The 72089-nt window shown below is 32.6% G+C and overlaps 7 protein-coding genes and 1 non-coding gene across 9 annotated transcripts in view; 5 read left to right on the forward strand and 3 right to left on the reverse strand.

Annotated features, from left to right (window-relative positions):
- Positions 1-3531: 3531 nt before the first annotated feature.
- LOC122586600 (F-box/kelch-repeat protein At1g80440) lies at positions 3532-4842 on the forward strand. Its single transcript, XM_043758581.1, has one exon. The coding sequence runs from the start codon at positions 3677-3679 to the stop codon at positions 4733-4735; it is 1059 nt and encodes a 352-aa protein (XP_043614516.1). The 5' UTR covers positions 3532-3676; the 3' UTR covers positions 4736-4842.
- On the reverse strand, positions 4808-9657 carry LOC122586599. Its single transcript, XM_043758580.1, has 5 exons — positions 9490-9657; positions 7995-9079; positions 7162-7850; positions 5756-5812; positions 4808-5259 (listed from the first exon to the last, which is right to left on the reverse strand). The coding sequence occupies exons 2-5, from the start codon at positions 8965-8967 to the stop codon at positions 5014-5016; spliced, it is 1965 nt and encodes a 654-aa protein (XP_043614515.1). The 5' UTR covers positions 8968-9079; positions 9490-9657; the 3' UTR covers positions 4808-5013.
- Positions 9658-20713: 11056 nt separating this feature from the next.
- On the forward strand, positions 20714-21352 carry LOC122588347 (thionin-like protein 2). The gene is made up of 2 exons (XM_043760455.1): positions 20714-21026; positions 21279-21352. Exons 1-2 carry the CDS (start codon positions 20714-20716, stop codon positions 21350-21352), a joined length of 387 nt encoding a protein of 128 aa, XP_043616390.1.
- A 1617-nt stretch (positions 21353-22969) lies between these two features.
- Positions 22970-34652, reverse strand: LOC122589159 (coatomer subunit beta'-1-like). 2 transcript variants are annotated; one of them, XM_043761408.1, is made up of 25 exons: positions 34448-34652; positions 34294-34314; positions 34120-34181; positions 33952-34006; positions 32234-32270; positions 31808-32133; positions 31580-31711; positions 31349-31497; positions 30798-30866; positions 30390-30540; positions 30209-30274; positions 29732-29920; positions 29031-29171; positions 28879-28953; positions 28577-28753; positions 28390-28481; positions 28187-28303; positions 27292-27406; positions 27042-27113; positions 26033-26229; positions 25853-25946; positions 25250-25356; positions 24525-24654; positions 23601-23823; positions 22970-23192 (listed from the first exon to the last, which is right to left on the reverse strand). In XM_043761408.1, the coding sequence occupies exons 1-24, from the start codon at positions 34448-34450 to the stop codon at positions 23644-23646; spliced, it is 2757 nt and encodes a 918-aa protein (XP_043617343.1). In that variant the 5' UTR covers positions 34451-34652; the 3' UTR covers positions 22970-23192; positions 23601-23643. The 2 variants fall into 2 exon arrangements, with proteins under 2 accessions (XP_043617343.1, XP_043617342.1); XM_043761407.1 differs by having other exon boundaries at positions 22970-23196; positions 34448-34651.
- Positions 34653-47008: 12356 nt separating this feature from the next.
- Positions 47009-53562, forward strand: LOC122589160 (probable sulfate transporter 3.4). The gene is made up of 13 exons (XM_043761409.1): positions 47009-47429; positions 49941-49989; positions 50113-50320; positions 51079-51250; positions 51335-51400; positions 51478-51591; positions 51668-51784; positions 51863-51989; positions 52099-52385; positions 52581-52771; positions 52858-52943; positions 53036-53112; positions 53225-53562. Exons 1-13 carry the CDS (start codon positions 47061-47063, stop codon positions 53366-53368), a joined length of 2007 nt encoding a protein of 668 aa, XP_043617344.1. The 5' UTR covers positions 47009-47060; the 3' UTR covers positions 53369-53562.
- An 870-nt stretch (positions 53563-54432) lies between these two features.
- LOC122589161 (protein SYS1 homolog) lies at positions 54433-58206 on the reverse strand. The gene is made up of 3 exons (XM_043761410.1): positions 57747-58206; positions 56319-56545; positions 54433-54793 (listed from the first exon to the last, which is right to left on the reverse strand). The coding sequence occupies exons 1-3, from the start codon at positions 57968-57970 to the stop codon at positions 54786-54788; spliced, it is 459 nt and encodes a 152-aa protein (XP_043617345.1). The 5' UTR covers positions 57971-58206; the 3' UTR covers positions 54433-54785.
- Positions 58207-58329: 123 nt separating this feature from the next.
- Positions 58330-58403, forward strand: TRNAR-UCG. The gene has a single exon. It is a non-coding gene; the product is annotated as a tRNA-Arg (tRNA).
- A 7862-nt stretch (positions 58404-66265) lies between these two features.
- LOC122588348 (regulator of telomere elongation helicase 1 homolog) overlaps positions 66266-72089 on the forward strand; it is an 11153-nt gene continuing 5329 nt past the window's right edge. Inside the window, 15 exon segments of the mRNA XM_043760456.1 lie at positions 66266-66540; positions 66739-66998; positions 67252-67400; positions 67492-67573; positions 67658-67805; positions 67904-68060; positions 68205-68381; positions 68536-68654; positions 69165-69210; positions 69438-69579; positions 69656-69810; positions 70403-70494; positions 70570-70674; positions 70748-70816; positions 71468-71554. Coding sequence (XP_043616391.1) covers positions 66439-66540; positions 66739-66998; positions 67252-67400; positions 67492-67573; positions 67658-67805; positions 67904-68060; positions 68205-68381; positions 68536-68654; positions 69165-69210; positions 69438-69579; positions 69656-69810; positions 70403-70494; positions 70570-70674; positions 70748-70816; positions 71468-71554 — 1890 coding nt within the window. The 5' untranslated portion in view covers positions 66266-66438.

Here is a 72089-nt window from a genome sequence, read left to right on the forward strand (position 1 = left end):
TTGTTAGGTATAATGTAAACTTAGCTTAACATCTTCAAGTCCGACCACCAGACTGAATTCAAAATGAAGTAATGTAGTTATAGTTCTAAATATATGATTATGATTATGATTATGATTATAGTACGAAATGCCTAGGTAGATAGGAACATGGTGTGGGAGGTAGAATAATGAGGACAGTGAACAAACACTTCACATGCCTTTTCTCCATCCAAAATTGTCCCTTATGATAAAATATTTTACATTTTTTGTTTTTGTTTTTGCAAGTGCTATATTTGTCTATTGTGAACTGTGAATAGTCAGTTTTCATAAATCCAAGATATCTACGAATCCAAATTAACAATATATAACTATATAACTATATAAGTTAATATATGACTAGTTAATTAACATCTTTTACATCAGTCTAGCTTATTTGTCAATTGTCATGAAAAGTAGTACTAAGAGGGGAACAGTTATTTGTATTTTATCATATTAGGTTTAACTTGAATCAATCCCGATGTAGATATGAAAAGGTTAATGTGAATTTCTTCTAGAAATTAACCTAAAATACTTTTTCATAATTTTATCTCTTGATTTCACCATTTACTATCATCTTATGGTTAAGAAAAACTTTAGACTAATTATTTAGGAAGATTGATCATTTTCTTTGCCTATAATAACCTTAATGGTTAATATTGAAACAATAGTCCATTGTATGCATGAATTCCCCTTAACCTTGTTGATAATGGAGACCTTTTACCTACGGACTTACCTTGTGGTACGTCTTAAACATCTCTTGTTTTGTGCATTCATTATGAATAATAAATTAAAAAAGACGTGTCATTTATAACGGATGAGTGTGTTGTTAAATAGTGATAATTAGTTATACACTATGTTAATTTTATGTAAATTATAATACATCAAAGTAAAATCATAATGTATTCTTACGTTGTTCTCGTTATATATAAATGTATATTTACTAGAAAACCAAATCAATAATACATTGTGATTGCTTGTATTTGTATTAGACAAATAGGGACCTACTTAAAGAACAACACAAAAAAAGATTCCAATCACTAAACTTTTAATAATCTAAAAGTACATATAAATAATACGAGTAACGTATATCATTAAATAATGAACTAAAACAAATTAAGTTTGCTCTTTCTTTAACTTTATACAAGTAAATAATAACTAGAAAAAGAAATCAAAGAATGAAACACAAACATGCATATATCGTGTATTTGATATTTATACTATAGAAGCTTCCAAAGTGTGGGAACCCCACTATCCATAAAATGGAAAATTTTGCTGTAAATATCACATCCTACACAATCATGACAATCCAAAAGAAAAAGCAAAGACCAAATGCAACTTAATGTGAAATATTTCCTATAAGGCTATAATGTCAAAAGACATATAGTTTGTATGTGTTGAAACGATGCTAGCTAAAGATACAAATTAAGAGGGTAAGGGTATGACTTAACGAAGTACACTTCATCCATAATGCTTTGTTTGTTAGAGCTTTCGTAATGTGATAGAGACTTTGTTGAGTAACGTAAATGCACTCAATTCATTAATTGAAGTTGACTTAATTGGATTGGGAATTATAAATAAATGGGGTTTGCTAAATACAGCCCTTTAAGGTGCATAAATTATTTGTACATTTACCATGAAAATCAAGGGGTGAACTTTTAATATGGAAGGTACAAATGTTTTTATGCACGTTATTCATCTAATTTTGCACCGGTTTTGTTTTTGAAGAAAAACAAACTATTTGTCACGTAAAATATGCATATATATTGACATGAATGCAGATTATTTGTTAGTAAAAAAATTAGAAAAAGTTTTATAAGATAAACTTGTTAATAGATGGTTTTTTCAAAAAAATGATAAGATGATTTATATATTATATATGTTAAACTTTCATTAATCAAACTAATGCTTTTACTTCTATGTATTATATGTTTTTGTTTATATTCCGAAAAACCTTTGGTTTGATTATTATGAGTATTTTTCTACTTATCATTCCTTAATAGACACATAATAAAAAGACTTTATAGTATTTCCATAACATCTTTTGAAAATGTGTTTTTCCCTCTATTAGATTATAACTTGATCATATCTTTTGTTTGAACAAAAAATATCGAGTTATAAGGTTACATTCGTAGACAATGATACCAATTCGATTAGTTGTGTCATCAAGTTTTACACACGAAATGAGGTTTTGGTTTCTAGTGATTTTTATACGAGAGTCTGATGTGTTTTTTCTTTAATTTGGATGCAAACTCAGTATTGAATCCCAATTAAAACAACACACTGATTTTGTTTGAGTGAACCTTTATATCTAGATAGTAGAGGCACGGTTAAAAACTTAAAATTAAGAAGAGGAAAAAAAGAAGCTTACATTCGTATATTGTCAAATAGGGGCAAGTTATCTAGAAGGAAAATAATCGTAATGATTATGTGAGATGAATTTTTGGTGGATTACATCTCACGCCTCTTCTATGAGAAGGGCTAAAAAAGGTTGCGGTACATATTTTATGAGGATGTATATACTGATCCTAACAAAAAAAATTAAGCCTTGTAATAAGTATAATAATTTTCGTAACGAAATGAGAAAACTATTAAAATCATGAATTGAAACGGATAAGGTTTTCTTTAAACACTGGAGATAATAAAAATAAGGGGAAAGAAAATCATAATTCATGTATTAAACACTCAATGATTTAGATAAATTTTTAAGTATGTATATACTCTGGGAATGATTCGTTCTAATTCACTAGATTATTAGATAAGATTACGAAAATATAATGAACTATCCATTATTGACAAATGATTCTTCCTGACTCATTTCATTATGATTTAATGTTAAAAATGGAAAGAAAAAATAAATAGAGAGCGTACGTGTTGTAAGAGAAATACGAGTAATTTGTTTACTTAAAATTTTTACTTAATGACCCTTTTAGGAATTCGATATCATTACACAGTTTACATTCATTACAGGAGATAAAACTATTTCCCATGATAACATTGGGAAAGGAAACTCAAAAACATGAGATAAGTCAAACAACGAAGACATAAATCAAATGTTGTTGAATTCTCTCCTATCGTATAACTTTGACAACATATGTGGATAAATTTTGTACGTTTTCTTTATTTATAAGATATAGTTTTCCATTTTCACTTGCTCATGTGATAAGAATGATTATGAGACTGCACTAGGAAGTAGACGGATATATCTCCATGTTATATATAGAAAACCATTAACGGGAAAAACCAAAACAAAATACGGCCGAAGATTCATTTCTATTATATGTAAGTTTGTTTTTATATCTATACTATATTATATTATAGTCCCAATTGCAATGCCAAAATACAATGGGTCCGTCACCCCCTGTCCGTTAAAACCTCCTTTTCATCTCTTATCGTTTCCCCGCCTCACTCTCCCACTCTCCCTCTCTTTATTACCTTCTAGAAACCTTTACATACAATCTCTATCTCTATATCTCTCTATATCTATATATAAATATCTCTCTCAATCTCTCCCTCTCATTCTCTCTCTATATGTATATTTAACCTTATTATTCCTTCATCCTCACTCTTCACTTAAGATTCTTTTTTATCAAATATTTCTCTGCTGTTTCAACTTCTTCTTTTTATATATATTTTTTTAACTTTCCAGAATTTATAATTCATGGATCTTATTCCGGGTCTACCCGATGATATCGGGCTAGAATGTTTGATTCGACTTGATCATACCCAATTCCCATCAGCAGCTTCCGTTTGCCGGGGCTGGAAATCCGAAATTGAACTTTCTTCATTTCGGACCTATCGGAAATCCGCCGGTTTGTCCCGGAGGATTATCGTAATGGTTCAAGCACAAACCGACCCGACCAGGAAACACGGGTTGCGGAAATACTCAGCTGCACCGGTTTACCGTCTCACTGTTTACGAACCCGATACGGGTAAATGGGGCGAGTTGAACCCGATACCCGGCTTCTCAAATGGGTTGCCACTCTTTTGTCAGATTGCTCCAGTCGGGTGTAACCTTGTGGTGATGGGTGGGTTAAACCCAGATAACTGGGAAACTTCGAATTTTGTCTTTGTTTATAATTTTGTGTCTGCCACGTGGCGACGTGGGCCCGATATGCCAGGGTGTACAAGGTCGTTTTTTGGATGTGCATCTGATAATGATCGGAGGGTGTTTGTAGCCGGCGGACATGACAATGAGAAGAACGCACTCCGATCAGCGATGGCGTATGACGTGGTGGAGGACGAATGGACCTCGCTTGCTGACATGGCAGATGAACGTGATGAGTGTAAAGGTGTTTTCCACCGTGGCAACTTTTATGTAATTGGTGGGTATAGTACTTCAATGCAAGGGCAGTTTGGGAAAACTGCAGAGTGTTTTAATTTGTCCACGTGGCAGTGGGAGGTAACAGATAATGACTTCTTGAGTGGTGACACGTGTCCTAGAACCTGTGTCAATGGAGGGAATGGCGTTGTGTATATGTATCAAGATGGCGCGGTTGTAGCACTTGATCATTCCTCTAGAATCAGGATCCCAAGCACGATGGATAGCGTGCCTTGTTTAATCGGTTTGGAAGGTCAGTTGTTGGCCGTTGGATCAGTCGGTTTTGGCAGAACCCATGGAGTGTACACGTTGGATTTGAAAAGCTCCACCTGGACAAAGGCGGATGTGCCGGAAGTGTATTCCGGCCATGTTCAGTCAGGTTGCTGTTTAGAGATATGAATATCAGTTTTGTTTCTCAAAATGTAATATACAAGTTATAATAGGTATCAAACAAAGCTATTGTCATGTAACTTTGATAGTGAAATACCTTTCTATTATTCTTTTAACTCACAAAACTTAAATTAAAAAGAACTTGTGAATAGCTTATAAAGTACGAAAGAACCCAAAAAGGGAAATAAATACTATAATGAAACGAAACATGTTTGTACGGAGGTTGCTTTACTGCAGCCATCATTTCCCCGTGATGAAACGAAAATCATGAGCAGCAGTAAGCAAATTTACTTTACTTTCATGGTGTTGTAAAGAACCTGCCAAAAAATCCTGTACATGTGCTTTTTCAAGTACATTTTCTTCACTTTTTCTCTCCCTTCGAGTCCCATACGTTGTCGTTCTGATGGGTTTTTGAGAAAATATTGAAGGTTTTTGGAAAGAACCGGCGTTCCTTGATGTCCTATGGGATGTAGAAGACCTGTCACATTGTGTTCCACAATCTCTTTCGTTCCTCCTGCATCTGTTCCCAGCACCTACTCGTAGTAAGACACAACGCGTATAATGTGAGATTCTAAAGTAGGTAGTCGTAAACGAGGTGAAACGGCTTGAATACATTCACTATCTGACTAAAGACTATAACCAACCTCAATCCAAATTTTGTCAGGCAACATCCTTTTATTTAATTTTAATTTGCTACGGCAATAGACTTCGAAAATAACCTGGATTTTAAGGTAATTTGATCTAGTAGACTAGTACCCGCTCTAAAATGACAAAGAGGCAACAGTTAATGTATTGGTACTTTTAACCATGTTTTCTGATATTACATTGACTTGATGACTGAAAACAGGTTTAGTAAGATAATGACCTTTAATCAGGTTTCTTATAGAACTTTGATGACTTTCTCTAAAAGACGTAATGAAGTATTTTATGTTCAACAGAAAAATGATCCAGGAGATTAAGTAGCAGGATTTGAATGTTAAAATTTTGCAGTGCATAAGAAAGCATGGTATATACGGAGTAGTATCTTACTGGAATACCGAATGCCATAGCTTCAATAGTAACTCTTCCAAATGTTTCTCCAATCCCCTGCACATTCAGTCAATAATATGGTGTACAATTTTACTAGATAAATGTAAAAGATCATACGACACTTTACAACATTTCAGAAATCAATCTCCTACATTGGCATCATATTAGTATTTTACAATAAATCACATGCTATAAATGTTTAATCACTCGTTAACATATTTGACAATCATCACGAATTGATGGCCCTCAGTCCCTCACATAAAAGGTGAGAGGGACAAGCACTTTCCAATCCCTTTGATGCCCTTCTAGTAAAGTACAAAGAAAAAAAAGTCTTTTTTTCATGCCATTTGTTGTTTTTGATGCCACTTATCATATATACCACATAATTTCATTTTATCCTGTATAAGTCTCATTGTATTTGTAGATGTCGAAATCTTGACTCGTTTACTTATGAATGAGTATATTTGCGTTCTGTTATCTTATCGGATTAAATGAATGGGTACAATTTGAAAAATGGTGCTAAAAAAGAAACGAGGCAAACGGGCTGAACAAACTGACATTTATCTAAGTGTTTGCATCAAAACCCCAAAAATTTTTTTATTCAAATCAGAATATTGTTGTAACAATTTCATAATCAAAATAAAGAGAGAAAACCGTAAAGGCTTTATCATATAAGATAATTGACATGCACACAATTCTTAACTCAGGCTACTTTGTTTTTCATAACTCCAAACGAAAAAAGGATCAAGTAAATGCACCATGACTACCTATGTATCACAGACTTCCACCATAGCTTTTGATATACTTAATACAATGCCTACCATAATAATAGATATGGAATCTACACAAAATTGGTCTAAATGATGTCATGACGTAACATTTGCATACTTGTGTTCGAAATTTACACTCTAAAGTAATCAAGTTAATAAAACAACGCCGGAAATGAGCTCCTACATACAAAAGTCACGTAATTTCAACAAGGCCTTGAATTAGCAAATTTGATAGTTTATCAGAAAAGAAAACAAACACCTTAATAAACTAATGATGCAAGTTTGCCACATACACAAAACAAACGACTTCGATTGGTTCCATATTGAGGTGTCAAGCTTGACCATTTACTAGTGAATGAGCCAATTTGAGTTATGTTTTATCTCTAATGGGTCAGACGCCAAAGTATATTACTATTGCATAGAAGCTCTTTAACCAGTCTACTGAAAATTATAAGTTTGTTCCTATTACTGACGCACAAATTATTCATCTGTTTTTTTTTGGACAAAATTGCTAGGGTAAACCAACCTGACCAATGAAATATCTGTTTTGACCTCACCCAACCTGTCTGACCAGACATTTTGCCACATATACTCAAGTATATAGGTACGATAGGATATCTTGCAGAGACTAGTTACCTGGGAATTTATAACGTAGACATCTGCTGCCGAGTAAATTGAGGCAACACGTGTTGATGCCGGAGTCCACAGCACTGATTTTGGCAAGTCTGAGTGATTAGCTAAGAAACTAAGTAGCCCCTTAACATAAACCACCTTATTGCTCTTTGAACCAACTGAACCAATTAGAAGCTTGATATCTTGGTGTTGCTTCTCTTCACTCCCCCTCAACATTTTTCTTGAACCTTCACCAGCATCAACCAATCCTCCTAGTTTTCTTTCACTGGCCAAATTTACTGATTCAAGAAGCAGAAAATGGCCCTTTCCTGGGTTTATACTGCTTAACGTTATGACGAGCATATCACTATCTTTAAGTCCCATTTCTTTTCTGACTGCTTTTCTCAATAGCAATCGTTTTTCCAGCATTTTCTCAGTGCTGAATGAAGGGGTATTTAGGGAACAAGATATGGCAGCTACAAAAGCTAGTTCATCATTGACAGAGAGGGGAATTAAAGAAGGTGCAGATTTGAATTTAATATTTTCTTCTTCACACCAAGCTAGCCATTGTTTAGATTGAGATTCAGAAAGGAATACCAACATTTTTACTCGATTTAGAACAAGCTTAGAGCGATCAAAATACTCCCGTCTGTTCTCCATGATCCACCATACAAGTTGACGTGTCCCAGCCACTGAGTGGTCAAGATATTGTTCTGTGGTCATTTAAGTAATTGTTATTTAATATATGCAAAGTTTTACTATCTACACAGCTTCATGATTTCATACACGTAAGTTTTTTTTTTGAACAGATTCCTACACATAAAGTTAATAGATAAATTATGAGAAAGAGCTCTCACCAATCCATGATGCGCAGACAGCTGAACCTGCAATGACAAGATCTGCTTTCATGGCAGCTTTGAAACTGAGCTTATCTTTATCCTCAAGAACTTTGATCTTTTTTCTCGCAAGTTCTGGAAGCAATCCACCCCGTCTGCTAAGAGCAACTACTGAAACTGTGGCCCCACAGCTCAAAAGCTCTGATGCCAACTCCATCATTGAAAGTGGAGCTCCAGTCATTGAAAGCTCGTGAAATATCAAAACAAATTTTCGAGACCATACCAGACGAGCAAACTGACTCTTCCTATCACAAGTTCCTGATCGCTTCCCAGGACTCCATTCTAAAACACTATCTTCTATTGAACCAAATGGACCAACTAGCATCCCATAAGTAGCGTTCGTCTGTGGAATTTCTTCTTGTTGGATATCAACATCATTACTGCGAACAGTTTCCAAAACCTTCTTTTGATTCCCACGTTTTGAACGAGAACGTCTTGACCTTTTGCTTTTTTTCTTTATAGTCACGATGCTATGTGAAACACCACCACTTCCATTCTTGGTCAACACCACATCAATCTTATTTACATCAGACCGATTGACGTTGATCACAACTTCATCCGTCAATGAATCATTACTCGCACTCAAATCCCTCCTATAAACTTGTTCAGACTCCGAACTCTCATCACCTTCATCATTTCCTCCGAAAATCCCCTCCTTGTTGTCACCATGAGCCCACCTTGACTGGATATAAAACCCGGCATAAGCCCAAAGCGTGATCAAAAGCAACCAAAGCACTATACGGTTACTCCTAAAACAATTAGTACTAAATCCACCTCCAAATCCACCACCTCTCCCATCCCTTCTAGGCGTCCGACTAGAATTTAATCTTCTAAAGGAAGGAGAGCCTCTAGGTGATGACGCTTTACCTGATAATATAGACTTCACCACCGGCCTTGATGTCTGTCTACCTGAATTCCGATTATATTCATCCATATTCTCTATCAATTCGCATTACACATCATTCGTAAAACTATGCAAACCTATATTTAACATATTAGAACCTTCCGCACAAATCGGACTGTCACACGAATCCTAGAGTTGCATCCTACAAATGTATTCAAAATCATTGCTCATCAGAGATTTATTTAACTTAATACAAAATTAATTAGCTTCTAATAATGAAGTTTAAACAAATAATTAACTATCAGACTTATAAAACTATTAATGAACTTTCAGAATATGAGTAAAAGCTTAATTAATTAACATATAAGCACTACTATCACTATATATAGGTTATAATATAAGTCCTGCAGCAACATCGGAGTAAAATTTTTGAAATAACCGAATATATCAGTTAAAAACTTAATTGGCATTTAATCACAATAATGTAAAAATCCAAATCTATTAAACATAATAAAAGTTATAAAAATAAATAAATAAATATATAGTCCGATTGCGAAATTTTGGAATAAATAGTAAAATAAGGAATGACAATTATACATGTAAGTAACTGACCGTTGAATTTAAGAGAGATCAATGAAATGAGGATCCCGCCGGAGCTGAGCAACTAATTAGATCTTACTTAATCTTCGTAATTTGAAAATGTAAGTAAAATTTTACAGTGAAAGAGGTCAGTTTCGAAATTCAGGTTTTCCGGAGCTATATAAAGTTGATGATTAGAGTGTATATAATATAGATAAGATATATGTAATAATTGAGTTTGAGTGTCAAGTTGAAGTTGTTAAGAAGAAATAGTAGTAACAAAATTTTCAAACCAAAAAAAACAGTACTCCTTTTATTATTTTACTATTATATTATATGGGAAAATGATTTATGATGTTAACATCATCTTTGTTGGATGATGTTGCTCTCATAAACTCACTTAAATTAATTTCTACACAAGTCATAAAAAGCCCCCCATGATTTTAATGGTTCGTAAGAGCAACATCATCTAACCAAAATAATGTTAACATATCCCCATATTATATTCTTATAATGGAGTGAGTGAGTGAGTGAGGGTTGTTGGCGTGTGAGAGTCAGAGAAGAGATGAAAAATAACCATTCCGATACTTACCGATGGCACTGTTCTTTTTTCTGATTATACAAAACGAATTCAAGAGAGAGATTAAGGACGGGTTTAATTTTTACATTAGTTGTTGGAGGGACACGTTTGATGCAAAAGAATCTTACAGTTGTACTGTGGCATTTATATCTAGAAAATAATATTCTTTAATCGATACATCTCAAGGTTAATCTAAATTAAGTCAAATATGATATTTTTTCCCCACCTATTAAAATTGTCATACTTGAAATATTTATTTTTAAACTTTGATTTTTAATATAATTTTTTATATTATATAAAACGAGAACAGTAATCGCACGTTACGACGGTAATGGAGGTGTCGGGGTGGTGATATAATGGCGACGGCGGCGGTGACGGTGGTGGGTGATCTACATGACGGGTTTCGCCCTTAGCCGTACGGGCTCCGCCCTCAGATTTAAAAATTGGTCGAAAGTATATCGAATGACCACTCTAATGAAAGAACATGAAAAGAACATGAAATTTTAAGAACACCCATATAATTTTTATAATTTATCGATATACGGTTTTTGAGATAAAAATTTTTGAATGAATTGAAAAAATGTGAATTTAGTGATTTTTAATAACTAAATTTTTTTACATAAAAAACAATTTTATAGCTTAATATTGAAATCTCTTATGTTAAAACTTGAAAACGGGTTACGAGATGCGAAATGCACACCTGCAAAGCCAAATGCCGAGATATATATGACTCCATGTATGTGCGGGATGGACTGTCGAAAGAAGCCTTCGGTTTTTACTTTTTAAGTTGATGTAATACTATATGTTTTTGTGTCGTTAAAAAAAAATCTATGTTTTTGACAATTCTTCGTGTATTAATAAACCTCTTACTTTATACTAACATGCACAATGCGGCGGCGGTGGCGGCAATTCGGTGGTGACGGATGTCGACGGCGATTGATGGTGGTGACAACTATTAGTGCATGCTATTTATCAAAATGTAATTAATATAATTGTTAGTTTAAAAAGTTAAGGGACTGATGAATTGATGATATATTTATTTCATTTGAGGTGTGTGTATTGTATTTAAGGTGTGTTTCTTTTTAATAAGGAGTTAGATGAAATACTTAGAAAAATAATGATAGAGTTTTTTTCTAAAATGGATAAGTTATTAAAACGAAATATATCGTTTAAACAAAATAATTCTTTGTTATTTAATTTACTTGTTACATTTATTTAAATTTAAAAGTAAAATGCATCTTTCGTCCATGGGCAATTTTCAACGCACACTAGGTGTAAAATACTTCTAATCAACTAGGCTTTTTTTTATTATTATGATTCTTTTATGCAGATTACATCAACTTCTTTTAATCGATAGTTATATATGAGCCATCTATTTATCGTTAAATTTCTTTTATTTAATAGTATAATAATAATAATCACACATCGACTCAAAAGTCATAATTTATATATTCATAATGTAACAAGTTTTATCATTATAGATATTTCACTCAAATTTATTCATACTTTACTTGTTTGTACTGTATTTATATATATTTATTATAGATTTTTCATGGAATTTTTTTTTTTAACGTTCGTGTCATGGAACGGCTAGCCGTTACATCTATACGGGGAGACAGTCACTAGCGACCGATCCACGAAGTCAAGGACCACAGGGGGGAAACTCACCAATTTAACTGATACAGAAAGCTCGACGTTAAATTGAAAGTAAAACCTCGTCTGCTCAGACTCGAACCCTGGTCTTTCAGGATCCAAGAATCATTACAAGACTTCTAAATGCCGTTGGGGTTTTTAACCCATTGGCTCATGGAATTTATTTTATTTGTCCACTTTTTTTAACGTACATTTAATATGGGCAAAATAATATATTTGGATTACTATAATATACCATTTTTGTACTTAATAATGTAATATAATATTTTATTTTAATAAAATAAAATTGTGATGATTTCATTTTATTTCAAAAAAGACTTCTATATTATGTTAGTATATAAATTTGATATTCTTATGACCTCATCTAAAAAAAATCAAAAGTGGACAAAATAAAGAAAATATAGTAAATTATTTCAAGATATCTTGGATTTAAAATAATTTTAGTAGATAATCAAGGAAAATTTCTATTAGGATCGAAATTGAATTAGGAAACAAATTTGTAGATCAAAATTAATTATTGTAACTATTTTGGAGTTAAGAGATATGAATTTGAATTATCATTACATTTTTTTAACATAGCTAATGTGTTGTATACGTTATGATTTTCATACAAATTATAATCTTAATATCGTTTACTTAAAATATAAAATATAAAATTCATTGTGTTGTATTTAAAAAAACTCAAATTCTATTCAGGTGCCTGTATAATTTACGGGTTGATTAGCTAGTTAACTCAATAGTATATGGAGGTTTATACTTCTCATTTATAATATTTTCTATTTAAAAAGTAAATATTTGTATAGTTAAATATAACAATTGTTCTTTCTTAATTTATAAGCATATATTGTGTTGATAGAATGTGTATTATTGCTTAAATATGCTTATAGTGAATAAGTAATAAAATAAGTTAATTTTAAACACCGGATAGTATTTTTTTTTTTTGAGACATTAAATTTTCGGGGTTGAAATAATATTCAGAACCAAACTAGAGAATTCAGAGAAAAATCTTAAAGAGTTGTCACTTAAAAGAGTCAAAATCAAAACTTATTGATAACAACCTCACAAGTCTCCTAGATCATAGTCTTCAAGCATTTATCGGTTGATATGTAGCTTATTGACACCGGATAATATGTTATCTCAAGCAACTATTTTACAAAATAAATTGTTAGTATATTTGAAAAGTATCATATCTTTATATGCATTTGTGTTTTATGAAAAGATTTGACTTACTTCAAAACTCTATTATTTACTTTATAAACAAGGCCTTCTTCATGTAGACCAACATGATATTGTATTTATGTATACAATTAATGTAGTTACATTTTTGTAATAATTTTGATATTAATCAAGTACTATCAATCCAATCCAATTCACAAAATCTTGCATTTCATTAAGAAAAATTAATTTGCCTCTATATATAAAATCAAGAGAAGAGGAGTATCAAGAAAGTGAACAAACACAAAATTTAGTTTCAAACTGAAAATGGAGGACAAGAAAATAATGATCGTTACGATGATGATTACAATGATTATAACACCGGGGATGAAGATAGTTGTTGTAGCACAAACTGCCCCAAGTACTCCTCCAATTCCTTTTACAAGTTGTTACGGCAGATGCTTCTTTTTTTGTATGATCCAACCCTTAAATGCGTGTACATGTAATTCAACGTGTCTTACAAAATGTCTCAATACGCCTACTACAACACCAATGGCTACGGACAAACATTATGCACAAGGTCTTGCTTATTGCAAGCTTGGTTGTGCTACTTCTTTGTGTTCTAATCTTAGCCAACCACACAATCCTAGTACGTATTCCGTCAATCTCTCTCTCTCTCCTTTTTTTTTTTAACAGCGAAAGTTCCATTGTTTTTACTCACCACTGCTAAATTTAAACATTGTTCTTTTTCTCGAGAGGCGAAATACCTATACATTATTTTCAAAAAGTTAAAGTTACTTTTCCTGACTGTTGTTATAATAAAAGATTACGTGGAAATAAAGGAAATGTGATTTGGTAGGATTTTTTTTTTTTTTTGGGTAAAAACACAATGGAATATCATTGTTGGTTTGTTTTCGTGATGTCACGTTAAGGCATATGCTGGTTCACGGAGGCAATCCGTTTAAAGTTATTCAACTTTGTTGATACATATTCATATGTTTGATCTTTGAGGTTTGTTTCATGTGATTTTTCGTTTCAGATGTAGAAAGCATGGGAAGATGTGTGGATTCTTGTTCTAGCAAGTGCAACATTAGCTATCTTTGATTAATTGGGAGCATGTATGGATGATCAATTGTATTGTAATGATAGATCGATACTCCATTTTGAGCTTATTATTGACTATGCGGAGAATTATAAGTTATCAATAATAATTTTGATTATCTGTATATTATAAGACAATTTTTTTTTATTGAAATCATTTCAATGCAGTCCATTAATCACCCTTCCCAATTAGCAAAATCGTTTAACAATACATGAGAGTTGTATTCATAGTCGTTAGTATCGTACAATACACGATACGTCTCGTACGAGTTGTATCAAAACTCAAAGAAAAAGTAATGTAGTGTCTCAGACAAAGTTTTGACTTGGTTCGATACGATACAGTTCGCTAAAATGAAAATTTTTTTTTTTTTTTATAAATATCTTTCATACAACGAATTTATTACTAATGAATGTTTAAATGTATTTAAGTTATATATATATATATATTATAATAAAATCATATATATAATAATAAATGTTTGCCTCTCTACCTAAAGTAGGTGTAAGGCTGTCTACGTCATATTTCTCTCATACCCGGACGCTCGTTTGGATTGAGTACCGTTGTTGTTGTATAATAAAATCATATAAAAAACTGATAATTATAATAAATATAATAATATCATCAATATATGTATGTTTTTTTACACACATTATACTTTTTTACTATATAATTTTCATTTTTATCTCTCTTATGATACAAAACACGATATGGAGTCATGATTTAAAAACTCATAGAACGAGTCGACATCGAGAACTATGGTTGTATTAACTTTAATTTCTATTTGGCCTTCAAGCCAAAAAATTCTTCAAATAGTAAATTAAAACATACAAGATAAATGTACGCGGGCCACCCTAACAAAACTCAGTATGACACATTATCCATATATCCGCATGTATATAGGAGTTTGTTGGCAAAAGACAAAGACAGGGATTTTTGGAAGTCTATAAATCTTTAAGGGTAAATTACTCATATGTATCTGAGTATGTGTCAAAATTTTACTTTTTGTACCTCAAAGAGATTAATTACGTGAATCATATCCAGAGTTGTCAAATTTGCACACTCACCATACCTTCGCCTAACGGAGACTAATGGATCGTTAAATTTGATCATGCGCCACTCACATGTGAGGGTATAAACGTATTTTCTTATATCTGCCCTTCTTCTTTGAGGTACAAAAAGTGAAATTTTGACACCTACTCAGGTACCATTTGTGTAATTTACCCTAATCAATATAAAACACTATATATATATACATATATATATATATAATCATAATAGTTTTGGAAATCTATTTAATCTACCCATGTTCTACATCAAAAACCGATCCTAATCATCCCTAGAAAGTCACATTCCAATCGATCTAAAGCTTCAAAAATATATAAAAAAAAATGGAGGTGGTTTTCGATGGTGTTGCCCAAAAAACCCTAGGCTTTGATTCGAATGTTTCTTCTATAAATCGGTCCAATTACAATCTTAGATCTTATTCTTCATCTTTTTTTTTGTGGCTGATTCGTTCATTCTTGAGCATCATGAACCGATCTCTCCATAAAAATCGGTTGAAAACCCTAATTCCTTCATATAACCGCCGCCTGCCACCACTCAACCACCATCGGTCGCTGCTTCTGGAGGGGCTGCCAGCCACCAGATTAATTCCGATCAGATTCAAGTTTTTGGGGAGAAAAACTCGGCTGCCACATAAGAAAACCATTTTTTTTTCTTTTTTTTGAAATACACAAATGGTATAAATGGCTGGTGCTGCTATCACTAAAATGATTCATCCTAGGTTCAAGTATAAAAGTTGGCATAAATATTTACAGAAGAAAAAACAAAATCAACTTGACTGGACCATTATCTATTAGGGTAAATAATACAAATGGTACCTGAGTAGGTGTTAAAATTTCACTTTTCGTACCTCAAAGAAAAAGGGCAGATGTGGGAAAATATGTTTATACCTTCACATGTGAGTGGCACATGATCAATTTTAATGATCCGTTAGTCTCCGTTAGGCGAAGGTATGGTGAGCGTGCAAATTTGACAACTCTGGGTATGATTCATGTAATTAAATTCTTTGAGGTATGTGTAACATCCTAAACTTTTCGATCTTTGACCTTGACTTTGTCGTTAGTCAATCGACAACTTCTATCATTTAACTGTTAGTGATCTTTGACGGCGTTAGTCTCTTTAACTGCTAGGTGATTAATTAGTTGTTAAATGATAGTTAAGGTTCCTTATATGTGGATATATAATTGAGTTATGTGATGCTAAAATGGTGTGTCGGTTAACATTATGTGCTTAAGACGTTAATTAGTCATCCGTTAGTGTACGTATTAGCTTCGGGCCTTAGTTTTTATGCTAAAATGACATTTTGGACTTGTTGGTGTGGACTTTAGCCTAGCCCAATCCTTATGCACGAAAATTAAAGACAAAATCTGGTCCATTAGGTTAAACCAAGTATGCTAACCTCCTTTTAAATAATCATTATCATCTAATAACCTATTTTTCCTTAAGTTTTACCATTCTCACACTTTTCTTCATTCTTTTTCTCTCAAATTTTGTGGATCACTTCCTGGAAATCAGTAGGTATTATATTCTTGTTCATTATGTGTTCGTTACAACGATCCTTGCTTGTGTCTAGAGATTTTCATACCGAAAATTAACGTTTTCGGAGATATTTTGGGATCTCAATGATGACGAATATACAAGAAGGTTTAAGCACAGTAAAATCATTCTTTTTTGATGTATTTTAATGTTATGTAGTTATTTAAAATGATCTTGATTCACACATATGGATTTCAAAGCCGATTTGTAACGTGTTTAACATCTTTTTCTTTAGATCCGGAGAAATAAACATTTAAAAATGGATTTTCTTCTGGAGTTAGATTCTCTACTGAAAATCATGAGTTTTGCAAAAAGAATCACTTGATTTGGTTGAATAACGAATCGGGAATCTTGTTTTAAAGTTTTATAAACATGTTGTAACGTTTCTATCGTTTTATTTTTAAGCAGAATATTAAAACGAAATATTTTCTGAAGTTATATTCTTTATTGAAAAGAGAAGATTTTGCAGAAAGAATGGTCTAAATCCGTTAGATAACGAAGTAGATATCGTGTTTTGAAGTTTCACATACATTTAGCAATTATTTGAAAAAAAAAAAAAAGAAAGAAAGCAGCTTTATTTGTTCCAAAGCCCCGTCGAGAACCATGTCACATCAGGTGACATCATGCTGCATCATCTTGCTGATGTCTCCATGATGTCAGCAGCTATCAGAATTTGCAGTTTTAGTCCCTGCAGTTTCATATTCGTCGTTCCTGGTCCCTGAAGTTTCTGATTTGGCATAAACGGTTCCTGTAGTTTCAAAAATGATAGTTTTGGTCCCTGAAGTTTTTGATTTGACATAAACGGTCCCTGTAGTTTTAAAAATGACAGTTTTGATCCCTGTAGTTTTGAAAGTGACGATTTTGATCCCTATAGTTTGAAAAGTGACAGTTTTGATCCCTACAGTTTTGATCCCTGCAGTTCCGAATTGACATATTTGGTCCTTGCAAGATTGAAATTGTGTTTTGAATCTTGTGAGATTGAAATTGTAACTTTTGATCTTTATGGTTCAAAATTGAAATTGTTATTTTTGAATCTTGTGGTTCGAGATTGAAATTGTCATTATTGAACTAAAAGTTATTGAATATTTAACACATTAAATTAAACGTATTTACTAATAAAAGCATGATGTTTAGTCCTCATTAAAAGACAATGATAGTGAGTAAATTAGCAATTAATTGGACTCTTTTGTACATCGTAAGTTCTGAAGGTTTGAGCATTCATTGTTGAGTCTTAATTGGTGTGACACTTTGTTATTGCATTCTTATTAAGGTAAGATAACATCTTTCGTCACCTGAGGGTACAACAAAACATAATTTTTATAAGTTAAAACCTCAAATGGATATAATTGCATATTTGTATGATTATGGGATTATATGGGAGATTTTATGGGATATGTATGATTACCATTGATGATGTATGGTAAAATATTAATGCTTCAAAGGTATGATGTTATGCATGTGAAATGAAATGATGAAATATTTTATGAATATTTGCATGGCTTGAATACCTAGTCACTAGACATATGAATAGGATTGCCATGACACGTGCAAGATTAAGGGACCTAAAGTAAAAGATGATGTATGTGATTAGTTTAGGTGAAACTGTAGCCTAAGCTAATATAATTAAGAAGTCTCGAGCATATTTAAGATGTTGTGTTAAGCTTAACCCGTGCTAGTTCCTCGGAGCTAGGGCGTACGTGGTCACGTGGTTTGGGAATCATGATACCTCCCGTGGCATAGTTACGTTTGAGTATTCCGGGTGGAATAACTAACCACCATTGCGTAAAGGCATAAACGGTTTATTCAGTTGGAAATAACTTTGTCAATTCCTTAACGACGCCGATGGACCACCGAAAGGTTTACCCATCATGTCGGGTGTGAGGACTCCATGTATGGTCTACGACCACCTGCACACAAACCCCACATCCCTATGTAAGTGGCGTAAGTCACTTAGCCTACGTCTAGGCAAAGAAACAAAGTAAAGAAAGAAAGATAAGAAAGAAATGCTAGGCACATTAGGAATATGATGATCCTATTGTATTATGTTTATCTTGTGATGTGTTATGTATGTGATATTAACATTTGTGACATGTTTTGTTAATATATTATGAATCGGCAAATGTTTTCAAATTATGTTATCTTACTTAGCTAATTTATTAGCTAACACTTGTTCTTTGAAAATGTTGTGCCTTCAGGATAAGCAAGCTTGAGCTAGGAAAGGATTAGCTCGGTGAGATGGGTAGAAGTAATAAGAAAGACTAGCATAGATTGTTGAATGCTTAGACTTCCCTTAGCCTTACGTTTTTGGCTACTTTCATTTATGATTTATGAACATGTAATAATGATGACATTTATGTTGGTGCCATAACTTGGATTTCATTTATATTGTTTTGATGATGCACGTTAGTAACACCATTTTATAAAGGTACCATTCGGTTACGGATGTGGCAGTTTTAAAGTGATCCTTTTCCGCTAGTTTTTAAACGCCGTTTGGCAAAGTTTTTTGAAATCCAGATTTTTAAATGACGGGTGTTATAGTACGAAAAGTGAAATTTCGAGCATACTCAGGTAACATCTGTGTAATTTACTCAATCTTTAATTTGAATGGAAATGTCAAAATCCTCTAACTTTACAACTTTAGATAATCTCCGACATTCACAAAATAGATGAATATACATTTGCAGATTTTAAGTTCATTTATTCAGTTGTATTCATAGTTTTTTTTAACGAGTTAGTAGTTAATAGTTAGTATTCGAGACATCACAATGACATTTAATTAGATAGTATGCAAAGCTCAAACTATGCATGTGTGAGATGAAACTCATTTCTATAAATATACAAAGTGAGATATGAACCCTGACCCAAAGTCTAAGATTACCAATGGACCACCAATTGTGCCATTCGCACAAATTTGATGAAATTGACGTAAAAGATAGAAAAAGCCCAAAACAACTCTATGGACTATGGTCAGCCATTATAAGATGCTTCTATAATAACAACAATAGCCAAATAAAGATGAAAATATTTGGTAAATACAACAAACCTCAAGAAAGAATATTATTACTAAACACCTCTGCAATAAAGATTTGGACCAAGAAGGAAATTACATTTAACTTTACCCATCTTAGTCCAACACCCCTTAAAGTATCATTAGAGACATTTCACTCAATTTTATTCGTACCTTATTTGTTCATATTATATTTATAGAATTTACTTTATTTGGCCTCTTTATCTTAAGGTATATTTAATATGGTAATCAAGGGGTGAGATAATTTGAGACCACCTCTTATTTTAGGACCAACTAAGACCATTGATTTTTGTACATCATCATGATCTACTACGATATACAAGACTTTTTTGTAAAAACACTAAGACTTTCCGGCGATGGATCCATAGAAAAATCATGTGTAAGTTACTTACACATGTGTAACTTACACATGTGTAAGTGTGTAAGTTAACTTACACATGATTTTTCTGTGGGCCCGTCGCTTGAAAGTCTTAGTGTTTTTACGAACAAGTCTTGTATATCATAGTAGATCATGATGGTGGTATGAAACTTACGAAAATCAATGGTATTTTTTTGAACTTTTTTTAGTTGGTCTCAAATTATCTTTCCCTTGGTAATCAATATATATAGATTGCTTCAATTCTTTGTATATTGTATTCAATGCAATATATAACTAACTCAAGATAAATAGTATGTTCTTTCAAGTACCTACTTTTTTGAAATTAATTGGGCAATAAATTTGTATTGAAAATTTTCTCAGCTATATATGCATATTTGTGATTATGAAAAGATTTGACTTACAAATAAAGTTGTTTTTTTTTTTAGCAGTTGATATATGAAGTTCTTAACTTAAGAACTTTATAAACATGACCTTTTCATGTAACACCAACATGACTTATTATATATACAATCAATGTAATATATATTGCATTAACATATATTTATCGCACATATGACTGATATGTTAGTTTTGTATATACATCCATCTTTGTAACAATTTTACATTAATTAAGTGGGATCCATGCAACCCAATTCATAAAATAATTTACTTCAGTAACAAATCTGTTTTCTCTCTATATAATCAAAAACATATATATATATATTTATATATATACATACATCAAAAAATTAATAAACACACAACTTTAGTTTCCGAGAGATAATGGAGGACAAGAAAATAATGATCTTGACGATGATGATAACAATGATGGTCGTGGGGATGAAGACGATTGTAGCGCAGAATGCTACAACCCCCACTCCTATTCCTTTCACTAGTTGTTATAGCAGGTGCTTCTTCTTTTGTATGATCGAACCCCAGAATATGTGCACATGTACCTCAACATGTCTCAAAAAATGCCTCGACACGCCTGCTGCTACGCCAATGGCTATGGATGAACATACACTAAATCTTGGTTATTGCAAGCTTGGTTGTGCCACTTCTTTGTGCTCTAACATTAGCCAACTAAACAATCCTAGTAAGTATTAATCTTTCAATCTATTATTTGTTAATTGTGCCTCAAATTTTTAAAAGGAAAGAAGTTAGAACTTATTTCATTTTTCTCCACTTTGGTCTATGGAGATATGCGTGTGTTTATGGTTTTATGTATGTAACATATATTATTATAGTAACATGTTTATGGCTTTTAAAACTTGTTATCACATAGATATCACATATGTATATATTTCTAATAACTTTTGTTTCATGTGATTTGATTTTTCTTTTCCAGATGTACAAAGTATGGGAAGATGCGTGGATTCTTGTTCTAATAAGTGCACAATTAGTTATTATTTATCACCTTAATATTTGGGATACCTCAACCTTCTATGGAGATTGATTGTAATGGTAGATTTTGAGCAAATTGACTATGCAAAGAGTAATATTCGTAATAAATTATCATTAATAATTTTGATTAATCATATACTCGTATTATTTTTTATGATAACTATATCGTCTAGTTCGAGCCTGACCTCAAGTTATTATAATATGTTCGATCTTTACAAGTATTTGGTCACTTTATAGATGGTTTTAAACTCTCGACTTTGTGAAATTGTATGTTTTAACAAATTTCCTTATTGTTGAAAATGTACCTACAAAATATTAGTATCATTTAATTTATTGGTGTAAGGTGTGGGTTAGATTAAGGACTCCTTATTTTAGGGACTGTTAGAGACTCGATCTAGACCGTCCATTTTCATCAGATCTAATCACCACTCATCATCTCCGGCGACATCTCCAACCATATTCATCTCCGGCGAGACTTACACATGTGTAAGTTGAATAAAAATTATGATTCGGAGCAGGCTTCGCCCTTAAGAATGTTCATAAAACAAAGCTGGTGGGGGTGATAGGTCATTGAGGGTGATAGATCATAGTGGGTGACCGGTGATGAGTGATCTACCTAAAAAAAATTGTACTTAAAACATGTGTAAGTTACTTATACATGTGTAAGTCTCGCCGGAGATGGTCGCCAGAGGATCATGGTGGTGGTTGGAGATGATCATGGTGGACGGACAACTTTGCAATGCATCGGATATACATAATACGTCACTTTTTTTTATTTATAACTGTATGGAGTGTTTTTTAATGTTGTGTTTTTCGTTACGTTGCATTAAATAGTTGTACACTTATCATAAGCTTTAAGGTAAATTTTTAGGATTATTTCATTTAGGATTTTCCTTTAATGATATATCGTGTTTTGTTTGGTAATTATTGAGGCTAACTAAATAGGACGTTATAAAAACTGAATCGACAAAATCTAAATCTAAATCTTAAATTATTAATAAATTAAAATAGATAAAAAGAATTCCTTACTAGGGGTAACTTAGACTTTTTGCATATTGAAAATGTAATTAATCTCAAAAATAAATTGTTTTAAACTCCTTACAATAGTAGGCGGGTGGAGATCTCTTCAAGTTGGAAATAACTTAGGGGTTAAGTTAAAGCAATCCTAAATTAAGGGTCAAGATTTTCCGAACTTAACTAGTCAAGCTAGACTACTTTAGGGAATCTAATCCCATACTAGGCTCATATGAGTATTCACTTTCAAAAATTCAATCATGTAATCATGTTACCCATTTCTAAATCTACAATTATGATGGTATCAGATTGCAATATGTATAGCGCACAGGTGAAGTGATGGACAGCAAACATGTCTAACATACAAGAGATGGGAGAGATGTATATATTTTCAACAGAATAATTCCGTTTTGATGATGGCATTATTAAACATGTTAGTGCATTTGTAATGGTGAGCCAGATAGACGGTGTAGTCGGGTTGTCCGTTACATAAGTTGCGCTGAACTCTAAAAAACATGTCCGTTATATATTGTGTTTTTTTTTTTGTAGCGGTTTGCACAGATAATATTAGATGAACTTGGAAGAACTCTAAAAAACATAAAAGTGGATGCCAAACAACTCTTAAAAAAATTATAAGATGCTTGTATAACCAAGTGTGTATACATATATGTATATATAAAAATAAAAAATTATCACCAGAAAAAGGAATACTAAGTAACTAAAAACTTCAGACTACCAAACTAAAGCTCAAGTCTATGATATGTTTCCCGGCGCACTACAAAATTACATCACACTCAACAAGACCATTTCCCGTATTCGTTTCTTCTCCATTTTCCATAAAGAGCTACCTAGGAAAAGAGGCAAATAGCTTACTTAATCATTTATGTGTTAGAAAGATGTGAACCAGAACAATAAAAAAGAGACCCTGAACCGAGTGCTAAAAGGAATGGTGCAGTGTTTGAAAATATATATATATATATATATATGTTAAAATTAAATACATCAGGGCCAAAAATACGCACGTAGCATCGTCAAAAAAACTAGTGTCAAGATGACTAGTCTAACAGCACCATTAGTAATTTAAACCTGACCTAACAGAATCTACGCTAGTGTAGTTTTTACTCGTGGAAAGTATTACTGGCTGTCTGGCTCTACCAAAAAAACAACCACACACAGCAGGAAAATATTTAATAAAAGGGAAAAATTTAGATGGCAGAATCGAATATCACAAAAAAAAAGTTGAATTAATCACCAGCTGTACGATTAGGATTTTCATTTCGCCCCAAACAAATTAATCACTCTTCATCATATTCATGACTATCAATGAGTACGGCACCATCTGAAGAATCATTATCCCTGGCTGCATCTACATCTTGGTCATCCTTTTGACACCCTTGTTGGTCCTTTTGACCGCCAACTTGATCCTCTTCTTGACCATCAACCAATTTATCCTCCTTGTCATCGTTTTCTACACCCTATTTCAAGAAAGCAATAACAGGAGTACAAGAATAGATGTATTAAATACCATATACAGCACCAGCACCAGCACAAGCCTGTCAACATTGGCTAAACTTCAAGAAAGATTAAACTAGTCTATCAACAAGAAAAATGTAACCATTTTATATGATTTTCACACAGCCAAATTGAACATTTCAGACTTCAACTTCTAAAACGCCAATCATAAAGATTGACGCAATATGAGATAATCATATAAAGATGATCCATTATCTTCTCTTTTTCCTGCCTTTTTTCTTAGAAGGAAAAAGATCTAGTATCTAACCAATATGTTAGTTTCACAAAATGATATCACATACGACATTAAATTTAAGAGCTAATGGCACCAAATGTGTGGGTTGGGTAATGCATCAAAACACAAGATTTTAATACAGCTTTGGTTACATACGTACAAGATACCCCACACCTTTTATCCTCTTTTTATATAAATACTCAATGAGCAAAATATGATTATCATTACTTCTATTTAAAATAAATACTTTATTTTTCTTAATAAGGTAAACTATGGGGTTTTAAACATTTGTATACATTTTGAATAACTTCCGACCAATCAGGTTAGTTTTAGAAAAAAGCATAACCCAAATCAATCCATTTGTATGTAGATGGTTCATAATACATCTACAAGCTGGGGAGAAATACAGATATCAAGACTGTAATGCACCTCATGTACCAACCCTCCATTTTCACGTGGCTCCTCAACATCCAATTGCATGTGTTTAAAAGCTTCAACTAGGTTGATATGAGATCTATCAACATAGTTAACATATTCCGCTGCTGGAGGGTAATGCCCCCTACAGGATCATTAGATGAGTGTTATTCGTTATTGTCACAAGCAATTTAAAGAAATCATTTAACACTTATGTATTCATCAACCTAACTAAAGTTACTAAAGCATAAGAACATAGGTAGATCATGATTCACATACTATGTGGCCCGAGCAAAACTAGTTAAAAGGAATGTTATTCACTAAATTCTTGTCCAATCTCAGTACAGATGGCAATTTTCCAATTTGGAACCTTGCACTGGTAAGGGTGGATTGGTGTAATAACTTATCTCTAACGGGCGGTTAAACACATATAACTAACAAGTTTAGCGTAAAGCAAAAAAAAATTAAGCAGGTTGTGAATCACATGATGTATATTTTGAGTTTACAAAACATCCTAAATAATATTTTATACCATTTAGAGTTTCACCGGAATAACATAATCTTTTTAGACTTGAGCGTTTCTGGTCAACAAGCAGTACACTCTTTTTGACCTGTTACCCAAACCAGCCATTCTGTGCCCTCTGAATTTCAGGTACACCACAGTTGCAACATGAAGTGCTATGTGCTACAAGTGCAGGGATAAGAGTATTGAAAGTCGAAGCAAAGATGAGCAATGTAACCTTTTATCTGAAGCTCTTGCTTCAACCTCTAGGGCAAGTTGCCAGTCCTCAAACATATTGGGGTACTCTTCAGGATCTGCTAAAGATTCTGCAGCCTTCGGGTTAACCTGCGGCAAAATCATGTAAAACAACAAGCCTACGATTATATATTTTCATATGCTTTAAAACTGATAAACCTCCCACGATGATAAGCTGAAACTTCGGGGTTCCAAAATAAATTTTGGTACTCACCAACAAAACTGAAGAACCAGTGCAAACCAGTTTTTCTTGATTAATATTTTTTTTAACTTGCAGCAATTTTACATTTTTTAACTGGTAATGAAAACCATATTTGTGCTCATTTTATGGTTCTAGTTAGGGACCAAACTGGTTTACATTGGTCCGCTTCTTGGATCTATTATTCTAAACTTCACCCTATACTCATACATAAGATAGAAAGAAACTAAAATAGACAGTATTGACTCTTGAGGCCTTTCACATAATTATATTATATTGATATAGGCCTAAAAGGGAAGAATGCTTAGAAGAGATGTCCTACAGGATTGCAGGACTCAATATGAGCAGACAAGGATATAAGTAGGAATGACAAGGAAATTTATTAACCTTGTTAAGGTCTTTTCTCCAAAGGGCCACTATTTCTGAAACCTTGCTTGGAAGGTAAGATCGTGCCATCAAAGCAGCTTCGGGAATCCTATTGCTGTAAGGAGACTGATTTCAGATATGCAAATCATGGCCAACTTCATGAGACGTTTAGAACTATGTGTGAAAAACGCAAGGACTAACCTGTCAACCAGCAACTGCAAGCAGTCTTCCAATTTACCCAACATAAACAGACAAGCAAATGCAACATTATTTTTTCCATTCTCTTTTGCTAGAGATGCAAGTTTTGCAATCTCTTCCGCATCTCCTAAAGAAGAATAGAGTAATAACAACCCACTCAAATCATTTGCATGCTTTAAACAATCTTCGGCCATATCCAACTGCAATATGCCATTTATTTTCATAAATAGTCACATAAGATAGTATAAGAAATAGAGATCACAAAATTGGAAAGTCAGACAGATTGGGTAATAGGTTAAAATGGATTCAAGTTTAATTAGGGTCTTTCTTGTCCGTGTTGAAATGACCAGACTCTGAGGACATATGATTTCAAACAAGTTCATGCTGAAAAGGGTTAGGTGAGAGAAAAATATTTGGAATGCCTTTTTTGTGAAATTTATATATAAGACATTAATTCAGACTCTAGAATAATAACTTAGGATTATGTTCAAGATGTTATTAAAGACATAAGTAGTTGTATATAAGATACATATACATATATTTAGGAGGTCGTTATACCTGTTATACAACCATTTAATGCATGTAATAACTTCTTAAACACGGCCCTAGCAAAATCCTTGATACAATATACCTTGACTGAATAAAAAACACTTTAAGACGTTGTATGCCTTAAAAGTAGACTTCGGATGACTTTCAACTCGTTGGACTTATACCCTTTCTAACTAATAATTTAGATTTTACCCATTTGAGATAAGAGCACAACCCAAATCGACTATTCGTAGCTAAATAGTTGAAGGTTTTGGCGAATGTTAATGATGCATGAATACAACTTCATATAGATCAAATTTAGATTGACACGGGCCATCTTTTGTAGTCTAGACATTTATGACCACAGTGCAAACCTCATAATGACTAGAAATATGTTTTATTTTCAAATGAAAAAGGTCGCATACACGGTGTTCTATATGGACTTAGATGAACTGTAAAACTATTTTATCAAGACTAAAAATACCATTCCGGTTGACATAGCCAGTTCACCCAACTGCTTCCACTTTGACTCACTCTGAGCTACTAGTGCAATATCCTGCATAAAACAGAACAGAAGTTGCATCATATCAACCACGAGCACAAATGAATTCGAGGGTACATGTAGTCTTGATAACTGAAAGAAGAAAAGGCCCATAAGCAAGATGCAGCAAGTTTTTTTCCTGTAAAAGCACTAAAACTAGTATCCATTGCTTGAAGCAGTCGAGAGGTATCACCTTTGCGATATCTAGTTTACCAAGCTGAAGGGCCAGCTCAAATTTATAGTCAGGATCAGTAGCAACTTCTAAGGCATCTTCAGTCATCCCTCGTGATTCCAAGAAATGAGCAACGCTATATAACAAACCACGTATCTTATTAATATCCAAAAATTATGTCATACAAGAGCATAGATCATTCTATGACAGCAGAGCTTGCATCTTCAAATAACACGATTGTGTAAACAAAGAATATGAACGAGGAACACACATGGGCATGTAGACCTTTAACATCATGATAGTCTTCCAACAAACACAATAGGAAAAACCTACAATTCCAATTCCAGGGAGGTAAGATGTCAACAGTCATAACTCTAACCAAGGGTAGAGAGACTGCTTCAGAAAGACTTCCGGCAAAAAGAGAGTCATGCAATGATGCAAAGATTGTGCATCAAATCAGTGGGTTCTATGAAGTATCTTTAGGATACTAAAATACTACTGTTAAATGCAGTTAGTAGGAAATCCTAAATATGGTAAAAAGCCAACATCATAAAACACATAGCTCATACTAATAATGCATGTAATTCTAGATTCTTAACAAATGCAAGCTTTCCACATAGATAATGATAGCAGTCAATCAAGATAATGACTGGCTTGCATGAACTTAAACCTATAACATCTAACTTGACAGTGAATTACAACCTAGATTGTAACGCGAAATTTCCTTAAGAAAAATACTCCCATGATAAGGTTGATCATACCAATAAAATTATAAATTATGTGAAGCAAAATATTTCATCTCTACATATCATGATGCTCCTAGAATATGAGGTTTCAGACCAAACTAATTCATCTTGTGGATAAGATATCCAGATCATACCAATAAGTTATGAAGGACGAGATATTTAAACTTTACCTATTATGATGCTCCACTGGAATTGATGGCAAAAGTCCCCTGGCTCGTTCAAGGTCTCCACGCATCACGAGTGTCTTGTATTCAATCAAAGTGAGAAGCAAGGTGTAGCCAACGACACTATGATAGTATATAATTAGACACAAGGTCAATAGCAATGCTTCATTCAGTTCTATATGTGAGGATAACATCACAAAGCCACTCACTTAAATTCTTTGTCAATGAGATAAACCCTGCTCTGATTAGCCAAATATCCTAAAAGATACATTGGCCGGTCCAAATGAAACATGGTGGTTACCTGAATATGTATCAGATTATGTGAGTGACGACACATAAAATTCAACAGACCTGATCAAACAAAAGTATATGACAAGAAGGTGTGATGGCCCCTACCTCGCCACCAACACAATAGTTGAGCCTCCATGAAGAATTATTGTAAATAAAACAGTCCCCGACCCATAATCCAGTTCTAACTCTTTCGTTTACTTCATAGAGAATTTCAAAGGAATCCTCAATACCTTGCTCATCTACAGATCTTCCGTTATCGAGATGCGCCGACACTACATCCCGCTGCAAGATAAGCATAATTATGTTAATACTTTTAATCACAATTTCACTCAGAAAAATCTAAAGAAAAGAACACAAAAAAATGAGGTTGCAAGACTTAGAAGAGTATATGTAGATAAAGAACTTACATTGTACTTTAGAATGTAGAACGATGAATCACTAGCAATTGCCACAATATCACCACTATCAGCCCAGAAAATGTTCTAAAAAACAAGGATAAATTAGGAATACGTTAATAACTGAAGCAATGAAAGCAATAACAGAAGTAGGTATTGTTTACTTTGACATTGACATCAATCCGTTGAATCAATCTACACTCAGCCCATTCATAGAAACATATAAAGTCACTTGAACACATAGCCAGCAAAGATCCACCAAATATTCGTTCAGCGGAAAAAGTCGGCCTAATACTCTTCTTTTCCTGGATTAACAACAGCATTGAAAACATAAGTTGTGATCTAGAATCTAAAATACTAAATGACAGTTACACTCTGTACGGGATGTATAAAAGCGAGATGACATAAACTGTGATCTGAAGCAAGACTTCCGAATTCTATAAACGTATGTTCTGCCACAACATATTACAGAATATTTTCAAAATACAAAAAATGGAAGAACAGAGCAACTGATGGAGGAAATAGATTGTACTAATATATCGATATCTTTTGAAAGGAAGCACAAAAATAAGAAAAACACCAATTACTGGAACAATAGTATTGAAAACATAAGTTGTGATCTACAATCCTAATTACTAAATGACAATTACACTCTGCAGGGCATGTATAAAAAAGAGACTAACATAAACTATGATCGAAAGCAAGACTCCCGAATTCTATAAACGTATGTTCTGCCACACATATTACAGAATGCTTTCCAAATACAAAAAATGGAAGAATATATCGATATCTTCTGAAAGGATGCACAGAAGTAAGAAAAACACCAATTACTGGTTCAAGTATGAGATTTCAGACGTGTATAGACCTGAAAAGATTTGTTGAAAATCTTGATCTTGGATGTACTTTCCCTTACAGCATATTCACCATCGGTAGACCAGACGATCTCCAACGCAGATCCAAAGGATCGATTTCTCCATGCCAAAGCTGTATATATGATGTATTCACCATCACCACAGACAACGACGAACCTCCCATTCGGGTTGTGCTTTAAGCTCTGCACAGAATGAACAAGAAAGACGAATGGTCAGAAACTAGAGAAGATCTATTGACATGCCAAAAAAGTGTCAAATTTCCAAGCTTTAAAGTTTTCAAGAAATAGAAAGCCAACTCACCTATTACCAATAAAATCACATATATAGCGACATAAAGTGATGCACACATGGGTACACGACAATCACCATGAAGCAAACGAAAATTGATCAATAAAGTAATTTACAAATGACCCCCTAGAGCCCATATCTATATTTGATTTGGAGGAAGGTATATACATTACAAAACTCACTTGAGGGTACAGATCACACGTTCCCAGCTCTTTAATTGCTAAAGGTAGCCTCTCTCCATCAGATACCTAAAATTAAAAAGAATGATTACCGCACAATGTCTTCCTGGAAGAAAAGGGAAACAAGTAACAACACTTTTACTTCATAAAATCATCGATAGACAAGATTCATATGCACCCAAACCTCATTATCAGCTCCCACACTTCGAATGTTAACAGTCTGAATTTCATTATGCTTGGCCCATATTATTTTCCCACTATTGTCCATACTCGCTACAGGTTCTTCTCGTCCAATTTTAACCATTATTGTCCCTTCGTCATAGCCAATAACGATCCTGTAAAAAGAAACACTGAAATGCATAAAAATTGATCCAGATAAATGATGACTTAACAAGAGTATTCTGAGGATAGCAATATCAGGAATGTCTTAATATTTGACTCGAGAGAGCTCATGTAAGGATCGGGCCAAAATATCAGTCACATGAACAAGAAAAACCAGAAGAACTTTAAAAGACATGATGAAAAACTCTAGTTGTCTTTAAATATACAAACAAGTACTAAGATATGTGCCATATAAACACATAGCGCTTACCGACGTGAACTTTTCATATATCCAACAGTCCAAACCCTTTCAAGTCCATAGTTCAATGTGTTCTCAAGTCTGCAAGATAAAAAGAAAAAGGAAAGATATGAGGAACTTCGAAAAGGAAGAGTGGCATTGTGGCAAAAACTTAACAAGATGGTGACCTTTATGTTATCGTTACAATGTTTTTAATGTATTACCCACCTTGACCGATAAGCAAATACAACAATGATTCATGATATGTTCAACTCTTAGAAGTAATACAACATAAGGAATCATCATTATTGAACAGAATGCAACATATCACATGACAAACAAATAAACACTTAGTATGTTTTCTGCATTGATGCATAAAGGTCAGCACAAAATTCTTTAGTTAGTCATCATACTGTAAGATGCAGTAACTGAATACCTACAAAGGAAACTATGAACACAAAAAACTTAGCTTTGGTAATTGCTTTTGTAAAGAGAGTATGGAGATAGTACACGTAAAACCAACATTTATCAATGTTACTAGACTGTGAAGTATACTAAAACAAGGTTTACAAATCAGGACCTACCTGTAAGTAGTTGAATGCCATATACGTACAGTACCATCCTCGGAACCTGTAATAATAATTGGGAGCTCTGGATGGAAACATACAGCAGAAACATTATGGGTGTGACCTTCTAGAGTCTGAACACAAGTTTTAGTTTGATAATCCCACACCTGTTGCATATATATAGATATATATATATCACAAAAGTTTAGAAACATATAAAGTGGTAAAAGTGAAGTCTACAGTACAGACCTTGGCAGTGTGATCATCTGATCCAGTAATTAGATAAGGTTTATCACCACCAGTAAAATAATCCACACAATTCACTCCTTTAAGATGGGCATCCAGTGTGAAATTAGGATCAGGTGAACCCAGATTCCAAATCTAAAAGGATGAAAGATAATTGTGCATAAACGGATAAACCCACCTTGTAGATTGTTAAATGAATCAGCGTCAGTTACTAGTGACTAGTGAGTTTACCTTTATAGTTCGATCAAGCGATGCACTTGCGAAAGTATTAGTGTCCTTGGGATTGATTGTCACTTGCATAACATAATGAGAGTGACCCTCAAAAATTTGAGTACAAAACCAATTCTTCTCCCAGTCCCAAAGCTTTATAAGCATGTCATCAGATGATGACAATACATATGGCAACGTAGGATGAACAGCCACACACCGGATATAATCAGCATGTGCCTCATATACTTTCACTTTATCCATTGTATTGTAATTGTATACCCGGATAAACATATCATCTGCACCAGCAACAACCCACTGCTTGCGCGCTATAAACTTTGCTGATCTGACTGCAAATATATTGTGTAAGAATAAGAACTAAAGGCAATTCCTGATCGGGCTAAAATCATGCTCAAGATCACGTGGAGATAACAAAAACTGACAACAGACCTGGTAAGTCGGTGACCTCGAAAGATTTTACCTGAGCCTGCGATTAGGTACACGAGTATTATGTCAGTCAGCGTCTGAGTTTCTGTCACAGGAAATAGATACTGCCATCTAAATGTAAAAAAAAAAAAAAAAAATGTTTGATGAATATTGGATTACTCAATTACTTATCTTCGCAAGGGAAGATGAGGCATCAATTAAGGCTGAGAAAGATGTATACTCTATTTAACATGTAGTTTACTAGTCAAAACATCCTTTGAGATTAACATTTTGCCATAAAACATATATGAGACTAAGTAAATAGTAGCTAAAATACGCTTCCCAGAAGCTCACAAGTCACTGCAGACAGAATAGAAATAATTGGCTGAACCAACTTTCATCAGTAAAAAAAAAACGGTATAATCACATAAATTTCAACGTTCCTCAAGCCATACAGAGGTTTTCAGGTGAAACTCTCTAGTGGGGTAAAAGTCTAATGACATTACAACTTCAGGCCATATAAATTGAAGCTCTGCTTCAATTGGAACAGGCCATGCTGAGCTGAAGAATCAAACAATGTAGCCAACTCTAATCAGAGTGACACTCTTTCCTCGATTAACTACAACCTAGCCATGGTGCAAGGATGAATACAGCCTATCTGGTCTCTTGGACTTCTTTTTTCACTAGCTAGAAATATCTTGCCACTTCATCCACATATAGCAGTCACATGTCATCTATATTGTACGAATATATCACACTGTTCATTCTAATATATCTATCAAGGATGTAAAAAGGAAGGAATTGTCAATGCATGCCAACTTGACTCTTACACGTGTAAAAAGTGGAATATGCAAGCAAGAGACAAAAACAAGTGTCCTTCCACATATCTATGCAAACAGTGTGCTCTTCACATGACTTATATTCAAAGTGTGATTTTACCATCCAGTAATCACTGTTATTCACTTTATAATATGGAAGGGAACACTGCAACACTGCAGGAAGTCATGTTCTGCTTTCCTTATATACACTTTATTAAGTAATTCATATAAACGTAGTTATCTAAGTAATTCTTGATATTCAAGAAATGATATACGTAGCTGTCTAATTATCAATCAATGAAATTTGTGAAGTCAATCGCTTCTCTACCCTCAGGTAGGGATAGGACTATCTACATCCCACTTCCCCCAGACCCCGATTGAGTACCGTTGTTGTTGTCATATTTGTGAAGTCAATTCCTTCTTAGAAAAACTTTAAACAGCTTATAATTATATTATCGTGTGTCACATATACTTATTCCTTCTAAAAACTCTTACAAAACTTATAACTAGATTACCATAAAACTCGTATAACTGGGGGCATTATCTACTTCCTCTAACATGTCAATTTACCACATCCTAGATAATTATTCATTAAGGATTTATTAATGCAGCGGTTCAAAACCAAAAGGGAACTAAAGACTTCCTCAAAAGGTATATTCTTCATGTACTTCTTTACCGCCAACAGTGATTGCATCATAATTAAAATGTTTAAACCTAACTGCATAACCTCCTTTTCCTATAAAACACACTAGAGATGATACCTCCGTTCACAATAAGCAATAACTAGCATTCTAAAAGGAAATTTTAGCCCCGAGTCTTTCGTTTCTATCTAGGTCACTAGATGGCAACAGAAACCTATAAACACATACCGATAAACTCAATGAGAGCTAAAAATTCCTAAAACATGCAAAAGTAGTATCGTACCTGGGTCTGGTAATCCCATATTCCGACAGTTCCCGAGTACAAACTTGCTAATATCCTATACAAAAACAAAAATATAAAAACAATTATTGTGTGTATACATAGAGGCCTAGTACTTGTTTAGTTACAGCAAACATATAACTATATATATATTATATATATATATACTACCATGGCTCGGTCGGATGGAGGTCGACGGATTTAACTCTCTCTGATCTTATAGCAAGTTTCCTCTGCCAAAAAAAAAAAGTCATAACTATCACATTGTATCAATATCAAACATATGCATTTAATTTAGTTTAGATAACACTTATTTTAGTTTTTTTTTTCCAATATCAAAAGTACCTTAATCTCTAGTCTGAGAGGCTGTCCAAATGTGAAACAAACACACAGATAAAGAATATAAAAAGTAGTTAGCAAAATGGACGAAAATAAACGGAACTAATTTGGTTAACCAGATCAAAATCATCATAATGTAAAATAATAATAAGCTAATTACCATTGTTATTTAGTTAGTTGGGAGATCAAATTAAGTAAATTAAATGATTTGAAATGAAAACCCTAGAAATATCCGATTCCGGGTCCGAGTGAGATATCCGATCAAGCAACCCGAAAGTTGGGGAGACTGTAAAAAGATACAGTAAGGTATGTTGTGCTTTTATAATTTGCGAAGAAGACCACCAAACGAGTGGAATTGTCTTGGTATAATGTTGCTGAGAAAAAATAGAATGTTTTGTAGTCGTTGACAAATAACACCGATTACTGTTACTAGCGTAATTGTCGACTCGTAAATCTAGACTCGACTCGAAAACTGATTTTTCGACTCGCGACTCGAAACGTAACTCGAATCGTAAGAGTCATGATATTTGAAAATATGATATTTTTATAATTATGTGCAAGTATTTATTATAGAAATATTGTAATGTGTTAATGTATTAAGCTAAAAATAGAAGATAGTACTATTAAAATCAAATCAAATTTAAAAGCATATAATAGAGTTATGTTTAAAAAAAGTTTAAAAATTATTTTGTGACTCGTGACTCGGACCGACTCGCACTACATAACAGAAGTCATGTTACGAGTCTGGAGTAAAGCGAGTCATCCCATCGAGTCGTTTCATTTACCCTTTGTTTTGACTCGACTCGTATGAGTCGACTCGTGACTCGTACGAGTTTGACAACTATGGTTACCAGTCATATATTCGCACAATATAACGGCAATAGTGGTAGTGGCGCAAAATAGTGGTGGTGGCGACAGGCGGTGGTGGTGACGGGTAGTTTAGTTTGTTAATTTTGATTAACTGTTGAAACTTAAAATCAATATTGAAATTTAATTTCAATGTGAAAACTCAAAAGAAAATTTGTTTTATAATATATTAAGACGGTACCCGCGTTATGCAGCGGCGACGTAGAGATGGCAGTGATGGCAATGGCGTGTGGTGGTGGTGGTGGTGGCGGAGGCGACGATTGGTGGTGGCGGCAGTGGTGGTCAATTATTGGTGATGGTGGTGGCGGTATGTATTTTTAGTTATTGAATTAACGTGGTTTTGATTAATTGTTAAAACTTACTTGTTGAAATTTGAAACTTAAAATTTAAACAATAAACCTATTTGTTTTATGATATAACGAGGCAAAGTACTCGCGCGATGCAGCAGTTTAGTATCGACGGGTGGTAACAGTGATGACGGTGGCGATTGATGGTGGTATACATTGTTGAATTTTGAAAGTTGAAAAATATATTTTACTTTATAATATAGTAAGATGTAGATGTAAACAATATAGATAAGTATGGAAATTCGTTTCAAGAAAGTATTTTGTAATCTCGATCGGGCAGTAACAAGATTTGTTTTGCGACTCTTGTTTTGAGACAAAATACGTTGTGGTTGTCGATGAAAAATAATGATGACCTGTGATTGGATTTGATCTTTGAATAATTGTTATACGGAATGAGTCATCTGACCATCTCTTCAAAATATATTAAAAATAGAATAAACATTCATAATTGATAAAATCGTATGCTCAAATAAAAATAAATGTAGTAAGTTGTTGAATATACATGTATTTAAAATATATTTTATTTAGTAAAATATCTCAGAGTTCCGCGTTAAAATTGAAAATGTAAAATAAAGTCAATCATATGTTGCATTACCTTACCAATGTAAGAATGAAAAAATCTAATAAAATTAACCTTTTGAAACTAGCACTCATAAATATATAACTAGTATATATAGTTGGGTGTATCAAAAGTCCGTAATAATTCTTATACTTTGTATGTAATTTATTTATTATTCCTAGATATATTAGTACCTAAAATACGAACATAAGATTTCAAATTATTTTAATGTACGTCGACGACACCAAAGAACTCATTGAATGTGTTAAGTTTGACCTAACAAGCTAGATTAAATAGAGTTTGATGAAAACTTGGAAAAAGTTGATCGGAAAGTAATTAAAGAAAAAAAAAAGGGTCAAAATAGACATGATTAGAAGAAGAGGGCGCGCCTGTTTAAAGCACAAAAGTTTAAAAAGAGAGAAATGGTATATTCCAGGAATAAACCCCACGCACTCAAAATCTTTCATGTTAGTTTCTTCCGAATTTCATTATGGGGTTTCACCAAGAACCCATAGATGGACTCATTTTGGCCAAAGCCCAAAAGCCTACACCATAGCCATCAAAGACCACTCAAATCCAACTTAGAAAAACAATACATTGCACATGTAGAGGTTCAAATGCCTTGTTAAGCATTAACTATAGTAATGTAGTGAAAAAAACAAAAAAGAATAACTTTTTAAATAGTTGAAAGTCAAACTATAGAAAACCTTACTGACTAATGAAATCGTTTTAGTGTTACGAGTATTAAGAATGGAGCTATCTCAAAAACCTCTTACGCGTCGTCACATCAACATTATATACCTTTGAGTAATGTTAAATCAATACTAATATTGTCTGTTCGAGTCATTAACCAATTTAATTCTTAAAAATAAAGTAAAACCAATAGTAATACTAATAGTAATTATTATGATTATGATATGGTTATATATATATCTGTCGCACCAACATTTGAGATCGCACACTTGTTTATGACTATAAAATTGTTTTTTATATATATATTTGGGTTAAGGAAAACGTAATTGTAGTTTGGAGTTGTAGCTTGTAAGCAAAGCTGTTATCTAGATCTTTTAATCTTTTAAAAGTGTTGAATTATGGTAAGAGGTATTTTTGTACTTTTAAAGATTAAAGCTTTATCGAAAAGTTAAAGCTCATGAAACGCTACTTCAAGTAGTGTTAAACGCTACTTCCGATAGCGTTTCATTTTGGAGTTTTTCCTTTCAAATAAAAGCTTAAAGCTAGTTGCATCAAAACAAAACGTTTAACTAACATTTTAAGAATTTTTAGTCTAAAATAGGAAAGGTAAGCTCTTGAAAAAATTGTATCAAACATAGTTTTGTTTAATTATACTTGCAACGAAGTTCGAACCTATTAGCTAATCTTTATCATTAAGTTTCTATAAAATATATTGTTTATTGAAAAACTCAAAGTTTATTTTTAAATTGGGACTTGCATATTATACACGATTGAAATGGCGTTGAAAAGGGATGTAGTGAGTAACGTATGACATCATAATTCAACACTACAGACAGAGGTGACCCGATTTGACTTCAACTTCATCCGTCTCCGTTACAATAATACGAACTTAATTTCCTAGCTATACATATATATTATTTCACTACTTGTTCAATTGATCAGTAGCTTTAAAATCGTTTTATTTGGACCTTTCCTTAACAACTTTTTATCTTCAGTTGATCCGACACAAAGACGCAATAATTGTTGTACCCATATGCAAATAAAGAAAAGTTGGTTTACGACTAAGACTGATAGTTGAAACCCATTTTAATTTGTGACTTGGATTTGACGTTAAAGTATTCACGACATAACATATGATGGGTTAATCGGGTCACAACATAACATATTATATGCGCTGGCCGGCTTAACTGATTAAAGATCGATTTAGTCACAATGTGGACCGAGTCTTAATGTCTTATATGGACATCAATTGAGGAGGTACGTACGTGTTGAGTTAATTTTTGTTTTAATAAAATCGATCAGTAGGAAGGGGGCTGAGTTTAGTTTGCATTTGTTAATTTCTCGTTAATTTAGTTATAAATAAATAAGTTTAGTAGTTTATTGTTTTATGTAGCCCTTTTCATTTAAATTAAATAGAAGAAGCGAGTTCAACAATTTTTTGTTTTCTGCTACCACTTACTGACTTACGTACGGAAATACATACATACCTAATACTCCGTATATATCTTGAGTGTGGTCAGTGTAATATTGGAAGGGACCAACGGACACTAATTGTTAGTTAACTTTCAGAAAATATATATAAATAAGTGTGATGTCTCTTTTAGATGGTTCATAACTTATACAAATTAACTTTACTAGTGACTGTTTATATATACCAATCAAGTGTTTAGTTATTAGTCACGAACTAAATAAGATCAAAATGTGTTATTATTTTAACGCACATATATAAATATATTTTCTTTGTCACTTATAGTTCACGTACTCGTGTAATGATATATGGATTAACTAGCTAGCTAGCTAGTGCAGGTTACAGAACTAAATATAGAACCTTTTTGACAATTGGTATAAACACTACCGCCTTTTCATGCACAAATTTTAATTGCCAATTTACAAAAGTAAATGGCACAATTGTTGCCAAACAGTGATGTCAAATATATATAGTATCCGATATATAGATATATATATATATTTTTCACTCAAAATCTAATTTTCAAGTCTCAAAAACTATCAGCCATCAATGGTGGGAACAAAATATATATCCTTTTTGACAAAACGTAATTATGGTTATGAAAACAAAACGAATATATGGTTGGATTGTAGTAGCTATGACTTATGAAAGCAACACGATCGAATGGTTGGATTGTGACTGCTATATATTACGACCACCGGTCGCCGCATCGGTCTAGCTTAGCTTGTTCCTTTATCATATATAATCGCCTCATGCATGTTGTGTCGGGACAATACGAATCATTGGTATTTTTAAGGCCTTGGAAAGCTTCCTTGACTACATATCTCAACTCCATAATTGATTCCTTCTCCACTTTTTACGATTAATTATTGTTCTATGTATAATTCTTATGCATTTTTAAGAGTTGTGATTCGTTTGAAATAAACTATACTGTACGAACGATTGCATGTAATTGTCAAGAAAATGACATAAGCTGCTGGCTAGCTCGTTATGGTACTATATTAGAAACTTTAGAGGCATGATATATATAAGACTCCGCTATAGTAACATGAGGATCGTTTTAATGGAATCAAATGGTCAAAATGGACATTTCAGTACTGATCACTCTTTCTTCTTAGGAAACCAAATAAAATATTAATCGCTCCATCCCATTTTATTTTTTCTATTTTGACTAATTAAGTTTTTTTTTCCAACTTTGACCGTAAATATATTTTTGCTTGTGTTATATATTAGTTGATAAAAGTTATATCAATGAAAATTACATTTTAAAAACTCAATCGATTCATATATGTTATATCAAGTGTTCTATAGTACAAATCAAAAGTAATTTCGGTCAAATTTGAAGAAAAAAAAAACCTTAGAAAGTCAAAATAGGACCCTTAATATGAGACGGATGGAGTATACGTTCATATTAGTTATTTGAGTAGAGATAAAACAAAATCCTCGAAATTGAAGTGTTTTCGTAGAATTGTTTGAAATAAAGAGCACGGAGAGTAAGTTTCTCAAAGAATTTTTTAATACAGTAGCATTTTCATGTTTTGTTTACTCCTTGAAAAGTAGTATGAGTAGTAGTTTATTTTATGTTGTGCTTGGGGTGATTCTCAAGATATTTGGTTGAAATATTATGGCTGGCTCAAATGGTTTCATTGACTGTATGACACCTGCCACAGGCACATCCTTGGCACATTCTCGGCTTATTAATCATACCCTACCCACTACTACTAGTACTGGACGGTTACCAATTTTTTCATTTCATTTTATTTTTTTATCGAACATCAATTTTTTATTTTATTTCCTTTAACTATTTCAATTTATAACTGGAAATAATAAGAAGATAAACATACTTCTAAAGTAAACATTCATTGATTAATAACAAACTATTACAATTTACTTGAAATTAATGTCGTGTTTAAGGTTACAAATCAAAAGTAAGTACTCGTAGAATATATTGACCTAGTTACGCAAGACACATTGCATTCAAATGTGGTGATTCGGTTAATTAAAAATATTACATCTCATTTAGTTATGGAAAATACTCTTGTATTTAACGTGTATAAAACAATTTGTACCTTCCATATTAAAAACTCATTCCTTGATTTTCATGATAAATGTATAAATAATATATGCACCTTAAACACAACCTAAGGGCTGTATTTAGCAAACCCCGTTTAGTTATGGGCTAAAAAACATAAAAATGCTAACTAAGGATCTAAAGCTTTAAAAACATTAAGTTATAAATAAAAGTTAAAGTTAAACCAAAGCTAAGCCAAAGTTAAGTATTGTAATCTGACTTGAATAAATGAGTATTTGTGTGTCATATATTGTTCATCCATCCGTTTAAGCTATATGGCAGTACAATGCATATATAATAATAATAATGTCCATATATATGAGTATCACCACTAGCTCTTTACGAATGTGAGACGTGGATTTGTTAAGTAGTATATACTAGATCGACTTGTTGAGTGTGGCATCAATATATTGTATTTGATCCCTCGCTCTCATCATTTAATTCTGAACTACTATTAAAATCAGTAACCTTTACCAAATGGCACTGAAATTTATCCAACTCATCTATTTCATTTAATTAAGTCCCAACATATTACGACTACAATTAATGAAATGACAAGCATATATTTTTGTAGTTTGTCCTAATTTCACCTTTTTCTACCTACATAACTGAAAAACTATATGTTTGATTATTTATTTGCCTGTATTTTAGATATGTTCTATTCTATAAGAAGGATTTTCCTTGGTTATATTTATATATATACTTTAATTTAAAGTTTAAACTAATATTTCGTTGTTTAAGGTTGACTATAACATATGTTCTCCATATTGTAATGCAAGAGCATAAAATCGTGATTAAAAGTATGGGGAAAAAATATAAGCATATACGAGTAATTTTTTCCCCTACTCAAATTTCAAAGTATTCATAGATTTAATTTAATTTGTTTGACTGATGTATATATCTTAAACGGTGTTGTTATGGAGGAAAAACATGGATTACAACTGATGGTGTACCCACCGTCACCCAAAATAAATCCTCACCCTAGGAAGGCTAAGAGGTCACTCAGGGTATCACATAACCCGGGTTAAAGAGGATAAACATGAAAAGATACGATCATATCACTTCCTTAAATAAGGGAGATCGTTGTCAAAGATAAGAAACGCGTATGAGACTTATTCTCCACGAAAAACTACTATAAAGGAGGGAAAACCCTAAATCATTATCAACATACTCATTACGGGAAAAACCCTAAAACACACACCAGATCTCCGGGAAAAACTCTAAGAGATCTGGACACATCTAAAACCGGCGTACAAGAGAGAAAAACTCCTACCAACAGGGAATCGCCGTCCAACCCATCAAACACTTCCAAACCCCTTAACCTAATCCACTGTACAAACAACAACGAAAAACTTTATGCTCGCAAATGGAAAACAAATTAATGCGATCTAATTGAGTTTGTAAAGAGTACTTTAAGTTGAAACAACTATTTGTTTCTCTGAAAACGCGGTTCAGAAAACAGATAATGATGCCATAGTAATTTTAATTCCACCCTATAACATTGTACAGTAAAACCTTTATAAATTAATAATGTTGGGACCGAAGTTTTTTATAAACTTATCGAATAAATTATTAATTTAAAGATGTCCATATATGACTTTCAAAATTTCCTTTTTTATTTTTCATTTTCAATTTATGTTCACACATTAAATTGAATGAACTTGTCAAGTTCATTGTTTTTAAATTAAAGATAGTTCAATGTACATCATTCTATATCTGTCACTATAAAATGTCCAAGGGTAAGTTTTAAAATCACATCAACTATGCCTTCTAAACTAAAAGGTGTAAAGAAATCAACCATGACAAATCAACAAAGAAAAATGTTATGCAAGTATAAGAGAGATCATCAAAGGTGTACTTAACAAGATTTGGTGTTGTGGGTTGACAAAACTTTCGATCAGAAAGTTAGCCAAACTACAATATCAAAAGCTTTCAAGAAATCATCGGCAACAACATTCCACAACTTTTTGTTACAATACGAGAAGACAATGTTTAACTCTTAAATGCAGTGAGAAAATTTAAAGATGAACTTAATATAGATTCCAAGTTAAAAAAAAAAAGTGACTATAGATTCATTTTTTAGACAATGTTAGAATTTTGAAATATTTAAGGATTTATTAATTTATAGTTTTATTGGGACTAATGTATTTACATTGGGGTTCCAAAAAAATTATTATCATATTATTTTATTAATTGGGGTCCAATATTATATTGGTCCCAAATTGGGACTGGACAAATTATTAGTTTTATCGAAGTTATTAATTTATCGAGTATTAAATTATAGAGGTTCTACTGTATTCCTTTATTACGTATAATGTGGGTAGCATATGAAATGTGATTAATAATGTCTTATTTTAAATATTCTAAGTTTTTATATTTAAACTTTAACTTTAAATATATTTTTTAATAACATATAAATTTTGATAAATTTGAAAATATTTTTAAAACACAAATAATTTATAATTTTTATCAAGTATTATATAGTACTTCCCATTATAACTCAGTGGTTGAACACCAACTTACATTTTAGAGGTGTTAAGTTCGAGATATGAGAAAGACATTTCAAGGAATTTCACAAATAAAGCCCTTTAGTAAAGCAGGTTTGAGTCTTACAGAGGGGACAAAATTTTATTCTAATTTATTGTCGTGCCTTCGGATGGTTTAGTTGAAGGTTTCTCTTCTTTGAGGTATTGGGGGTGAGAGAGCTATTTGGCGCGGCTCCGACTAAGACAACATATGTTAGACCTTCCGCTGCGAGTAATCTATACCTTTTAAAAAAATATTATCCGATACAAACAAAGTTATTTAAGGTCAAAGTTGAAAAATTAAATTTTTAATATTTAAAACATAACATTTTTAATAAAACGAATAGAATACTAAAAAAAACTGAGCAAACATAACATTACAATAACTTAACAGGAACAACAAAGAATATATTGAAATTGAACCCAAACTGAAACTTAAAGACATTAAGATGCATTTAGTTGATATATATATATATATCTAATAGAAAATGTGATCAAATCAAACTTTTTAATAAAAAAAAGTTCTAAAAAGATGATTAAAAAAACATTGTTTTCTACTCTTTATTTGAAATTAAAATATATACATCTTGTTATTGTTTTATATATTTTCTATTTTGAAAATTGATATTAATTGTATGAAAAATGAAAGTAGCATATTAAATTTAAATTTAAAAGAAGAGAATATGGTGTTGTTTGACACTCAAGTTTGGGTGAAAAATCATTCATATATGATTTTCTAATATATAAAAAACATAAAGCCCAATCATCTATTCTATATAAAGATTTTTTAACCAAATTGAATGTCTAAGGGACAAGGGTGTAGTCGACTTGTTTTATCGACAAAAACCATCTAAGCATCGACAATTTGGCAAAGCTATAGCACATGCATCAGCTTGTATCGGCAAGTTTAATCGGCAACTTTTGGCAAGGTATATCGGCTAGTTTTGGCTGATGGAAGTGAACGCAAGGACCTGACATGTGAACGTTGGGAGCGTGTTTTTTTTATTATTTGGTCAAAAGTGACTGCTCGGCAATAATTGGCAAAAAATGGTACTACACAACATTGGCAAGGATCAGCTAAGATTGACAAGTTTTTGCCTAATCCATGTATCAAGCTCCTAATGGTTAGTTTTTTGCTAAAACTTGTCAAATTGTCAAAACAATGGCACTAGTTCACTTTTTTTTATCCCCTTTAATTTTAAACGTGCTTTATGAAAAGAAAACCACCATTGAGTTGGTCTACTCGTCAGAAATTTGCGTTTTTCCATGACAGATTTTAATTTCACATGACCAATACATACATAACACATCCGAAAAATCCATGTTCCTCTATGAAAGTTAAAGATCAATTTATCTTAATTGGGCTCTATTAATATATGATCATTAAAAAAAAGGTATCGTTATCCTGAAAAATATTTGACTAGAAAAAAGTAAGTATGATTATCTTAACTTCACAAACCTATCTATACAAATTTTCATATTCAAATTCCCAAAAATAATATACAATCACCATATCTTACTTTTAAAATAAAACTACAAATGTCTATGTTTTTTTCTACTACGAGCATGGTACCCGCACAATGCGGCGGCGGTAGTGGGCACGGTGCTCTAGTATTGTCGGTGACGGTATTATTTCTGATGGTGGCGGTGTCAAGTCTCAAATGGTGTAGGTTGATGTAAAGGTAATAGTGAAATATTTAAAAAGATAAGAGCTTAAAGTGTTAATTATTAAAATAAATGTCAAGGACAATTTTAATTAAAGTAGAGATATAAAGCAAATTTCTCATCTCCTTTCAACTTTTTTACTTTTAATATTCAAAATCTAACATTAATAGTGAATCTATTAAATACTTAATATACCTTTAATGAAATTAATTTATAATATTTACTTCGAATAATTAAATAACTAGAATACCTTTTTATATCAATAATTTACGGTTTTTAGGGGGAGAGGAGTCATGTAGTTGGATTTTCCATCCCTCCCAAATTCCAGCAATCAAATACCTCCAACTCAATTTTCCTTTTCAACCCTCCCAATCAACCATCCCAACCATTTTCAATGAGATTCATGACCTTCTCAACTCTTCCAAATTTTATTTTTTTTCTTTTTCATTTAAATTAATCAAACACTTTATTTTTTAATAAAAACTTAAATATTTCATTAAAATTAAACTAAACATCACATAAACACAAATTAAAAAGTACATAACAACATAAACCGAAATTTAAATTCTACATGATAACGAAGAAAACTAAATCAACCTCGCAACTGATGATGGTTGCATCGCTGAATCGTCAAGGTATGATAAGTCTAAAGCCGATATATGCGCCGTGAGATCATATCGGAGTCGATGATGCACGTCCTCGTCCTGTAACTTCCGGGTTATAAACTTTTGCCACCGGTGGATCCATAATATGAATCGGTGATATTGCTCGCCCGTTGTCTTTGATGATCATGTTGTGTGGTATAGTACACGTAGCGACGACTTTTTTGATTTTCTCCTTTGTCTATAGCCGGATGAGACGGTCCAAAATCTTCCATTTTCCCTTGAGCACACCAAACGCCTGCTCAACATCCTTTCTTTGCAACCTCTTGTAGTCTTTTAAATTTCTTTTCATTTTGTTCCACTGGATGCGGATAAGCTTTAACAAACGCAACCCACCTAGGATAGATTCCATTGGTAAGGTAGTAACCATGCTTCTAATCATGTCCATTTACGCTAAATGAACTGTCAGACGCGGATCTATTACACTCGTTTTGAAACAACGGCGACTGCTGTAAAACGTTGACATCGTTGTTCGATCCAGCCTGACCGAAAAACGAATGTCAAATCCACAAGTCATAGGAAGCAACACATTCAATCATAATAGTAGGTATCTTGTGATCACCTCTCGTGTATTGCCCTTTTAAGTGTTTAGGGCACATCCTCCATTCGATGTGTGTACAATCAAGACTACCAAGCATTCCTGGAATGTGGTGTCTTTCTCCATGAACTTGTGTGATGAGAGCAACGTCATGAGATGTCGGCCTACGTAAGAACTCCTTTTGATATAAATTGATGATCGCATCACAAAAGTACTCCATGCTCTCGCGCCCCGTTCTGGCAGCCATACATAAATACTCGTCATATGCGTCTGAAAGTTCACCCGTAGACAGTTGCTTGATCGTCAATGTGCACTTTTGAAGAGCGGTGCAACTTTTTTTACCCGTGCGTCGTACCCCTCTTGAAAGTAACTGAATTTAGCTTCATTATCACCAACAATCTTCAAAAATAACCTCTTGCTCATGCGAAAACGATGACAAAAAAAGGGTTCGTCAAACTTTGAGTCTTCAACGAAGTAGTCACGCATTAGTATCGCGTAAGCTTCTTCTCGGTCTCGATCGATATACCTATGAGTGTCGGAAGAGGTGCCGGTAACTTCAAGCTCGGCGTACATTTGATTAAAAAACTGAAAAGTACTCCCCGTAGACGAATCGTCTAACTCCGGTGGTACACAAAATGAAGAAGATGAGGAAGAGGAATCCATTTTTTAGTAATGTGGTTTTTTTTTATGAAAGTGTGAAAATATGTTTTTGTTTGGTGATTTTTTTGGTTAAAAATGAAGTGTATATATAGATAAAGAGGTAGGAGAAATTATTTTATTTATTTTTATTGGTGTTCAACGGTCAAATGCATAAAAACCCACACACTTATACGCTCCCCCAACGGTCGAAATGTCCAAGCCTCGCAGGGCTTTAAGTCCGCCAGCACCCAGCCCTCCTTGATGTCGTCTTGATGGCGGCGGTGTGCAGCCAACGGCTTGGCCAACCCGCCAAGCATACCGCTGCCACTCCTCTCCCCCTTACTTTAACACCAGTCAACCGGCCATCATCACGCTAAAACTACCTCATGGAGATCGACCGCATCACATATGTATTCGTCTAGTGTTAAAAAGAAGTTGTACATTCAAATATTCAATTTTCTTTATGAAAATAAAAAGTTTTCGAGGCATTAACTATTAAAAATCCACAAATCAGACAAGTGTATGTTCCATTCTGCAGCACAACACTATAAAATTAAATATCCCTAAAATACCCTTTCGAACATCCCCATTTCGAAATTATTGACTTTCGTAATATCATATCATATCATCCCTATATAAACCCCAAACCCCCCCCGTTTCACTTACACACAAAAATACTCCCACCACCTTTTCTTACACACACACACACAACCATCTATATCTCTCTCTATATATATCCATGTTTACGAATTCGACCCGAGTTGATCATTATTCGGGTTCGGGTTCCAATCCATTACAACACACAGTCACAATTCCTGATCATCATGATCAAACTACAATAACCACCATGACGTCAGTACTAGAGATACATAATGTTTGTTTGCCGCCACAAAAAACCACCTTCCAAAAACTCCGGCACCGGTTGTCGGAAATCTTTTTTCCCGATGACCCTCTTCATGGGTTCAAGAACCAATCACGCTTCAAGAAACTTGTTCTTACTTTACAGTTTTTCTTTCCGATTTTCGAATGGGCTCCGAATTATAATCTTGCCTTGTTTCGATCCGACGTCGTTTCTGGTCTCACCATTGCCAGTCTTGCTATCCCTCAGGTACGTTATAGAAATTCATTATATATATTGTTTTAAATAATATAGTATATTGTCGACACGTAAGAATAATAAATTTGTCATTAAAACAAATTAATATACATATATATACTGTACATTTTTATTTGTTACAATTGCTAAAATCACAAATAATATTATTTACATTATTAATTAATACTGAATTTTACGGTGATTGTAATAAATGATTTGGAAGTAGTGGGGGGGTTTTCGGTGTAACGTTTTGTATGGTTTTCTTGCATGAATTAGTTGCGTGTATTCAATTTATATTTTTTTAATTTTTATGTTGAGGTATTATGCATTGAGGGTTGTACCTTGTGCTTAAATATTTGTAAGTTAAAACAACGAATTGAAGTTATGGTTGTTATGATATTGAGGAACGTACATAATTGGTGATGATCATTAAACTTATCCTTAATTAGTTGGAAAATAGAATTGTATCCGTGTGTAATAATGTATATTGTTTCGCAAAATTAAGTTGACGGCAAACTTAGTATATGCAGCAAGAGAGTGGCAATGGTCAAAAACCGGTATTTAATTGTTTAGCATATCTTTAAACATATGTTTTAGGCGTAATGGCGTATTAATTATTTTCCATAAAATATTTGTACTAAAATTTATTTAAGTCAGAATTTAAATGTCTTAATAGTATATAGTAGAAAACAAGTCTAAACGTACGTGTTGTTCAGTTAGGAATAAATAATATGCAAAAATATTAATTTGTAACTTGAGAACCAGAAAAGCAATACAAGTTATTAATTTCGTCGGTCTACATGATTTATCTCATTATCGATCTGATCACATGCCTTGTCATTTAGGTAAATCATTTTAGAAAGTTAATAAAAGCTTGTTCGTTGAAATTTAGTAATTACTGATTTGAATTAATGAAAATCTTTTGAAATAAATAGACACCATCCAAAATTTAAAAAGGGGTCATGCACTTTCTTTTTATTTGGAGGTGCTAATTAATGAAATGGATGTTATTAGTGACTGAATCTTCAACCTAAGTTGGACGAATATTATTTGTTATCCTTTAGAATAAATTCTTTCACTAATCAATTCCAAGAGATAATAATTCTCTTCTCTCTCTCTTTTTTTTTTTTCCCTGTTATTTCCTAATCAAGGTCTCTTCTTCATAAATAAGCAAGAAATTTGGTTTACCCAATTGTTATCATCATTCATATAAATAAAACAAGATTGTCTTTTTAAGTTATTTTTAGAAAAATTGTGATGTGTCAAGCTTGAATTATTTCCTACCAATATTTATGAGAATACATGATGTCATATATATTTTCTTTTAAGACTTATCTTGCCAAAAATTTCTTAGTTTAATTTGCATACTTGTATTTTTTTATTTTTTTAAGTAGTCTTTATATTTGTTTGTGCTGTGTTTTTTTTTATTATTATTGAAAACTTCTCCGAATTGACAAAAAAAATTATGAGCATGTTTGGTCAAAGTATATCTTGTCTTTACCACAAGCCATTTTCTGGTTATATTTTTTAACTTTTGCACAAATTCGTGGGTTCATCAACAATAACTAGAACATTTGTGTTTTTTTTTTCCAGTCTAAACCATTTTAGTGCAACTCTTGGTTAATAACTTTATACATTTTTACTAATTAAATTATAAATTTATCAACAAAACAAATAACATATTACTTATTTTTTGGTAAAAGTTTTATAAAATAACCCGGATTGAATCCGGATTGATTAACTAGTTCGATTACAAATAAAATTTCTCCAATTTTAGTAATTCTAAATCATCAACTATTAAGTAAAGACAAAAACCAATCATGCAAAAATAATTAAATGAAGAAATTTAATAAAGTACAGATGTTGAATTTTTATTTTATTTTTGCTGGGAAGGATAGTTAAGGAGAAAATGTTAGATATAATTATTTTAACAACTAAACATTACATTAAAATCTATTTCCGTAGGCCTACTCTTCAAATTATAAGCCCAAAAAGCCCGTGTTGGCTTTTTTTCAAGAAAGGTATTTGCTAATACAGCCCTAAGGTGCATAAAGTGTTTATATATTTACTATGAATATTAGGGGTGAACTTTTAATATAGAAGATACAATTTTATACACTTTAAATATAGCCCTTAGGGCTGTATTTAGCATTTCCCAAAAATTTAAAGTAATAATATATCACCATAATAATCAACCTAAAATAGTTATTACATGACAAGTGTGATCTATTTATTCTCTCTCTCAATCTATTCTTTTGATTATGCTAAGTGTCATGCTTTATATTTTAACTTGAAGCAGCATTTACAGAGTAATTTTTAATCGGTGGCTTCTTTTTAAGAAAATGGATAAATAATGTTTTTTTTTTTGGGTATAATTCTTCGTTTATGGTTTCATAGGAATCGGTGATAGTTTCTGTTGGAACTTATATTTATGGGTATCATAACTTCATGTGTGGATATAAATACGGTATTTATAACGTGTTTCTAAATATAGTTGACTTTATTTTTATTTAATTTTTGCAGGGAATTAGCTATGCAAAACTAGCAAACTTGCCTCCAATAATCGGTCTATGTGAGTTACTTTTTATCTTCACAATTCTCTAATCTATACATTACATATATTTTAGTGACTTCAAATTTATCAGTTATTAGTATGACTCTTAAAGTGACCCATTTATTTTAAAACTTTGACCAGACTCAAGCTTTGTGCCACCATTGATCTACTCGGTGCTCGGTAGTTCAAAACATTTAGCCGTCGGACCAGTGTCGATAGCCTCATTGGTTATGGGAACAATGCTAAACGAAGCGGTTCCATACAACCAAGATCCGATACTCTACCTTAAGTTGGCTTTTACTGCAACTTTCTTCGCGGGCGTATTTCAAGCAACTTTAGGACTTCTAAGGTAACAACTTAACGACACATCAAATTATTCTTGATTATCTACGAAATTATCACGTGATTTATCAATTCAAATCTTTCAAAAGAATTTAGTAAGCTTTTACACTAGCTTTTTTAAGTTGCATTTTTGCAAGTATAAGTCAATTCATAATGTTATTTGCTACATAGTGTAAGTGCAACATTTAATCGTGCGATATTTAATTGTGCGATATATAATTCTCACTATAAATTATAAAAGGTCATAAATGGCCATTCCATAACAAAAATAAAAAGGTAATGAGTATATAGTAGTGGGCACAAAACTTTAAAAGGGAATATCCTTTGAGAACTAATAAATGTGGCACCTGTTTTACATAAAAGTGCTGTTTATAAAATGTTATTTTGTTGTGCTTTGTTGACTTTAAGTTTGCGATACACATTTTATTTTCATTGTTAGTGGAAAATCATTTAAACAGTAAAACATTCCATTCATAAGTTTACAATCCTTGCATTATTTTATTTTTTTTGAACATTACAATCCTTGCATTTTTTTTTTTTTTAACATTACAATCCTTGCATTATATAATTCTCATGAATCATGATGTTGAGAAGATGTTTTTCTTGAGATGTGAATTACTCACTAATAATAGTAGAGTCTAACATATATAACCAGATCCGCGTTAAAGAATTTTAAGCGAATAAATTAATAATCAATATATAAATGTGAACAAAATGTTGGCTGGAATCGCTATAGTAAGTTTTATATATGTGCTCGATCGACAGGTTAGGATTCGTAATAGATTTCTTATCAAAAGCGACCCTTGTTGGGTTCATGGCCGGGGCAGCTGTTATTGTTTCTTTACAACAATTGAAAGGACTACTTGGGATTGTCCATTTTACCACCAAAATGCAGATCATTCCTGTATTATCGTCTACTATTCAGCACAGAAATGAGGTATGCAACTTAACAAAGTGTTAGGTCGATGTATATATAGAAGTTTGACATTTGTTGTTGATAAAATGTTTTGTATTTCTGCAGTGGTCTTGGCAAACAATCGTTATGGGCTTTTGCTTTTTGGCATTTCTACTGATAACAAGACATGTTGTAAGTGTATCAGCCTACAGAGTAATTTACAAGTTTTAACTTACTAGTTTGCTAATGCATGTAAATGAATATTGCAGGGCATGCGAAAACCGAAGTTCTTCTGGGTATCAGCAGCAGCTCCATTGGCATCCGTCATCCTGTCAACCCTTTTGGTCACGCTTTTCAAATCAAAACTTCATGGCATTGCAACTGTAAGGATCATTGCTTTAATGTATAGAGACTTGGACTTTCTTCACATTCTATTATTTAAACTTATATTTCCAACAGATTGGTCACTTGGAAAAAGGTTTGAATCCACCATCATCAAACATGCTCTATTTTCATGGGAAATTTCTAGGGGTTGCTATTAAGACTGGCATCATTACTGGAATACTATCTCTCACGGTAAGCTTCCAAACAATGTTGCCTTGTAGTGTACATTCCCACAACATACTCGAAACTGATTAAATGGATAACTCGCAGGAAGGGATAGCAGTAGGAAGAACATTTGCAGCATTGAATGATTACCAAGTTGATGGCAACAAAGAAATGATAGCTGTCGGGCTCATGAACATGGCTGGTTCTTGCTCCTCTTGCTATGTCACCACAGGTAAACAGTTTTTTGATCAGATTCTTTCATCTCATGTTTAAGTTTGTATTGTGTCACTTCTATCTTCAGCAATCTATCATATTTTATTATTAAACATTGAGTTTTGCAGGCTCATTTTCTCGATCTGCTGTAAATGCCAATGCTGGGGCAAAAACAGTGGTGTCAAACATCATAATGGCGTCAACGGTGCTTATAACACTTCTGTTCTTGATGCCACTTTTTCACTATACCCCAAACCTCATTTTGGCCGCAATTATTATAACGGCGGTGATTGGGCTCATTGACTACCAAAGCACAATACGACTTTGGAAAGTGGACAAACTAGATTTTGTGGCCTGCTTATCTTCGTTCTTTGGCGTTCTCATGATATCGGTCCCTATCGGTCTAGCAATTGCGGTAATCTTTCACACAGAACTTTTTTACTAAGCACACAAACTGCAAGAAAAGATTTAATGTGCTATCCCTTTGACAATTTGTAAAAAAATGTATGTGCCAAAAAGAATCAAATATTGCATTTTCTTGCAGTTTGGCTCTTATGTGTTGTGCGGTCATATATATATTGATAAGTCTAACACTGTCCATTTCCAATAGGTTGGGGTTTCCATTTTCAAGATTCTGTTGCACGTCACAAGACCGAACACGGGTGTTTTGGGAAACATTCCGGGTACCCAGATCTACCAAAATGTAAATCGATACAGACAAGCAAGAAGGGTTCTTTGTTTTGTAATACTTGGCATCGAAGCCCCTATCTACTTTGCAAATTCTACATATCTACAAGAAAGGTACATTGTGAAAGGCTGTTCATGCAAGAAGGGTACAACCTCTAAATGCATTTCAAGTTATTAAAAGTTGTTTTCTACCATTGCAGGATATTGAGATGGATAAGAGAAGAGGAAGAGTGGTTAGCCGCGAACAATGGCAGTACTTTGAGATGTGTAATTATCGACATGACTGGTAAGTTATGCATATATAAATAGAGCTCCCGGCAACCTCTTTAATTAATAAAACTTTTTCTTACGATTTCTATTTTTGTTCAAATTTTGCAGCTGTGACCGGCATTGACACAAGTGGTCTTGCAATGGTGAAAGAGCTAAAAAAGATGCTAGAGAAGCGTTCGCTTCAGGTAGCCTTAAAAACTTATAAAATCCTATTGTCGTTTAAGTTGTTTAGGAAAACTGTATACAAAGACTTTTAAAGATTCTCAATGACATATATTGTTCCATTTTGAAATGCAGTTAGTGTTGGCAAATCCTGGAGGGAATGTGATGGAAAAGCTACATCAGTCAAACATATTGGAGTTATTTGGGTTGGAAGGCATGTACCTGACCGTTGATGAAGCCGTGGCGGACATATCATCATCTTGGAAAGCTCAGAAATGATCAAGAGAAGTAGAAGGGGGTATTAGTAGCAGCCGCAGGCAGTTTCTTTTATTTTAGTTTGCAGTGTAGGAAGAGAGGGGTCAGTCAAGTTGGTGTAAACCCAGAGAGTAACTGCTTAATGCTCAAGTGCGCTATATAAAAGCCACAAGCTATAAGCTTTTTTTATATCAATGAAAAATTATCTCTTCGGTAGACATAGCAAGTTCAACCAATCAACTGATGCGTGGACCGATTCCAGCATATCTCAGATAGCCCTAAATGGATGGGGTTTTCCTGTTTGGGGTATTAGGATCGTGTGAATCTTTCTAATGTACGATGCCTAACCATATCCCAAGACCTTTCACGAACCCTAGCCTAGCCAAAAAGATGTTACCTTGTAAAATTTGAACTAGAGAGTAGAGACCTTATAAAAGATGTCACCTTGGAAATGGTTATTAAAAAAAATTGAAGGAAAAAAAAATGACTACGATCAATCTAATCCTAGAACCTCTTACTTAGTAGATGCATTCCATTAAGCTTCAAGGACGCTTTTATTCTTTGAAAACCCTCTAAACTCTTAAATTAGATCTAACAAAAAGTGTCCCAATTCATAACGCCATCCTAAGTCGGCCGATTAATCTGTACCAAAATGACCACATTGACCAGAAACCCACCAAATTTGCCTCCTTTCAAAAAACATATAACATCCATCATATGTACCATGTGGACAAGAGATCGTTGGCACAGCTTGCCGGCTCGATTGAACATGTTCTCATTCAGATTCAAAGCATCACAACGTGCTCCCTGTGCTATGAATCGATAGAAGATTCCTAAGGATTGAGCTCTTTGTCTGGATAGATTTAATTATAAGGTTACAATGGTTCATAGTTTGGTCTAGCATAGTTCATTTTGGACGGTCAGGTGTAGTCGTTTTATATGATGTTATACGCATGTTTTGTCATGTGTATACACTTAGCCAAATAGGCCATAATTTGGTAAAACATCCATGGACTTTTAATGATTTATCCGTTGTGATATACAAATTCCCAAGCATAATTTTGCCCCTTTATCAGGAAAAAGGTAAGTACGAACAAAATTTAAAACTTATAAATCATGTTCTGCACACCAGATACGAAAACAACAAACTGAAAACAAACCTCCAAAACTCAATGTTAATTGGCACAATCAGAACATTGATAATTTTTAAGGTTTGTCTCTATACCAGAACTTGAAATGTTGGTAAGAGTGTGCAGCATGCAAAAGACACCCACCAAATTCAAATTCCCTAAGTTGCCTTCATTAGTCAACACCACAAACTGATACACATCATAATGTTTGAAACAAAAAAGCTGTGCATTCAATCCCAGACCACATTAAAGGCAATAATATGCTGTTAATATATCCTGGTTCAGTGCTTTTCTGAGTTTGCTTCTGTCTGTCAAACACCTGCATGAAAACACCCTCAATACTAATTATGCAGGTTGTATGTAACTGACTTATAAATTTATAACATAAAAGAAGAAGATATTTTACTCCTATAAAACACCACAAGCTTTAACTCATTTACTTATAAATTAGTTATAAATTGCAAGACAGGCCATGTTTTATAACTGAAGATCAAATGGGTACAAAAAAATAGTTCAGCAAAGAAGAAAACGGGTAAAATAGAGCAAACAGGTGAAAGTGGCCCAGTGTGTAGTTCTAGTGAGTACAACCTTCTAAATAAGTTTATTCAAAAAATTACTGTAGATTATCATAGTAATAATAATATAATATATACTATTTTGTTATATTAAATCTAGGGACAGGACAAAAAGTGGTTCAGGTCAACGAACAATTCAAGATGTACCAAAAATCATCCACTTAAATAGGTTACCCATCCGCCCCATCCATTTTGCCACCTTTGTTAAATAGCAAGGGCCAAAGAATATAGCCAAAAGTAGAAAGCAGTCGGTAAACATTGATTAATTGCACAACTCTAATGAGGATTTATTCTTAAAGTAATACAATTACCTTTGCATCTTCCTTTACATGATTATGCTTATGGAATGAGTTTGAAATATCTAGTGTTCAAATGACAAATGATGACTCTCTATATGAATAATTTGGTTTTATGGGCCCAAACTAGCTTTGTTTAAACCCCATAAGCAATCACGTGTTGCACCAGTATAACAACAGCGTAATGTCCATTACATATTTATAACTTTCCACCTTAGCTTTGTTATTTAGAAAATAGATGCACATGAAACCCAAAACAACATGATCTAATTTATGTTCATGACAGCAATTCAATTCCTAATGATAAGACTATCATATTCATATTTCCAGAATAACTATTAACTTTATCAGGTTTACCTTCTTTTTGCATACTTTATAGTTATGTCTCCTATATCATATTGTTTGATCCACAAGGATATTCTCCTTAGTCGTATTGTTTTGGGATATTCTAAAGACCGGAGTAAAATCACCACTAATATTGATTATTTCCCGTTACCTTAGAAAACTTGGAACATCTGACAACAACACAAATTAGTAAATAGTTGATCTCATAAAATGTCAAAACACACTTGTAAACCATCTGTTAATTCTGAAGAAAAGTAAATTCTGTTGACTACAATGATAACTTTGGTCAAGAAGATGCAATAACAATGGAGGAAATAACCAATTGAACTTGTAATATATTCCACCAGATGGAAATTTCCAACCTTTAAAGGACTTTCGGTTAGAAAAACACTACAATTTCTAGTTTTTATCCCGAAGAAATGGAAAATGAGTGCAGGTTAAAACAATGCAAGAGATATAAAAAGTTCATTCTGACTCAGCAATGCAGCAACACATCCAATAAAAAAGAAGTTGATAAAAAAAAACATATCGAATAGCACAACTCACCAAAACTGAATTTTGAAAATTCAGATGGAGAGGCCTCTTATCAGTTTTCAGTTCTATGTGCAGATTAAGAAAGTTCACTTACTAGATCGAAGTCTTGAAATGGGAATTTCTCGCAATTCACGTTGTATACACAAATATTCTCCTAACAAAGCCATTACTGCTAATCCAGTACCGTTGACAACCCACCATGTTATTGATGAAGGCCAACCTCCATATAAGATGCATATGAATAGATGGATGATGTAAAGGGTGGCTGCAAAATCTAGGCACTTCTTTGCTCTCTCAATCAAATAAAGCAAAATACCAGCTCTGTTTAACATTAGAAACAAATAAAGGTTAAACTCCTTTCCCAGAGTTCATTATTTCTCGTTAGGATTTTGTGTAGATAATGACATGATTTCAGTTTTCGTAGGCAATATACTTGTAACACTCATAGAAAAAAACTTTATAGAACAGGGCAATCACTTTTTAACACACCCATGGCTACTTGCAGAGCTTCTAAAATAGCAACATCAGGTTGTTGTAAATTCATCTTTTATATGATAGTTGGAATAAAAACAAATAGTCATCTATACACATCTAGCAAGTCCGGCTGGGAAACATCAAACACGTAAATCCACTGGAAGAAATATTACTGTATATTTATAAAAAGGAGAACCAAAAATACATATTGCCAATTGACTAGTAAAACAAATTTAGACAAAATCTGAAAGTCACACATGTGTATCATATCATCAAATCTCTTTTATTCTTCTACCTACTAGTACCGGAAAAGGGAACAGCACCAAAATAACTAGCTAAGTAAGACAACAGTTTATTAACCTAGTGTCCTATAAGAACAATCGAAAACCAAAGGCCCATTGAAAAAACAATGAAGATTGAGACACCAAAGACACAAAGATATATAACTTCAGTTAAGACATAATATAGTGACACTTACCACAACAGCATAACATCCATTTGCCGGACTAAATACATAATAATGGGAGAAAATGCAAACCAATTAGGAGTTTAGAAAACCAAACGTTAATACCAAGATATGAATAGACTCAGTCATCGACCAAATATATCAACTCACAAAATAAACTAGAGAACCATGCACAAGAACATATTAGCGTGCGTGCACATGCACCTAAAGACATACTCTAACCAATCTCCAAGGTGGCCTGGTGGTTAAGGCGTCCCAGAAGAGACCCAGTTTCGAACTTCAATGATTAAACATCTAATTAGCTAGGGAAAAAATCTAAAAACAGTCACGATAATACCACGTACGACAATTGCATCCACGCCTACCAAGATAGCTAGGGATACATCTCCGTTTACCCGTCTGCCTAAAGACATACTCTACTGTACAAAATGGTACTGATTTATAAGTTTACAGGACTAATGATGATTCTCATATGATTTCATCAAACAAATGCATAAATAAATAAATTAATGAAACTAAAAGAAAACACATTGCATTCATCTACATTGCACAATATAATTAGTAAAAAGGAAATTTGCTCACCCTGCAACAGAGCTGAGGATAAATGAAGCGATAACACACCAACCGGTGACAGTCGAAAGCGTAACAGTAGCAAAATCAAAGAAATAAACAAGGGACAACTTAGAAACCCTAGTTCCGACAAAAACACCCATGAATACACCAAGTGTAATATAATATAAACATTGTATACATACTATTTGTGCTACTATTAGCCATGGATCCCATACTACTGTTCCATAGAACATCACTGCTTTTACAGAATATTTCTACAATTCAATTATATAACATTCGGAAGAAAAAAAAAATTCAAACTTTTTTATTTATTTAGTTTCAAATTAATAAAATTGAGTACGATTTTTATAGAGTTAATTCATGGAAATTGAAATTGGGAGATTAGGGTTTATAAGAAAATAAATTTGGGGACGGAATAAAGTGAAAATAAGGGCGAGATCTGAGAGATGGAGAATTGAAATTTGAAAAAGAAGGAAGGTGATTTTGATTTTAATGAAATTTTTTATTACAGAGGAGATATCGGGATATTTGGTTTCCATGTGAGTAATTGAAGATTTCGCTATTAAGTTATATAGCTTATTCGTAACATAAAGACCGCATAGCGCAGTGGATTAGCGCGTTTGACTTCGGATCAAAAGGTCGTGGGTTCGACTCCCACTGTGGTCGATGTTTTTCTCTTCTTAGACCGTCCCATCGCATGAAATATTTTCGTTTGGTCAGATAATTTATTATTAAAATAAGGCCACTTTAAGAGGTTTAGATCTGAATTTGAATACCACTTTTAAGAATTAGTTTGTTTTTTTTAAACATCTAAATACTTACAAATATTTATTTTGTTATTTTATACGTTTATAAATTGATAACGTCTAGATTTTTCATTCACTAATTTATTTTATATTATAAAAAAAATAGCATTTTACTTTTTATATCAATAATTTATACAACTCGACACCGTCTCCACCTCTAACAGTCTCCCCCACCATCACACCATCATCGCAACGACCACCGCTGCATTGCGCAGTAACTACGCTAGTAATACTAAAAAAAAATCGTTACTACAATAATGTAATATATACACACAAAAAAACATGACATCTAAATTATATCCTAATTATCCATAAAGTACTATTTATTTATTATTATATAATAAAGTCCACCACAATCCATCGGATCTTCTTTTTCACATCTACAAACACACTTACCCACCCACAGGTTACAATGATCGAAAAATCAATAATCCAACACATAAATCATAATCAACCCAACACAAAAATCATAATCAACCCAAAATTTATTTCTCTTTCTCACAGTTGTAAATTTGATTTTTACTCCTATTAATAGCGTTTCTCCGGCAACGATGGTACAGTTGCTCCGGCGTAGGTGGTACGGTTGTCTGCGGCAACAGCGGTGTCGTGGGTGCTTGTCTATGTCATTGCAGCACAGCAATGGTCTCAATCTATTCTCAGTTGGTGTTGTTTACTAACAATCGGATGTCAAAAAGAGGTGAGTTTTTATCTTAACGAGTTTGATGTTCTTCATATGTTAGTGCCTCTGGATCTGAGTGAAAAACAAACGACTCCAAATCAAAAAAACTCTGACCGAATCCGAGCTCAGATGTTATCAAGAGTTTTTTAACAAAAACAAACGAGCCCTAACAATAAACTCATTTCTGTGTATCCAACCACCAAACAATGTTTGGTGATTAAATATATTATGTGGAATGCTAGAAGACAAATGTATATTTGCTTTGTTTTATTCTAATTTATAATTAATTAATCAATTCTCTTATGTTTGGTTTGGTTTTGTTTTTCTTTATTTTCAAAATAACAAAAGTAGATCCAAATAATTATTAGTTTTAAGATCGTAAAATGAGTATCCATTTTTTAAAATATATTGATGAATGTTAAATATTTGTTGACAAATAACTTATTTTTTTATAGTAAAATGAGTATCTATTTTTTAAAATTAATTTTATAGTAAAATTGTTATTTGTAAAACATTTTTATTTATTAAAATGATAGTTTGGTTGGTTGTTGATGGGAATAAAAAAATTAGTTTTAGTTAGGTTGAGTAAATATAAGAGAGAAAAATTATTGTTTTGATCAATAGTATTGTTGAGTTGGGTTATGAATGAGGATAGCCTTACAAGCAATATGCTATCTCAGGTTCTCTTGGTGAAATATTAATTTTACGCTGAAAAAATCGGGCATCTAAAACCGTATAATTGTGGTTTGAAGTCTTGCACAAATTTTTTAAATTTCGAAAAAGTTACGAGTATTTCAATAATTTCTTTATCTCCATTTATTTCAAGAGGGCCCCACATCTCTAAGAATTACTCGTATTTTAATAAAATGAAGCAAAATATTAGAAAAGCAAAAATAAAATGTATTTTTAAGTTTTAGATAATGAAAAATGAATGAAAGGAGAACATAAGATGAATTTAGTCTTTGAATAGATTATGTATTTAGCATGTAAAACATAATAGATTTCTTATTCTTATATTTTTCAAGTGTCTTGTTTATGACAACCCTTACTATCTATAATTTGGGTGCATTAAATTTGTATTTTGTCATACGAAAATTCAGGAAAAGCAAGGGTGGGGGTGGGGGGTAATATATATGAGCAATTCTATGGATACTAACAAATTACCAACAAAAGTTGTACTAACTCATGTGTCACCATTAGAATACGGGAAGAGAAACATGAAAGAGAAAAAATTTTATTTTGATTGGTCCAACCCACTTGACAAGTCAGTTTGTAAACTTGTATTTGTAATTTGTTTATAGCTTTAGCATTTCTCAATATATAAAGTACTAGTATCTATGCGTATAATAACTTATCAATAACAATCTTTAAGGCTATAATCTTCGTTTTTTTTTAACATCTTTAGTTAACTACACAAATGATCAGTGTGGTTTATGTATATATATATATATATATATATTGAACGACAGAGATTGTGGTTTATATATATATACTTTATCTAGATAATTCTTATTCAAATAATCAACAACATAAACTTTTTAGAGCTTATGTAACAAACAAGCGCTTATAGTTAGTGTCAAGCCCTTGACAAAATAGCACTTGGATTATAAAAGAATTGTAAAATAAAAGTTTCAACGTCAATTTAAACATTTGGCTAGATAAAGTATAAATAAATGAGAATATTAAAAATAAAGTATAAAGATATTATATAATACGGAATTTTAAGTAGAAAAATATATTATTTAACTTAAATCATTCTTATTTGCTTTGATTTATTTTCTTGTCACCTTCTTTTGATGTTACAAGGAGATCCGAAACTAACTTTTATTTTGGTTGTTGTTTTTGTTTCCAAGTGTCAAAAGAGACGTTCATCATGATCTCTTGAAAAGTGTTCATAAATCATAGATATAACCAAATCATGACACTATTAGTAACTGACTATTCTCTTTGTCACTCATTGTTGTTCACAATTAATTAAACACAATTTATTACATACAAACAATGAAACAAGTGAAAAAGATAAATGTTAGCTACTAACTACTACGAGTAACTCGTTGTAAAAAAAACAAGTGAAAAAAATACTTAACCGAACCATACAACTAATTTCTACAAGATCGACAACGTACATGACACTTTATTTATAAAACACATAAATCCAGAAACCCATTGTCGAAACTCATGAATACAACTGAGTCACAAGGGAAAAATGTCATAGTCACACTTTGATGTCTTTTTTGACTTGATTCCCTTGATTTCTTTTATTGTCTTTTTTTCCCTTGATGTCATGTTCCCTGTTACAAAAATCATCATCATTTATATTGAAAAGTAAAATTACAAATGAAAAAAATACAATATAATACATAAAAACACAAACCCGTATCAACATTGTAAAGAGAACTACCATTTTGTGATTATTGTATTTCTTTTTGTTTATTTTGTAGTATATACTTTATATTATTTAGCTATGTGATTGATTTGAAAATATACAACATTTCTTACATGTGCATGGAGATGTGACTCAATTGCTTGTAATTATTCCTACAAATGTAACAATGCTTGATGACTTCATCCGAAAAGTAACCATTGTTGGAAGATTCTCCATGATAACCACGACAATAGTTGCCATGGTTAACCGTCGTCATAGAGACCATGGATCTAGGCATAGGATGAGAATTAACCATGATGTCACCATAAAGATGAATCATTATTGAATAACCATCTTTAGTAGATATAACACAAGTATACTCTTCGGAAAGAGTAATATCCACAGGGCCAAGGATATTTGAATAATTCATTATGATATTGTCACGTGCACTAATGGTATGGATTGTTGAAAAATCTCTAGGCTTTGGATGATTCCAATTCCAAAGTTCGCCTGGAGCGGTATAAAGAATTTCAAGGGCAATCAGAGTTTGAGGAAGCACAATGTAATCTGAATTCGACTTGATAGAAAATGTGTCATGCAAAATGATTGTTAAGCCTGCTAGCTGTGACTGTTCTCGAACCAAAATGAACTTTTGGTTGAAATTTCAAGTGAGGTATGCAATACTCGAGTAAGAAAAGTAGAAACCCAAACCTGATGACGGTGATGATGGTGAGTTGATTTTTGGGCTTATAAAGTTACCCATTCCTCTAAAATCTGCATCAAACATTTTCAAATCATAAACTTGTATATAACAAGAAAAGTAACGATTAGCTACTATATCATTTTTATTAGTTTTATCACCACCTTTTGTATTGACATTTTACGAATATGAAACAAAAACTATAAGAACTACACATAATAACATTTCTAAATTCATCATTGGTTTTTTATTAATACAAAGGTAAACTAGAGATTGAAAGTATGATGATCTAGGTTACCAGTCTACTAATTCTATGTAGTGTACTTTTTTTAAAACAAATTTGTATTATTTTTATGGGTGTCACAAACAGAATACAGGATAACACTTTAAAAAAATATGTGTTCAATTTGGTTTATAAATGATTGACTGCAACCAAAGTACCATTTTACGTATACAAAAAACACACTTGAGATACTTAACTCTTGTTATACATATAAATACTTATACATGTATGTATGTATCTTTCGACCAAATTGAATATTTTTACATGCACAATGTGCATATAATATATATATATATATTTGTAAATTTTTGTGCTTCCCAAAACCATTTGTTGTTTAAATGTATCAAAATATATGAAGAAACATAAATAAAAAAATTGAAGAATCACATGAAACCTGGTATACATTCGTATTGTCCTTGTTCTCGATATGTATGCCTTTGTAATAACATATATCTTGGCATACATATAACTACGTATTTATAAGAACAAACTTTTAATTTTGCATCAATAAGGACTACAAATTTTTGATATTACCATACAAACCCAAAAATTTTACGATTAAACTAAACTTGTTCATATATTCACATGTTATTCATCGAATTAATGGGATGCAATATTTAAACATAGTTAAATTTACATATAAACAAATATAATAAATAAATATGATATTTTGGCACTATATGACATGTACAAGTTTCTAAACAAAATTCACACCAATGAGGTCCAAGAATATCACAACAAATGTGTGACTTTTTATTAATCATGAATATAATTATGTAATAAAAACAAATATAATAATTATGAGTTTAGCATGCTGGAAAACATATCTATATTGGATTCCAATAAACGTGACAAAGATTACATGCTCTCGAATACACATATTTTGTCTTTATGTGTCACACAAAAAAACATATCATATTGCTAACATCTTTTCTTATTATCTCGTTTTTATTTTGTTAAAGTTTACATTCTTACTTTATCATCTTATCATATGTTAAACATGGTGGTATTTTGTTTTTCTAACAAACAAATAGCAATGAGATATAGGTAAGTAAATAACATCCAATATCTTTTACATGTCATGGCCTTTTGGGTTTATCAAAATTGGAGTAATTGATCAAAGTTTAAATTAATATAATACAGTGTCACTAGTTAATATAAGTGTTGAATGTCACCTCATATTCAAAATTAAATTTTGAGTTTTATATATTGAAATATTAACTATTTGCTATTTAAGTTTCATATATATTAGTTTAAGAAAGTGTAATTTAAGACATGCAATGTTCTTGTTACTTCGTAAATAAATTTATCTATATCGATAAATCAGTTAAATGATATGGTATGTATATTATCAAAGTTATCCATACACCAACACTTCATATTGTGTGGAATTTTGGTTAATTTCGCTCAGACTATCGCTAAAAACGTAGTTTAGTCTTAAATTAGCATAATTCAAACAAAATTTAATAATACTACACATGTATATTAATTCTAAAGTTCATTAAATATGTAGATGAATTAAAAAATAATTACATACAATATTCATATAGATTGAAAATATACGTTTGACACTTTATGGATTAAACCATAACATATATGATAATATTGTAATAAGAATATTTTTTTTTTAAAAACTCTAAATTTAATGTATTTTACCCTACACGATTAATGCTTAACCATACAAAGTGTTTAGACATAATATAGCGCAATTAAGATATGATAATCATGACATGTTTGTAGGTCACCAAACTGGAATAGTTTGCTATAAAAATTTAGATTTTATTACATTAATGAATATACGTGTGTTATCCTAAGTCAGCTTACATTAATTGTCACGTGTCAATACATCGACGTTTACAGTTATTTTTGCATGTCTTAATTATTCATGTTAAATGTCAATGTATAAGTAAGAAAACACACATTAATGAAGATAAATGAACTTATTCAAATAACAATGATTTGGTGAGTAAGACACTGCATTATGTGTACACCACACTTAATTATGATATTGTAACACGAAAATATACCATGTGATGAGTGCTCCATGAAGTTTTCATTTTGACATGGTTTATACAACTTTTTAAGTTTTCAACGACGCACAATTATCAAATAAGATAAAAATTTGAAGGCAATGAATTTTTAAAAACTAAGATAATATATACATTGAATTAAACATACAAATAACACGTAATGCTTAGATACATTTTTGTTGGATCAACAATCACACAAAACGAACAAATGAAAATGATATGTCAATGGGGATGGTGGGCCATTGCGAGTCTCACTTCCAATATTTGTAATATGCATTAATAGGGAATTTTTCAAAAGTTTTAGTTTTTATAATAGGAATGCGTGTAATTTAAGAGTAGATATCAATAATCAAAAAAGAAAATGATATATAAACATCAATAATCATATAATTCAAGTGTAGAATTACTTGTCAAATTAAACATATGATTTTAGGTAAAAATACAATAAGTATTTAATTTGAATTTATGGATGAAATTATAAACTAGTATAAATTAAAAAGGGTAACTTTATGTAAACCCTATATTAACACCCTAATTACATATATATCCAATAAAAAAATTACAAATTTTATATATAACCAAATATGATTTAGATTATATCAATTCTACCCATTTTATAATAAAATTTACATCTTTAAATGTATGTTTGAGGGTTAACGTGTCTTCCTGGATATATGGATGGGGTCGACTTGTAGTTTCGACAATGATATAAAGCAATAAGAGGTGGCAATGAAGTCTTCTAAAGAGGATTTATCATATTGTGAAAACAGTTAGTCATATATATGAATTAATATATTCAAGAAAAATAAGAGGTTATGGAACGACTAAAGGAATTAAAAATTATCAATAGAGTTTTAAAGAATAATTGGATCTACCAGAGAAGGAAGTGATGGAATTGCTTCATCAAGTTGTTACAATTTACAAGTAAAAATAAAAGGATTCATTTGATTTCAATAGGAACTGACTAATAATGGCTTTAGATTTTTATTGCATTTCTTTTGTAATTTTTTTTGGTTTTGCACATAATTATGTAAATGAAATTTGACTAGGTAATACAAATCACTTTATAATAAAATGGGTTGATACTAAACTAAATTTGAATATATATAAAATTCTTAATTTTAATTGTGTAAAGATATAATTAAGGTGTTAATACAAGCCTATAAGTTATATATGAAATTCTCTCAAAATTAAAATATAATTTCCACTTTCCAAAAATATCCTTTTTAAATTAAACTATTCAGCATTTGAAATATCGGATTTGCCCTTAACGTTTTATATTATCTATATCTATAATCTTATCTATAACTTATAATCTCTAATAAAGCAAACCTCTTTTTTATTTCTATTAACTTTTAGCCTTTGATATGACTTAAACACCTTTAAATAAACCAAAATTTTTCACATATCTCTTACTACGAGTGCCTTTTTATGAAAACAAATGCTCTTTAATTTGAATTAGGTTTCATTAGCGAACTTTTACATTAATAACCACATTATTCCTGCTGCCATCACCACCCGTTGTGGGATACCCACTAAGAAATATTGCTAATTAATTTTGTTTATCTTATAATTTAATTTTATTAATTTTCCCAGACGAGACCCGAGACCGCGCAATCGGTGGATAGCGTACCAAAGACCAAAAAAAAATGGCGGGAACATTGATAAGTTTAGAGAGCCACAGCGGTCGCCGAGTTAGGGTTTGCGATCAGATTCAGTAACAGGGGGCTGTTCATAACCATCATTTCATTTCTTCTACTTGTTTATAATTATTTTTTAAAAATCTATTTCTCACTCTCTCACACATATAGATAAGATTGAGAGAGAAATAGAAAGAGATGCCGACTTATAAAATAAGGGGAATAGATGTTGAATTTCCGTTCGAGGCCTACGATTGTCAGATTGTTTACATGGAAAAAGTCATTCAATCCCTTCAACAAGTATGTGTATCTATGCATCTAATTATTTTTAATCTTAATTTTTAAAATTTATTAGGTTTACTACTTGTTATATAAGGTGTTAGATATATCATTTCATCCAATTAATAATACTTCCTGCTAGGGTTTCTGTTTAGTTCACAGTGAGTGATATTATATACTAGCTATTTAGTAAAATATGTTTTTCATCATATGTGGCAGAGGTCTAACGCGCTACTCGAGAGTCCGACCGGGACCGGTAAGACGTTGTGTCTTCTATGCGCAACTTTAGCCTGGAGAAAGAGTTTAGGTCCTTTCTCGAACGGTCGGACTGCAGCCAGAAGTCAGGATACTGGAGGTAATCAATCAGAAGGCTCGTCTTCGCAGACGGAATCTTCAGGGCTTCCTACTATTGTGTATACTTCACGCACTCACAGCCAGATTCGACAAGTCGTTCAAGAGCTCAAAAGAACCGTCTACAGGTCAGGGTCGATGATTATACTGTTTTTGAGTTGCTCTTATACTTTTACTCCATTTTATATAGTTTGTATCTATCGTCGCCTTATAGAACCAAAGTCATAATTTCTAGGGAAAAAGCCTTAAATATCTAGCAAAATAACACTGGTGATTTTGATGTATATATGATTTTGTGCTCCAAACTTTGGAAGGTTTTATATCTTTCATTTACCCATCATTAATGTTTTGATCATTTAAACATATCAAATTCTTATGCAGACCTAAAATGGTTGTATTAGGATCACGGGAACAGTTATGCATTCACCCAGATGTAAGCTTACTTAAAGGGAAAACGCAGACGAATGCATGCCACTTTCTATGTCAAAAGCGTACCAAACGGTACTGTACTCATTTTCCACGTGTCTCAGGTGATTAGTTTTTGCAGTCCTATTTTGAGACTTGTTTTTCACCCATTGACATGGTGTATACTGATTACATGTTTCTTCTACTTTTTTGCAGAGTTTGTGAAAAATAATCCTTCTCTTGGGGATGAACCCATCGACATTGAGGACTTGGTCAACATTGGGAAAAGCAGTGGACCGTTGGTTTTCAACCTTCCCTTGTAACTTATTGCAAATGGTAGTAAATATTTATGCAAGGTACTAACATTTCACTGTAAATGCAGATGCCCTTATTACATGTCACGAGAAATCCATAAGGTTGTTGATATCTTATTTGCACCTTACAACTATCTTATTGATCCCGGTAACAGAAAATCTTTGACCATTGAGTGGTCCAACAGCATACTAATATTTGATGAAGCTCACAATTTGGTAAGTGTTACTTCATATCTGAGATATCTTTGAAAGTTTTGGTGATTATCTAATGCACATAATAAATGACTTTCTTTTACTTTCTATAAAACATATAGGAGGGAATATGTGCAGATGCTGCCTCTTTTGACTTACCTTCTGCACTCTTAACTTCATGTATTTCCGAAGCAAAAAAATGCGAAGGCCTTGCTGTTGTCAGGAGAGATAAATTAAATGACAAATCCTATAATCCAGATAATTTTGCAATTCTCAGAGGTATACTTTCTTTCTATTACATCCTTTCATCACTTTGCCATCTATATGTTTCTCATCTGTTTTGTTGTAAGTTACCTATGATTCTAGCATACTAGTCAATTCCATGAGTATTTTAATATCTTGTATAAAATGGTTTCTTGCCAGCACTTTTATCAATGCTTGAGAAGCGGATTGCTGAAGTTCGTATTGACTCCAAAGAATTGGGCTTTACAAAACCCGGCCCTTACATCTATGAGTTGCTTGGTGAGCTAAATATTAAACATGATACGGTAAAAGTGCTTCTTGATACAATTGCGGAGGCCAATGAGCTACTCGAGGATGGTAAAAACTCCACTATGATGTTAATAATATCATGGATAGTTGCTCAAAACTGCTATATGGATGTTGATACTTTATTTATCAAACTTTTGAACTCCAATAACTATATTTATTGTGTTAATATAATATAACCAACTTTAGTATATTTGTTTTGCAGATGCAAAGACCAATGATTCTCAAAAGACAAAGGCAACTCTCTGTAGGCTGGAGAGTATAGGGGACATCCTTAAAATGATTTTCAAAGAAAATGGTGATACCCATGCCCAATATTATCGTGTATGTTTGGACCTTGAGTTTAGTACCTTGTGGCATGCTTATATAGAATTCAACTATATATATATATATATATAACACTCCGGTAAGAACACCCTTAAAATAAGAACACGGTGAGAACACTTAAAAACATCAGTTTGATGCATTAAAAGTCCATAAAACTAACCTAGTGTTTAACTAATTATCATTATTTAAGTGTTTAACAACACATTGATTAGTCAAAATCAAAAAAAAAATCACGTTTTTTGTTGGATGCACAAAACAAAAAACATGATTTTCTCGATTTTGACAGATCAATGTGTTGTTAAACATTTCAATAATATGATAATTAGTACACTATGTTAGTTTTATGGACTTTTAATGCATCAAAATGAAGTTTTTAAGTGTTCTCACCATGTTCTTATCTTAAGTATGTTCTTATTTGATTGGCACCATGTATAATATTTTAAGTCTGTCTCTGTAGGATACATGGTAGGTCTGTAAGTCTAAACCATCTATCATTGTTAAATTCAGGTTCATGTTCAGGAAGTTGAAATGAAATCTTCAGATACCTTTAAATGTAAGATACCAGCATCTATCATTTCTTTTGTTGCAGTTTTCATTCTAAAATGATATTCAAAGTTTGCCTGGTTGTTGCACCAACCAATCATTAAATGTGAGAGAACTTTTGGTAGTACAAATTATAGAAAATGATAGTTTTCATGTCTGATATCTGAGGGTTCAGTTATCATTGAATGGTAGATATTTATGCTATAGTCATCACTTTTGTTGCTTCTGGTGATGCAGTCGAGAAATCTAGAACTCTCAGCTGGTGGTGTTTTAACCCTGGGGTTGCTATGGAAGAATTTTCTAAAAAGAATGTTGGATCTATTATATTGACATCTGGCACATTATCCCCTATGGATTCATTTGCTGAGGAACTGAAACTGTAGGTTATTATCAGATGTGTATATTCTTTTATTTTCTGTTTCTTGACAACTCACTTTTTTTGTACTCACATGTAGTAAATTTCCTGTACGTTTGGAGAACCCTCATGTTATATCAGATAATCAATTATGGGCTGGGATCGTACCAGTTGGTCCATCTGGTCATCCGTTCAACTCTTCTTACAGGACTCGGGATTCTGCAGAATACAAGCTAAGTCTAGGCAATTCTATTGGTAAGTACAATTATCGTAATGATTTGCTGAACTATCATATCAAGTCACTTGTTAGTAGAGGTGAAATAATAGATGGCAAGCGAGGCTGGGGTCCTGGGTTAATATGGACCAAGAGCCCAAGATGAAACGGGTCAGGTTGGTCCAAAATACTTTTGGTCAAAACTTTATATAAATAGTTGCCGTGTCGATTATGATAAATAATGATATCATCTCAAACATAATCAAAATTTTCAAATAATTTGCATATTATGTTTTAAACATCAAAAGTATACTATGGGCGACTCCATTGATCCATTTTTAGCAGTCCCATACCTTTTCAGTTTTTACCTGTTAGGATAATTCATAACTTGTGTAGACCCAGCCGTAAGTAGCGATATTAACGAGCCGAGCTGAAGTTGAGCTTGTTTATTTGAGCTTGAGCTTTAGCTTGGCTTCTTTCGAGTTTTAGGAATAAAGCTCGAGTTCAGCTAGTGTGTGATTTTAGAGGTTTTAGTTCGAGCTTGGCTTGTTTAAAGGTTATAGATCCGCAATGTATGGACAGCATGAGAACTGTACCAATGTGCCTATTAATGATGTCTTTCGATTTTTTCAGTCAATTTTGCAAGAATTGTACCAGACGGGTTGCTTGTCTTTTTCCCATCATACTATCTTTTGAACCTATGCATTGATTACTGGAAGAATGAGGTCATCTACTAAATATTTTGATTTCTGGTACAAGCTTTCTTGTACGCTGTAATAAACTTGGCATTTGTTTCTCAGAGTGCAACTGCAACAAATTCCATTACTATATGGGAAAGAATTTGCAAACATAAGCAACCTGTTGTGGAACCAAGACAATCTTCACTCTTTCCCGAGGCAATTGATGTGAGTAACCGGTTCAACCAAATCAGGAAATGTGTTTTTATTCATTCATTGTAACTAGTACATATTTGACCAGGACTACATGGCCAAGTTAAGAGATACTTCAACTACTGGTGCGGTGTTCTTTGCTGTATGTCGTGGAAAGGTACTTCTTCATTGACAACAAGGTTGAGTACTTGAGTATATATCCAGTGATCGTTCTTTTGCTTTGTTTAATGCTTCTATACCGGCATCTGTGATCCGTCAATTTATTGTCATATTTTTCTTTGGGAAAAACCTGGATTCACATAATGCATAAATGTGTTTCAGCTAACCACATAATCTGTATTAAAGAATCCCTCTAATGCACAAACAGACTATCAACGTTATTAATTGGTTGGTCCAAGATTCACAAATTGTCGATTCAGCTTAATATATAGAAAATCAAAGCAATACAGAAGCAACTCGTGAAAGCATTATATCTACCTTCTGTAGTTAAACCAATTAAAGTTACAGTTGTGCACCTAGTATAAAGTTACAGTTATGGATCTTTGGTTGAAGGAGTTTGTGTATGATAAACTGTTTGGGTTCAGTTTTTATCACCCTTATCGTTCCACCATTATATTAACATTATATGTGAGCTGTTATCTTGTACCCCTGGAACCCTATAAAACATAGTCCCTCTTAAACTTTTTAGGTTTGAATGACCCGATAACTAATATATTATACATACAAATATATATAGTTTACACTGGGGACAGCTTTTATGTAGGCTGATTCTTTTGATTGAGTTTAAATGTTCCTTTTTATGTATTAGGTAAGCGAAGGACTAGATTTTGCTGACAATGCTGGTAGAGCTGTGATCGTCACTGGCATTCCATTTGCTCTGTGGAATGATCCTAAGGTATGCTCAGCTTTCGATTTTTTCCCAGTGAAATCTGTCAATTGGTGTTGGTATGCTCATGGTTTTCAGAATGATATATGACCAGGACAAAATATATTTGGATTATTTAGAGTGTCATTAGACTATAAAGATGATATGAAAAGTTGGCTCGAACCACTTACTCTTTTTTTTTTTGGGTAAAAGGGGCTTTACCCTTGTAAGATTTTATATATAATAATGAAGAACAGGCAGCTTAGCTAAATACCAAGCTGACTAGAAAAGTACATGCACACAAGCAACTCAAACAACAACCAAAATACCGTAGTAGCTACTACAAACATAACCTAGTAGCTACGCACCAAAATTATACTTGATTATTCGCTAACAAAACTGGTAGATCCCAAACATCCATGAGCCTCTTCACGTTTTCAGTCTTCTTGTACCGAAAAGTGAATAGCTTGAGCCTTACAGTAGAGATGATTGTTCCGCACATATTAGTAATCGATCTTTTTTGCTTCCTGAAAAGCCTTGCATTTCTTTCCTGCCACAAGTAATA

This window comes from Erigeron canadensis, chromosome 2, assembly GCF_010389155.1.
Source record: "Erigeron canadensis isolate Cc75 chromosome 2, C_canadensis_v1, whole genome shotgun sequence".
Taxonomy (NCBI): Eukaryota; Viridiplantae; Streptophyta; class Magnoliopsida; order Asterales; family Asteraceae; genus Erigeron; species Erigeron canadensis.

Excerpts from the sequence above, each read along its gene's own strand:
- LOC122589159 (XM_043761408.1), bottom strand. Across the intron at positions 34,007-34,119 it reads CTCCATCCGACCGAGCCATG|GATATTAGCAAGTTTGTACT; the intron begins GTAGTATATATA and ends GTTTTTGTATAG. Across the intron at positions 26,230-27,041 it reads TGGCTATGTCAACCGGAATG|TTGGATATGGCCGAAGATTG; the intron begins GTATTTTTAGTC and ends GGCATATTGCAG.
- LOC122589160 (XM_043761409.1), top strand. The coding sequence starts at position 47,061 with ATGTTTACGAATTCGACCCGAGTTGATCATTATTCGGGTTCGGGTTCC. Across the intron at positions 52,772-52,857 it reads TCTACATATCTACAAGAAAG|GATATTGAGATGGATAAGAG; the intron begins GTACATTGTGAA and ends CTACCATTGCAG. Across the intron at positions 52,944-53,035 it reads TGTAATTATCGACATGACTG|CTGTGACCGGCATTGACACA; the intron begins GTAAGTTATGCA and ends CAAATTTTGCAG.
- LOC122586600 (XM_043758581.1), top strand. The coding sequence starts at position 3,677 with ATGGATCTTATTCCGGGTCTACCCGATGATATCGGGCTAGAATGTTTG.
- LOC122586599 (XM_043758580.1), bottom strand. The coding sequence starts at position 8,967 with ATGGATGAATATAATCGGAATTCAGGTAGACAGACATCAAGGCCGGTG. Across the intron at positions 5,813-7,161 it reads TCTACGTTATAAATTCCCAG|GGGATTGGAGAAACATTTGG; the intron begins GTAACTAGTCTC and ends CTGAATGTGCAG. Across the intron at positions 5,260-5,755 it reads CTATGGCATTCGGTATTCCA|GTGCTGGGAACAGATGCAGG; the intron begins GTAAGATACTAC and ends TACTACGAGTAG.
- LOC122588347 (XM_043760455.1), top strand. The coding sequence starts at position 20,714 with ATGGAGGACAAGAAAATAATGATCTTGACGATGATGATAACAATGATG. Across the intron at positions 21,027-21,278 it reads TAGCCAACTAAACAATCCTA|ATGTACAAAGTATGGGAAGA; the intron begins GTAAGTATTAAT and ends TTTCTTTTCCAG.
- LOC122589161 (XM_043761410.1), bottom strand. The coding sequence starts at position 57,970 with ATGTTCTATGGAACAGTAGTATGGGATCCATGGCTAATAGTAGCACAA. Across the intron at positions 56,546-57,746 it reads ATCCTCAGCTCTGTTGCAGG|AGCTGGTATTTTGCTTTATT; the intron begins GTGAGCAAATTT and ends AATGTTAAACAG.